Source organism: Thalassophryne amazonica, chromosome 21 (assembly GCF_902500255.1).
Source record: "Thalassophryne amazonica chromosome 21, fThaAma1.1, whole genome shotgun sequence".
Lineage (NCBI taxonomy): Eukaryota > Metazoa > Chordata > Actinopteri > Batrachoidiformes > Batrachoididae > Thalassophryne > Thalassophryne amazonica.
Window position 1 is genome coordinate 20,097,061 of NC_047123.1, and position 60,948 is coordinate 20,158,008.

At 41.3% G+C, this 60,948-nt stretch overlaps 2 protein-coding genes across 3 annotated transcripts; one reads left to right on the plus strand and one right to left on the minus strand.

Annotated features, from left to right (window-relative positions):
• Positions 1–10,235: 10,235 nt before the first annotated feature.
• On the plus strand, positions 10,236–31,675 carry si:dkey-12h9.6 (macoilin-1). Its single transcript, XM_034162266.1, has 11 exons — positions 10,236–10,432; positions 13,676–13,817; positions 13,987–14,113; positions 14,286–14,409; positions 15,421–15,593; positions 17,559–18,018; positions 18,111–18,269; positions 22,363–22,533; positions 28,366–28,492; positions 29,669–29,843; positions 31,063–31,675. The coding sequence occupies exons 1-11, from the start codon at positions 10,356–10,358 to the stop codon at positions 31,245–31,247; spliced, it is 1,920 nt and encodes a 639-aa protein (XP_034018157.1). The 5' UTR covers positions 10,236–10,355; the 3' UTR covers positions 31,248–31,675.
• A 5,464-nt stretch (positions 31,676–37,139) lies between these two features.
• Positions 37,140–55,364, minus strand: nrbp1 (nuclear receptor binding protein 1). 2 transcript variants are annotated; one of them, XM_034161963.1, is made up of 18 exons: positions 54,867–55,364; positions 52,956–53,207; positions 52,753–52,875; positions 50,143–50,244; positions 49,945–50,034; positions 49,804–49,844; positions 48,533–48,627; positions 48,282–48,365; positions 48,151–48,209; positions 45,881–45,979; positions 45,668–45,800; positions 44,308–44,398; positions 44,149–44,199; positions 42,559–42,694; positions 40,673–40,726; positions 40,519–40,582; positions 39,614–39,669; positions 37,140–38,692 (listed from the first exon to the last, which is right to left on the minus strand). In XM_034161963.1, exons 2-18 carry the CDS (start codon positions 53,184–53,186, stop codon positions 38,597–38,599), a joined length of 1,605 nt encoding a protein of 534 aa, XP_034017854.1. In that variant the 5' UTR covers positions 53,187–53,207; positions 54,867–55,364; the 3' UTR covers positions 37,140–38,596. The 2 variants fall into 2 exon arrangements, with proteins under 2 accessions (XP_034017854.1, XP_034017853.1); XM_034161962.1 differs by having other exon boundaries at positions 52,956–53,214.
• Positions 55,365–60,948: the final 5,584 nt, after the last annotated feature.

Sequence of the window (60,948 nt, forward strand, 5' to 3'; positions counted from 1 at the left end):
GAGTGCGGGCTCCAGGCACCAGAGGGCGCCGCCGCCTCACAGGAGCAGCCAAGGTGACAGCTGTCACCCATCACCTGAGACAGCTGACAGCAATCATCAGTGGGGTATATCAGCAGGACAGCATCTCCACCTCATTGCCGAGATATCGTTTCTACCTGAAAGGTAACGTATCAAAGCTGACGGAGTGTATCCTTTTGGATTAGTGCTTAGATTGTGGATTACTGTTCCAACGAGAGGTGGAGGTAACTTCCCTGCTGTTCGGAGTCTTGGGTGCAAACGCGCCCCCATCTAACTGTTCTTTGTTCCTCGCCAGCAGTACCAGGTCCGACACGCGGAGGCAGTGGCCACCTGGGAGTTCGGGACTTGGCGGCTCCAGTATTCCCGGGGTCCTGTGGCGGAGGAAGCCGTGTGGTTCCGGTCTTACCTTGGAGAGGCGTCTCCTATCTTCGAGCCTGCCCACACGACACTTTTGTGAATTGACTGTTGTCCATTTCCATGATTGGTTGTATTCGTTGTGCACGTTCACAACAGTAAAGCCTTGTTATTTGACTTTCTCCATTGTCCGTTCATTTGCGCCCCCTGTTGTGGGTCCGTGTACTGACACTTTCCCAACAGGATATCTCGGCCAACGTCATGGATCCCGAGGGGCGTCAACCGGCTGTTGAACGGCCAATGGAAGAACAGGACGCGCAGGCGTCCGCAGGAGGGGTAATCGGTGAGTTGCAGCGGATCCTCACCGCTTTCACGACTCGGTTAGATTTGATGACCGAGCAGAACGTCCTCCTGAACCGCAGGGTGGAGGCTCTCGCCGCGCAGGTGGAAGCGCGCCCTCCGGGCGCCGCTGCGGCTCTCCCTCCCGTAGATCCTGTGCGTAACATAGACGTTCCACTGGTTGTTCAACGACCTCTCCCACCTTCCCCGGAAGCATACATAAGCCCCCCAGAGCCGTACGGAGGCTGTGTGGAGACGTGCGCGGATTTTCTCATGCAGTGCTCGCTCATCTTCGCACAGCGTCCCGTCATGTACGCGACCAATGCTAGTAAAGTAGCTTATGTAATAAACCTGCTTCGCGGTGAGGCACGCGCTTGGGCTACAGCGCTCTGGGAGCAGAATTCACGGCTCCTTCTGACATACGATGGGTTTGTAAGGGAGCTCAGAACCGTGTTCGATCACCCTAATAGAGGCGAAACCGCTTCAACCGTGCTGCTGTCAATGAGACAGGGGCGTCGGAGCGCAGCTGCCTATGCAGTCGACTTCCGCATTGCGGCTGCGAGGTCCGGCTGGAATAGCACTGCCCTCCGCGCCGCCTTTGTAAACGGACTGTCTTTGGTTCTTAAGGAGCACCTGGTGGCTAAGGACGAACCGCGGGATTTAGATGGGCTCATCGATCTTGTCATACGGTTAGACAACCGGTTAGAAGAACGTCGGCGGGAACGAGACGAAGGGCGTGGCCGGGCACGCGCCGTCCCTCTCCCTTCCGGTTCCAACCGCGCTCCGCCTTCCCCACGCTCCACGGCCCCTGCGCTCCGTGGGGCCACAGCTCCCCCTGCTGACGAAGCTATGGACACGAGTAGGGCAACATTTAGGGCACCAGATGCACAGAGGAGACGGGCCCACGGAGCTTGTTTTGTTTGTGGTGCAATAGAGCACCATATGAGAGACTGCCCCGAGCGGTTAAACTCCAACGCCCGCCCCTAGAAACTGGGCTAGGGGTGGGCCGAGACATTCACGTGGGACACACCCACATTGCCACACGACTCCCAGTTACGATCCTGTATGAGGACTCAACCCTGAAGGCCCCAGCACTGGTGGACACGGGCTCTGAGGGGAATCTGCTGGACAGCAGATGGGCCAGGGAGATAGGGCTCCCTCTGGTGGCGCTTACCTCGCCTGTGCAGGTTCAAGCACTAGATGGCTCCCTACTCCCTCCAATCACACATAAGACACCACCTGTAACTCTGGTGGTGTCAGGAAATCACCGGGAGGTGATCGAGTTTTTTGTGACTCAGGCCACCTCCCGTGTGGTTTTAGGATTTCCCTGGATGTTGAAGCACAATCCCCGGATTGATTGGCCATCCGGGGTAGTGGTTCAGTGGAGCGAGACCTGCCATCGGGTGTGTCTAGGTTCCTCGGTTCCTCCCGGCTCCCAAGCTAAGGAGGAGGTCAGAGTCCCGCCCAATCTGGGGACGGTGCTGGTGGAGTACCACGACCTTGTCGACGTGTTCAGCAAGGATCTGGCACTCACACTTCCCCCCCACCGTCCGTATGATTGTGCCATTGATTTGGTTCCGGGCAGTGAGTTTCCGTCCAGCAGGCTGTACAACCTCTCCCGGCCTGAGCACGAATCAATGGAGACCTACATCCGGGACTCATTAGCCGCCGGGTTGATCCGGAATTCCACCTCCCCGATGGGCGCAGGTTTCTTTTTTGTGGGCAAAAAAGACGGCGGACTCCGTCCATGCATTGATTATAGGGGGCTGAACGAGATCATGGTTCGCAACCGATACCCGTTGCCCCTGTTGGATTCGGTGTTCACACCCCTGCATGGAGCCCAAATCTTCACCAAGCTCGATCTTAGAAATGCGTATCATCTGGTTCGGATCCGGAAGGGAGACGAGTGGAAAACGGCATTTAACACCCCCTTAGGTCACTTTGAGTACCTGGTCATGCCGTTCGGCCTCACAAACGCCCCCGCGACATTCCAAGCATTAGTTAATGATGTCTTGCGGGATTTCCTGCACCGGTTCGTCTTCGTCTATCTAGACGATATACTCATCTTTTCTCCGTTCTCCGGATCCTGAGACTCATGTCCGGCATGTACGTCAGGTCCTGCAGCGGTTGTTGGAGAACCGGCTGTTTGTGAAGGGCGAGAAGTGTGAGTTCCACTGCACCTCTTTGTCCTTCCTGGGGTTCATCATCTCCTCCAACTCCGTCGCTCCTGATCCGGCCAAGGTTGCGGCGGTGAGAGACTGGCCCCAACCCACAAGCCGTAGGAAGTTGCAACAGTTCCTAGGCTTTGCTAATTTCTACAGGAGGTTCATTAAGGGCTACAGTCAGGTAGTTAGCCCCCTGACAGCCCTGACCTCACCAAAAGTCCCCTTCACCTGGTCGGATCGGTGCGATGCCACATTCAAGGAGTTGAAACGGCGCTTCTCGTCTGCACCTGTTCTGGTGCAGCCCGATCCTAGTCGCCAGTTAGTGGTTGAAGTGGATGCCTCGGACTCAGGGATAGGAGCCGTGCTGTCCCAGAGCGGGAAGACCGATAAGGTCCTTCACCCGTGTGCCTATTTTTCCCGCAGGTTGACCCCAGCCGAACGGAACTATGACGTCGGCAATCGAGAGCTCCTTGCGGTGAAAGAGGCTCTTGAAGAGTGGAGACACCTGTTGGAGGGAACGTCCGTGCCATTCACGGTTTTCACTGACCACCGGAACCTGGAATATATCAGGACCGCCAAGCGGCTGAATCCCAGGCAAGCCCGCTGGTCACTGTTCTTCGGCCGTTTTGACTTCCGCATCACCTACCGGCCCGGGACCAAGAACCAGAAATCGGATGCCTTGTCCCGGGTACACGAAGACGAGGTCAAAACGGAGTTGTCGGATCCACCGGAACCCATCATCCCGGAGTCCACTATCGTGGCCACCCTCACCTGGGACGTAGAGAGAACCGTCCGGGAGGCCCTGGCACGAAGCCCAGACCCCGGGACTGGACCAAAGAACAGACTTTACGTCCCACCAGAGGCACGGGCTGCAGTCCTGGACTTCTGTCACGGCTCTAAGCTCTCCTGTCATCCAGGGGTGCGAAGAACCGTGGCAGTTGTCCGGCAGCGCTTCTGGTGGGCGTCCCTGGAGGCCAACGTCCGGGACTATATCCAGGCCTGTACCACCTGCGCCAGGGGCAAGGCCGACCATCGCAAGGCTCCGGGACTGCTACAGCCGCTGCCCGTGCCTCATCGCCCCTGGTCCCACATCGGCCTGGATTTTGTCATGGGCCTCCCGCCGTCGCAGGGAAACACCGTCATCCTCACGATAGTGGACCGATTCTCCAAGGCAGCCCACTTCGTGGCCCTCCCGAAGCTCCCAACGGCCCAGGAGACAGCAAACCTCCTGGTCCACCACGTCATCCGCCTGCATGGGATACCATCAGACATCGTCTCCGATCGCGGTCCCCAGTTCTCCTCACACGTCTGGAGGAGCTTCTGCTGGGAACTGGGGGCCACGGTCAGTCTCTCATCCGGGTATCACCCCCAGACCAACGGGCAAGCAGAGCGGGCTAATCAAGAAATGGAGCAAACACTACGTTGTGTGACAGCCGCGCACCCGGCGGCCTGGAGTACTCATCTGGCCTGGATCGAGTACGCCCACAACAGTCAAGTGTCATCAGCCACCGGCCTCTCCCCCTTTGAGGTGTGTTTGGGGTATCAGCCCCCACTATTCCCGGTGGTTGAGGGAGAGGTCGGTGTGCCCTCGGTCCAGGCCCACCTGCGGAAGTGCCGTCGGGTGTGGCGTGCCGCCCGTTCTGCTTTGTTGAAGGCCCGGATGAGGGCGAAGACCCATGCAGACCGGCGGCGGACCCCGGCCCCTACGTATCGCCCCGGGCAGGAAGTGTGGTTGTCCACCAAGGACATTCCACTGCAAGTGGCCTCCCCAAAAGTGCAAGATAGATACATAGGTCCGTTTAAGATTCTCAAGGTCATCAATCCCGCCGCAGTGAGGCTTCGGCTTCCAGCCTCACTGCGGATCCATCCGGTATTTCATGTGTCAAAGATCAAGCCCCATCACACCTCGCCCCTCTGTGCACCCGGTCCGGCACCACCTCCTGCCCGGATCATCGATGGCGAGCCGGCGTGGACAGTGCGCCAGCTGTTGGACGTCCGACGGATGGGCCGGGGCTTTCAATATCTGGTGGACTGGGAGGGGTACGGTCCCGAAGAACGCTCCTGGGTGAAGAGGAGCTTCATCCTGGATCTGGCCCTCCTGGCCGCCTTTTACCGTCGCCACCCGGACAAACCCGGTCGGGCGCCAGGAGGCGCCCGTTGAGGGGGGGGGTCCTGTTGTGTGGGCCGCTGAAGAGGAGGTACTGCTGGCCCACCACCACCAGTGGGCGCCCTGCCTGGAGTGCGGGCTCCAGGCACCAGAGGGCGCCGCCGCCTCACAGGAGCAGCCAAGGTGACAGCTGTCACCCATCACCTGAGACAGCTGACAGCAATCATCAGTGGGGTATATCAGCAGGACAGCATCTCCACCTCATTGCCGAGATATCGTTTCTACCTGAAAGGTAACGTATCAAAGCTGACGGAGTGTATCCTTTTGGATTAGTGCTTAGATTGTGGATTACTGTTCCAACGAGAGGCGGAGGTAACTTCCCTGCTGTTCGGAGTCTTGGGTGCAAACGCGCCCCCATCTAACTGTTCTTTGTTCCTCGCCAGCAGTACCAGGTCCGACACGCGGAGGCAGTGGCCACCTGGGAGTTCGGGACTTGGCGGCTCCAGTATTCCCGGGATCGTGTGGCGGAGGAAGCCGTGTGGTTCCGGTCTTACCTTGGAGAGGCGTCTCCTATCTTCGAGCCTGCCCACACGACACTTTTGTGAATTGACTGTTGTCCATTTCCATGATTGGTTGTATTCGTTGTGCACGTTCACAACAGTAAAGCCTTGTTATTTGACTTTCTCCATTGTCCGTTCATTTGCGCCCCCTGTTGTGGGTCCGTGTACTGACACTTTCCCAACAGAAAAACTAATTCATGCATTTATTTCCTCTAGGCTGGACTATTGTAATTCATTATTATCAGGTTGTCCTAAAAGTTCCCTGAAAAGCCTTCAGTTAATTCAAAATGCTGCAGCTAGAGTACTGACAGGGACTAGAAGGAGAGAGCATATTTCACCCATATTGGCTTCTCTTCATTGGCTCCCTGTTAATTCCAGAAGAGAATTTAAAATTCTTCTTCTTACTTATAAGGTTTTGAATAATCAGGTCCCATCTTATCTTAGGGACCTCATAGTACCATATCACCCCAATACAACGCTTCGCTCTCAGACTGCAGGCTTACTTGCAGTTCCTAGGGTTTGTAAGAGTAGAATGGGAGGCAGAGTCTTCAGCTTTCAGGCTCCTCTCCTGTGGAACCAGCTCCCAATTCGGATCAGGAAGACAGACACCCTCTCTACTTTTAAGATTAGGCTTAAAACTTTCCTTTTTGCTAAAGCTTATAGTTAGGGCTGGATCAGGTGACCCTGAACCATCCATTAGTTATGCTGCTATAGACTTAGACTGCTGGGGTGTTTCTTTCTCTTTTTGCTCTGTATGCACCACTCTGCATTTAATCATTAGTGATTGATCTCTGCTCTCTTCCACAGTATGTCTTTTTCCTGATTCTCTCCCCTCAGCCCCAACCAGTCCCAGCTGAAGACTGCCCCTCCCTGAGCCTGGTTCTGCTGGAGGTTTCTTCCTGTTAAAAGGGAGTTTTTCCTTCCCACTGTCGCCAAGTGTTTGCTCACAGGGGGTCGTTTTGACCGGTTTTTCTGTAATTATTGTATGGCTTTTGCCTTACAATATAAAGCGCCTTGGGGCAACTGTTTGTTGTGATTTGGCGCTATATAAATAAAATTGATTTGATTTGATTGAACTGGCACTGACTGACAAACAAGGAAGTGCTTAAATAACAGGTGGAACTGACAACCACGAAACGCGAACCCATATGAAAAACAAAGACATAAAACATCAAAGGAAATAAACATAAAAGACCATCAAACCCAAATTAAGAACAATCTGAAACAAAGACATATATAACAATGGAAATAAACCATGCACACAGAAAGACGGTATGACAAACACTAAAGCGATTACCTGCGTAGGGGGATGACAAGCCACAAGACACCAGATGAGTGGGGAGACAAGTGTACAAGACAGACCGAAGGCAACACAACCACACATATACACACCGGCGGCAGGGGGGAGTGCCCGCAGCAACAAAGGAGGGGACAAACCTATACACGCACATGGGAAAAATAAGACAACACAGACAAGTGGACAGGAGAAAATCCAAAAACAATCAAAGAACTCAAAACCACGGTCAAACGGGCCGCTGGGTGGAGCCACCACAGTAAATATATTTTTCTTGATGATGGAACTAGAGCGCTTCTTAACAAGCCCCTGATTGTCACCCTGTGTATTTGTCAATATTTGTCAATAAATGCGTGTGTAATGTTGTGAATGTCACACACTATCAGTCGCAGCGCACCAAATATCTTTTTACTTCAGTATGTGTGTGCTGCTCTGGCCTCAGCATTTACACATACATTTTCATTTTACATTGCGATGAGCTGCATGTGAGAACAGCAACCGAGAAACAGCTTTCGTTATTTTTGCACGCTGCCTCTAAAAGTGCTTTAATTTGTACACACGATAACATAGAGACAACAGCAGACGTTATCAAACACACTACACTCCACACATATGGTACCGGCAAATAACCCAACCAAACTATTTCAATAAATTTGCATATTTAAATAGGGGCATGGAAAGGGAGGAGCTTGGTGGATGTGCATGTGTGCTCCATTCCACATTGACTGGGATGTACAAATTGAATGCACATGGATACATGCATACACACACTGTGATACATCCGGATATTTCTGTTTACGCCAGGTTTTGGCTTTTGACGTAAGCCATGTTTCAGTAGGAAATCCATGCAAGTCTTTGTACATGAGGCCCCATGGGAGGAAAAAAGAAAAGAGGAGGAGGAAAAATGGGACCAAGACAGAGGTACAGCAAAAATAATGAAGCGATCGTCTGGCCACTGGCTAAGACTGTAAAATCATTAAAAAGCTTACCTAAGGAGCCAAATTGGTTAGGCCTTGCTGTCTGAGTGACTACTGAGGCAAGAAAGCAACCCAAAGTTTCTATTTGATCCAACTGAACATTTTTCCTGAAAAGGACTGGAAAAGTGTGATCTGGCCATAAACCTAGATGAATTAGATTTATATTGTATCTGACTAACTACTAAGATAAAGAGTACGATGGCATTTTAGGGCCACATTGAGTTTTTTTTTTATTTCGAGAATAAAGTCATAATATTACGAGCATAAAGTCAAAATATTACGAGAATAAAGTTGTAATATTATGAGAATAAAGTAATTTTATGAGAAAAAAAAACTTGTAATACTATGAGAATATAGTCATAATATTACGAGAATAAAGTTGTAATTATATGAGAAGCGATAACCAGCGATTTTGGAGCTACTAATCTCCGGGACTACAGGTGAAGTCCGTATGGTTCCTCCTCCGGAATAGATGCATTTTCTTGCATATTCATTTCAAAGTTCTGATACTAATAATAATGTGGTGCAGATGGGCCAAAACATGACGTAGTTCTTTATTTGTAAAACCTATACTGAAGTACAACTTAAAGTGCTCCACAGATTTCATTTTGAGTTTTTCTATCATAAAATGAAGTCTTTATTCTCGTAAAATTACAAGTTTATTCTCAGAATATTACAAGTTTATTCTCATAATATTATAACTTTATTCTCATAATATTACAAGTTTTTTCCTCGTAAAATTACAGCTTTATTCTGGGAATATTACAAGTTTTTTCTCATAAAATTCCGGCTTTATTCTTGTAATATTATGACTTTATTTTCGTAATATTCAGATTTTTTTCTCATAAAATTACAACTTTATTCTTGAAGTCTAAAAACAAAAAGCCTCAATGTGGCCCCAAAATGCTGATGTAAAATAGTAGTATTTATTTATTTATTTTTGCTTAAATTACTCAGGGATTCTAAGTCTCTATCCAATTGAACATTTTTTCCCTAAAAACACTAGAAGCACATGTTTTGACCATTAGCCCTGACAAAATTATTGTATAATTGTTGTATAATTGCTGTATCTGATTAACCACACACCATTTTTTACAGGGTAAAAAACTGTGCACAATTTGGTTTTCTCTTCTGATGCCAAGGTTACATGAATAACGTGTGCATAATGAACCAAATAAGTGCATGACATTTGTAGCAGACTTTGATAACACTGTGTGTTGATAACGTTTAAAAGTTTAATTAACATTGAGAGCACTGATAAGATTTGACAAATGTTTCTAATCTGGCGACCTTGAGAATTTATAGAGCTCATTGCATGTATGTTTTGAAGAAATTAACTTAAGTCATTCATCATAAGAAACAATATTGACATTTTGTTCCCGGTTCAAACCCCACCCCTGCCACAGTTCTCTATGTAATGTGGAGTTACATCAGGAAGGGCATGTGGTGTAAAACTTGTGCCAAATCAACATGCAGACCCACCCAGCTTGGATCTGCTGTGGCAACCCCATGTGAAAACAAGGAAGCTGAAGGGACTTATTTACTTTTACTTACTTACCTTCCATTTTTATCAAATTCTCAATAACCACTTAACCAATGTTCATGAACGTTGGTGGAGATTTGGAGCATGAACCAAAGAAGAACCCCATTAACTCTGGAATGGATCCAATTTCTTGAATATTCTCTTTCGATATCCCATCTGTTTCTCAATATTTATAAAGAGAGAAACAGATGGGATGTCGTAACAGTATATTCAAGAAATTGGATATTATATATATATATATATATATATATATACACACACACACATATAAAATATATATTAAAAATTCGGCATGGTTTAAGATTTTTTTTTCCCCCACAGTGAATGAGATGTTCACCAGTGTTGGGCCTCCTACTGCAAACGTTCAGTGCTTAAATGCTGTGTAGGTTTACTGACACTGCGGACAACTCTGCAATCTTTGTGTAATCAATGGATGACCTGATTGCACCACTTGAGAAGCCAAGAGAGCAATCAGAGTGTCTGGGTTTATGATTATCCTGGATCAAGACAGGCTTTTTTGGCTGTGGACCGAGTGTCTATCTGGGTGCTTGTCATCCAGGACACCCAAAGTGGTTGTGGCTTGTGGTGATGCTCAACACAAGCACATCATCAACCCAATCTGTCCTGTTATTCTTATATTATTTAATTTATTATTAGAAGTACTATTATTTTATAAATGTATACTAAATAACAATTATTTCTGTTGTAATTACTATTTAAAATTGTTATAATTATTCTACTGTTATTGTTGATGCTGCATAGCGTTAAAATAAATAAAAAATAAAACCATTTGAAGTCTGGCGGGTCGTGTCCACTGCGCATGCGCAGACACATGACTGGATGTGCTCGCTGACGTCACAGGTTTTATTGTGCAGTAGCATCTTTTCCGAGCGACGCTTTTTTTGTTTTTTCTCTTTTTTTTTTTTCTTTTTTTCTTTTGTTTTGGCGGCCGCGGCGCGGCGTCGAACCACCAGCACGGAGGGACGAGAAGCCGTAAGATGAAGAAACGATATGTGGACGCGAACAGGCTTCGGAAAATGAAAAAACTGAAGATAACGGAGAAGCTGTCTGAGAGGTGAGCGGCGCTTTTGTTGTCTTTGTGTGAATGTCCCTCACCTGTCTGTCTCACTCCTTCACGTCTCACATCTGCGTTCGCGGGACTAAACTGTGCACAAATGTGTTCGCTTCTTCATTGTTTCCAGACAGCTTTTTTTCTGCTTCGCGTGCGGACAAAAACATTTCCCTTAATCACTCATTATACCCACTAATGTGCAGAAATACTAACTATAATTAATAAAACAAAACAAAAAAAAAAAAAAACACAAAAGCTTCTTCATAACATAAAAAAAACTGCGAGGGAAAAAATCGTAGACACAATTTAAAAAAATCAGACATGCTACAAAAATAATGAAAAACATTATATCATATATAGCAAAAAAAAAAAAAAAATTCAAAAAATAAAATAAAAAAAATCATGTCAACACTGTTGGGTAAACTGCATAACAAAAGATGCTGCAAAAATAATGACAAACTTTATGCACACACTGCTTAAATTTTCATTGTTACGCAGATGATACCCAGCTTTATCTATCCATGAAGCCAGAGGACACACACCAATTAGCTAAACTGCAGGATTGTCTTACAGACATAAAGACATGGATGACCTCTAATTTCCTGCTTTTAAACTCAGATAAAACTGAAGTTATTGTACTTGGCCCCACAAATCTTAGAAACATGGTGTCTAACCAGATCCTTACTCTGGATGGCATTACCCTGACCTCTAGTAATACTGTGAGAAATCTTGGAGTCATTTTTGATCAGGATATGTCATTCAAAGCGCATATTAAACAAATATGTAGGACTGCTTTTTTGCATTTACGCAATATCTCTAAAATCAGAAAGGTCTTGTCTCAGAGTGATGCTGAAAAACTAATTCATGCATTTATTTCCTCTAGGCTGGACTATTGTAATTCATTATTATCAGGTTGTCCTAAAAGTTCCCTAAAAAGCCTTCAGTTAATTCAAAATGCTGCAGCTAGAGTACTGACGGGGACTAGAAGGAGAGAGCATATCTCACCCATATTGGCCTCTCTTCATTGGCTTCCTGTTAATTCTAGAATAGAATTTAAAATTCTTCTTCTTACTTATAAGGTTTTGAATAATCAGGTCCCATCTTATCTTAGGGACCTCGTAGTACCATATCACCCCAATAGAGCGCTTCGCTCTCAGACTGCAGGCTTACTTGTAGTTCCTAGGGTTTGTAAGAGTAGAATGGGAGGCAGAGCCTTCAGCTTTCAGGCTCCTCTCCTGTGGAACCAGCTCCCAATTCAGATCAGGGAGACAGACACCCTCTCTACTTTTAAGATTAGGCTTAAAACTTTCCTTTTTGCTAAAGCTTATAGTTAGGGCTGGATCAGGTGACCCTGAACCATCCCTTAGTTATGCTGCTATAGACGTAGACTGCTGGGGGGTTCCCATGATGCACTGTTTCTTTCTCTTTTTGCTCTGTATGCACCACTCTGCATTTAATCATTAGTGATCGATCTCTGCTCCCCTCCACAGCATGTCTTTTTCCTGGTTCTCTCCCTCAGCCCCAACCAGTCCCAGCAGAAGACTGCCCCTCCCTGAGCCTGGTTCTGCTGGAGGTTTCTTCCTGTTAAAAGGGAGTTTTTCCTTCCCACTGTAGCCAAGTGCTTGCTCACAGGGGGTCGTTTTGACCGTTGGGGTTTTACATAATTATTGTATGGCCTTGCCTTACAATATAAAGCGCCTTGGGGCAACTGTTTGTTGTGATTTGGCGCTATATAAAAAAATTGATTGATTGATTGATTGACTGAGGATATCTTAGACATAATAAAAAAAAATCTTAAAAATGCTGCAAAAATAGTGAAAAACGTCTTAATCTTAAACAGAATAACGAAGATATTTAGACATAATAAAAAAAATCATAACAATGCTGCAAAATAAACACAGTGTATGCATATATATGATCAAAGATGCTGCAAAAAAACTTTTATATCATAGACAGTGCTGTGAATGCATCATAAACAAAACATATCATATGCAGTATTGTTGAAAAAAATCTGAGCCATAATAAAAAAAAATTAAAAACATGATGAAAAGCTTTGTGAATAGGAATAACGGCAGCAGCAGCAACAACAACAACATAATAATAATAATAATAATAAAAAAGATGTTGCCAAAATAATGGAATAATGTTGACATGTACACAGTTTTCTGGGGTAAAACAAATCATAGGCATAATTATTAAAAAAAGACTGCAAAAACAATTAAAATTATCTAAATATCAAACAATTAAATTATCAACAATTATATGCAAGGATAATATGATCAAGTGTTAAAGACTACACAAAAAATGTGTAGTGTGACTACCCTTTCTTTTAAAACCGAATTGTCTTTGGTGAATGATCCCAACTATTCCATTTGTTGTCTTTGTGAAACAATATATGCCTGTAAGCCTACAAAACAATCAGGCCTTGTAATTAATTTAATAAAAGACAGAAATCTCTGTGACATTTGATTGTTCTTTTTAATAAATTTTTTTGGGAAATAAAAATATCAAAAATACCTTTTGCTTTTTTTTTTTTTACAGTGGGATACTTAAGACTATTCTACATCACTGCATATGCATTTTTCAAATAAGTAAGACACTGAGAAGCATTTCAAAATAGAAATGCAGTTTTATTTAAAGAACATATTAAATTTGTGCCATAAACCTTGGAGGTTATTAAAAGGCAAATTTGAAGTTGTGATGGTGTGGTACCTAACCCCCCCCCCCTCATTCTCCTGCTTCCAGATGAAATATTGCCATGGTTACCAAACAAAGAAGGGGCGCTGTGATAACAGCCTCTGGATGAGAAGAACAAAGGAGAAAAGCACAGATCCTGGATGGCTGACTGCTGCCTAATAAAACCAGTGCTGAATAAAGGCACAGTCATTGTTTCTCTGTGCTTTACTTAAAATAATCAACTGTGTTGTTAAGATGCAGCTGCTCAATTACAGCCATAGGCGTAACTAGAGGGGTGGATTTTGGCTTTTAACCCATCCTGAACTATTTCTTTTCTGGAGCTTTAAACTGAATTTACCAATTGCACTAAAAATAAGTTCACGTTTAAAATGGTTAATAAAAATATTAAATAAAGCAATTGTTTCAGAAAATGATTTAGTGTTTTAAAATGCTAAAAATAGTAAATGGCAAAAGTTTAACAAAAACGATTTGCTGTTTCTAATCACTTGAATAATATTATTATTTTTCATTATTATTATTGTTTTATATCATTTTTGCACCTGTTTGCAGTGCCTACACCTTCCTGAAGTTCATGACAATGTGGACGCTGGTGCTGCTGGCAGATTTCATCTTGGAATTCAGACTGGAGTATCTGTGGCCATGCTGGCTCTTCTTTGGGAGCGTGTACACGACTTTCCACTGTCACGGCCTGGTGAGGACCCCCGATGAGCAATTGCACACTCTTTGCAGTGGCTCAGATGATTAATACACCAGCACCATGCACATTTGAACACAGAACCCTTTGACTTTCTTGGTTTACTTCACTGACTGAACTGAATGAATCAATATCTTACTAAAATCAATGTGTTCTTTCTTTGCAGGTTATTTGTGTTGTGTTTGTTTGCGCTGCATTCACCCTGGACATCTTTTGCTTAATTTTTGTTCCATTGCACTGGCTGTTCTTTGTGGCAAGCACCTATGTATTATTCAATTACATATGGCACACAGGTATGTGGATGATCTCTTTGCTTTGCACTCTTTATTCTCACACACGCTACCAAATATTACTGGATGTCGACTGGAAATTATTTATTTATTTATTTAACCAGGATGAACATCTGCAGTTAATCACCTCAAAGTTTGTTGTGATTAAATGTTGCAGTTTTGGGTTTCTTTTCAGAGAAGGGGATCTGCATATCGACGGTGTCCCTGTGGATTCTGCTCGTGTACACAGAAGCGTCACTTCGCCTCAAAGACCTCAAAAGTGCTCATGCAAACCTGTCTCATCTTTTTGCTGCACACTGGTACGTTGATTCTCTGCAAATCAGCCTGTAAAATGAACAGTGGTGGCCTTGGTGGCCATCAAACCTGGGCTTCATAGATTAGGGTTTCAAGCTGCATACAAAAGTTGCGAGAGAGAATGAAGAAGAGTCAGCTTCAGACACATTCATCCAAAATCCTTTCTGCAGGGTTGTGTGGAGTTGTGAGTATCACTTGACTTTGACAACATGACCGCTGTTAATCCAGAAACTAATGGATTAGTTCTGTGATTATCACGTTTCAGTGCAGAAACTGTCTGGTTCACTGACAACCACACCTGCTCCTAATCCATCTATACACTAGATGGCAGACATATCTATGGTATATAATAAGCTTGTGGCTTGATCTGGTGCATCAAAGTTTACCAAATTTGCCCCTTTTTAAAGAGAAATCTGGTATTTTTCAACTTGGGGTCTATTTTTTTTTTTTAAATGTTTTGGACTTCATCTTTTCACTCAGGACATAATTTTAATCAGTGCATTATCACAATCAAACAGGCTAAATAATGTAATTTAATGTCACAAGCAAAAAAAACACAGTAAATCACTTCTTGTCACCACTGAAGTAACAAAACCTAATTGTACAGTTGTTTTACTAAATGGTTTTAGCTTGCCCTGTGCAGTTACATTATGTAGCTGCTTAGCCTTAGACAGTGTTTGTGTACTAATTAAAATGGTTTTTGTTCCGAGTGAAAAGATAAAAATAAATGGCAGGTTAAAAAATACCAGATAATAGCATTCATTGTTTTTGAGTTATGTTAACAAACAGGAGGCAATGGATTCTGTCTGTCTGCCGGGAGGACATGTCTAGGGACAAATGTCCTAAAGCATCCAGTCATGACTAATAAAATATGAAAAATTGTAAAAAAAAAAATAAAAGCAAATTTCTTAATAAACTAACGGCAGCTCGTGTTGTTTGTAGCCGAACAGTGCAACTGTCGTGATCATATTTCACACCCATTAACAGTCTCTCTTTTCATCTGCGTCTCTGTCCAGCATCGGATATCCTGTCGTGTATCTGGGTTTTGATGCCACCTGCTACTTCACCAACATCTTTAAGCTGCGCATCCAGAAAGCCGTGCAGAGTGACAACGATTTCCACATGCACCTCCTGCAGCATTCCCTCCCTCCAGGTCTACACATTTACCCCAAAACAGGCTCAGATGAAAGTAAGCTGCAAACTCTCTGCAGCCCCTTCCCCACCCCCCTTTCATTCTCAGAGTATCTTTGAAATGTTTTTTTCTTGGCCTTGAGCAGGGCTGGATGTAGAGATTGTTTGCCACTACTGATTAATCTCTCACTCATTTATATGATATATGATGACTGAAACTGTCGGTGGGTTCATGGAGCCCCATTTAGCACAGTTAGTGACTCTGAAACAATGTTCCAAATCTTGGCTGTTGCAAACGTTTTGTACCGTTGTGGAAAACTTTTGATTGCCATCAGTAAAAAATTCTGAGACCACCCCCATCTATTTAATTTAGGTTTTGCTGTATTGTGCTATTGCATATTTCATCCTTTATTTGCCCGTACAATGGGCATCATGTTTCTCCCTGTGGTTGCTAGCTTAACTTGCTAGTTGATGTGAACATGAAGGTGAGCTACGCTGGGCGAAGCACACAGACAAACACATGGCATGCTCAGTGTTGCTCGGTGACATTTAAATTCAACCACAGCTGTTCCTAATTATCTGTAATCCTTCCAGTGTCCAGTAACCATCCAGCAGGTGGCAGACGTGCATCAAAGTTTACATGAGCAAAACAAAATTACTCTTGTGACTGATCAGGTGCATCAAAGTTAACCACTGTCTAATCACTTTAGCCTCATTATGTGGTCTTTTAATTTGGTGAGTTACAGGATGACAGCGTTTGTTGTTTTTGGATTATTTCTTACACTCTCCCAATTATCTGCATTTTTGCTGTATATTTTCTGATTATACAAAATCGGATTGCTGAACATACTTTAAATTCAGGGGTGCCAATAATTTTTAGCAGGACAGTACAGGTATTTTCAGGAAATATTTCCAACATTTCAGTTTCTGCTAAAAATGTTCCAATAAAGCCAACAGAAATGTGTATCGTGAAAAGAATTGGACTTCAAAATTGGGATTGTGCAACCTGTACCTTCTGACATGTCAAACACCACTGACCAACAGATCAATGGTCAGGTTAGATCTGGGAGCGTGCACCCAGATGCGTGTCACTGCATCCCTCACAGTATGGAACCGCTTTGGGTCCTGGATGGCAGTGACCCAGGCAGCCAATTGGCCTGTCTACATCTTTAGAGTGTAATCATCCACCTGCCACACAGGTGGATTGGGGGCCTCCAGTTGATTGGGTCCTCAACACTGAGGAACTGATGCTGGAATAAGACCAGAGCAACACAACACCTGGTCAAAACTGATGCTCCCTCACAGTGCAAGTGATACTCCATATATAACTGTTTCCATAAATAACCGCTTGTTTGACACAAAGTCATTCCAGTCGTACCCAAACATCTAGTGAAGAGACCTGGCAACAACGTCATCCAGCTGTTATCTTAGGTCACTTGTTAGCATCCAAAACCCACAACCATACAGTCAGACATGAAGCACCAGGACCCATAAGACTTTGAACTTTGTTCTACTGCAAAAGTATCAGCATCACCAACCATCTCTGTCCATCAACCTCATGACTTCCTAAGCTCTTCTCAGGTGTCTCTCCATCTTAAAGTCAAAGGACCCAGAGACATCAAACGATATTGCCAAGCTACGTGAACGTCTCTAGAAGTTCAACCCTTTCACCACATGCAGATACTCATCTGATGGCTGAGTCCAGGAAGTCATTAAAAGCCTGGAAATTAGTTTTCATCCAGAACAATGGTAAATCCAGACACTTCAATTCCTCACTTGGATTCTCAAGTGCTGCAATCAGAGTATCCACTGATTTCATAGATGGATGGACAGATAAAATGTAGTATTTTTTTGGTTGGTTGGTTGGTTAAGTGAGATGGATGAACATGGTAGAGAGGAAGAACAAGTCCGCCCAACTTTAATGGCAATACGTTTCTTCACTCCACGATAAGCTGTGGCATTATTGTATTTATCATTTCATAGCATTTATCATATCATTCCTAACAATGGCTTTTTCTTGCAGATTCCAAGTGGAAGCTGAAACCTGAGTCAGCTCTGTATCAGTGTCAGAACGGGGCGTTGGTAGCCCACGACGAGGCACACACTGCTGACTGCCTCCAGATCCGCTATGAGGAGCGAGGGGCAGAGAAGGGAACGCAAGACACGAGGTCATCTGACTCAAACCGACGTCCAACATCATCCAAAAGCAGCAATGGTGATCTTCTCCACAGTGGGGCAGAGGGACCAGCGCCCTCCATCACCTCAGAAAATCTACCTCCAGAGGAGCAAGGAAGCAAAACCACCCGGGTGGCTAAGAGCTCTTCACCAAAAGCCCGTAGGAGCAGCACAAACACTCCTTCGCCCCCTACGTGCCGGACTGAGAAGAAGCACAGATCCGGCGTAAAAACAGTCAGTCCCAACCGAGACGAGACAGACAAGAGCGCCACTGCTGCTCAGAATTACCACACTGAGCAAGTGAACAAGTAAGCCGCTGCTCGCATCATTTATGCACGTGTAAGTAAAATTGGAACTCAAATAATCCCGCTTTCTCCCGTAACCCCACCTGCTGCTCTAGGTTGGAGCAGGAGCTCAAGCGGCTGAAAGGTGAGCTGCAGACAAGTCGGCAGAGTGAGCAGGAACTGCGGAGTCACATCTGCAACTTGACCAACAGCGAGAGGAGCCTGAGGCCGGAGGTTTCTCTTCTCAGGCAGTCCAACATGCTGCTGCAAAGCAAGTGAGTGGTCCAACGAATGTTTCTGAGCTCCGTCTGTGGGCTGTTTGACACGGAGCAACCATCTATAAATAAAAATGCTTCTCAGCAGGACGGGGATAACTGCCAGTAGAGACGGTGCTCGGATTAGCATTAGCGCTTTGTGGAGCCAGCTACTGAGAGAGAGGATAAATGACTGCCATTGGAAGCTTTCTGGAGCCTGATCCATAAATATTTGGACGGTGACACAGTCTCTCATTTTGAGCCTGTAAACCACCGCAGTGGTGTTTAAATGAAACCATCAAGTTGTTGTATTTTCAAGGGGATTTGACAGGAATACTGCATGATCCACCTAGGAATTACTGCCATTTTATACCTTGTCTCTCCATTTTCAGAGCTCACAAGTAATTGGACATAACGATTATTAATAGAGATCATCGCTTTTACAACCACTTTGCTTTAAACAAGACGGGACGGATACATGAACGTGTGTCCAAGTCATCGAATATGTATTAGACTTAATTTACATCAATCATTAAGCAATACAGTGTGGTACTATATGGCAAAACTGTCTGGCATAGGCAGTTCTCTAAAACTGAGTGACTGTGCAGGAAGGAGACTTGTGAGGGAAGCCACCAAGACACCCAAGAAAACTGAATGTATCAGCTTCTGTGGCTGCAGCTGGAGAAACTGCATCGTACAATCACAGCCAGAGAAGTCTATAATTCCTTGAAAGGTGTTATGGTGGTCTTGGTGGCTTTCCTCACTAGTCTCCTTCTTGCGTGGTCAATAGGTTTTTGAGAACTGCCTACTTGACACAGATTTATCATACGGTACCTAATGTTTACAACCCCTGGCAATAATTATGGAATCACCGACCTCGGAGGATGTTCATTCAGTTGTTTAATTTTGTAGAAAAAAAGCAGATCACAGACATGATACAAAACTAAAGTCATTTCAAATGGCAACTTTCTGGCTTTAAGAAACACTATAAGAAAACAGGAAAAAAAAATTGTGGCAGTCAGTAACGGTTACTTTTTTAGACCAAGCAGAGGGAAAATAATATGGAATCACTCAATTCTGAGGAAAAAATTATGGAATCATGAAAAACAAAAGAACGCTCCAACACATCACTAGTATTTTGTTGCACCACCTCTGGCTTTTATAACAGCTTGCAGTCTTTGAGGCATGGACTTAATGAGTGACAAACAGTACTCTTCATCAGTCTGGCTCCAACTTTCTCTGATTGCTGTTGCCAGATCAGCTTTGCAGGTTGGAGCCTTGTCATGGACCATTTTCTTCAACTTCCACCAAAGATTTTCAATTGGATTAAGATCCGGACTATTTGCAGGCCATGACATTGACCCTATGTGTCTTTTTGCAAGGAATGTTTTCACAGTTTTTGCTCTATGGCAAGATGCATTATCATCTTGAAAAATGATTTCATCATCCCCAAACATCCTTTCAATTGATGGGATAATAAAAGTGTCCAAAATATCAATGTAAACTTGTGCATTTATTGATGATGTAATGACAGTCATCTCCCCAGTGCCTTTACCTGACATGCAGCCCCATATCATCAATGACTGTGGAAATTTACATGTTCTCTTCAGGCAGTCATCTTTATAAATCTCATTGGAACGGCACCAAACAAAAGTTCCAGCATCATCACCTTGCCCAATGCAGATTCGAGATTCATCACTGAATATGACTTTCATCCAGTCATCCACAGTCCACGACTGCTTTTCCTTAGCCCATTGTAACCTTGTTTTTTTCTGTTTAGGTGTTAATGATGGCTTTCGTTTAGCTTTTCTGTATGTAAATCCCATTTCCTTTAAGCAGTTTCTTATAGTTCGGTCACAGACGTTGACCCCAGTTTTCTCCCATTCGTTCCTCATTTGTTTTGTTGTGCATTTTCGATTTTTGAGACATATTGCTTTAAGTTTCCTTCTTGACGCTTTGATGTCTTCCTTGGTCTACCAGTATGTTTGCCTTTAACAACCTTCCCATGTTGTTTGTATTTGGTCCAGAGTTTAGACACAGCTGACTGTGAACAACCAACATCTTTTGCAACATTGCATGATGATTTACCCTCTTTTAATTTTGTAGAAAAAAAGCAGATCACAGACATGACACAAAACTAAAGTCATTTCAAATGGCAACTTTCTGGCTTTAAGAAACACTATAAGAAATCAGGAAAAAAAATTGTGGCAGTCAGTAACGGATACTTTTTAGACCAAGCAGAGGGAAAAAAATATGGAATCACTCAATTCTGAGGAATAAATTATGGAATCACCCTGTAAATTTTCATCCCCAAACTAACACCTGCATCAAATCAGATCTGCTCGTTAGTCTGCATCTAAAAAGGAGTGATCACACGTTGGAGAGCTGTTGCACCAAGTGGACTGACATGAATCATGGCTCCAACACGAGAGATGTCAATTGAAACAAAGGAGAGGATTATCAAACGCTTAAAAGAGGGTAAATCATCACGCAATGTTGCAAAAGATGTTGGTTGTTCACAGTCAGCTGTGTCTAAACTCTGGACCAAATACAACAACATGGAAGGTTGTTAAAGGCAAACATATGGTAGACCAAGGAAGACATCAAAGCGTCAAGACAGAAAACTTAAAGCAATATGTCTCAAAAATCGAAAATGCACAACAAAACAAATGAGGAACGAATGGGAGAAAACTGGAGTCAACGTCTGTGACCGAACTATAAGAAACCGCTTAAAGGAAATGGGATTTACATACAGAAAAGCTAAACGAAAGCCATCATTAACACCTAAACAGAAAAAAACAAGGTTACAATGGGCTAAGGAAAAGCAATCGTGGACTGTGGATGACTGGATGAAAGTCATATTCAGTGATGAATCTCGAATCTGCATTGGGCAAGGTGATGATGCTGGAACTTTTGTTTGGTGCCGTTCCAATGAGATTTATAAAGATGACTGCCTGAAGAGAACATGTAAATTTCCACAGTCATTGATGATATGGGGCTGCATGTCAGGTAAAGGCACTGGGGAGATGGCTGTCATTACATCATCAATAAATGCATGTTTACATTGATATTTTGGACACTTTTATTATCCCATCAATTGAAAGGATGTTTGGGGATGATGAAATCATTTTTCAAGATGATAATGCATCTTGCCATAGAGCAAAAACTGTGAAAACATTCCTTGCAAAAAGACATATAGGGTCAATGTCATGGCCTGCAAATAGTCCGGATCTTAATCCAATTGAAAATCTTTGGTGGAAGTTGAAGAAAATGGTCCATGACAAGGCTCCAACCTGCAAAGCTGATCTGGCAACAGCAATCAGAGAAAGTTGGAGCCAGATTGATGAAGAGTACTGTTTGTCACTCATTAAGTCCATGCCTCAGAGACTGCAAGCTGTTATAAAAGCCAGAGGTGGTGCAACAAAATACTAGTGATGTGTTGGAGCGTTCTTTTGTTTTTCATGATGCCATAATTTTTTCCTTAGAATTGAGTGATTCCATATAATTTTCCCTCTGCTTGGTCTAAAAAAGTAACCGTTACTGACTGCCACAAATTTTTTTTTTCCTGATTTCTTATAGTGTTTCTTAAAGCCAGAAAGTTGCCATTTGAAATGACTTTAGTTTTGTGTCATGTCTGTGATCTGCTTTTTTTCTACAAAATTAAACAATTGAATGAACATCCTCCGAGGCCGGTGTTTCCATAATTTTTGCCAGGGGTTGTATATTTAATAACTTGGAGATGTTCATCTTTCCATCCCATGACATGTTTCAAGAAAACTAGCTGCAAAATTGATGATTTGTATGTTTTTGCTGAAGCCCTTGGATAAAAGCTCAAAGTCGACACTACCAGCACATCCTGATTGTTTCTTTTCAGCTTCACTGTGGTGGTGTATAGAGGAAACTTGACAAAAATAGTGTCACTGTCCAAATACGTATGGCCCAGACTGTGACTAGTTTTTAGCATCGGAACTTGGGAAAAACAAAAGTGGTGAAAACATTCAACTTGGTTACTGCACATTGATTGTCCAATCGCAGATCTCTGTTGCAGTCACCCTCTTATTTGCAGTTGTCTTTCTGGCACCGTGTAAAATAATTTTGAATTCCTTTACTGCAGGATTCTCTGTCTCACCAAAACCAAACAGAGGGACAAACAGACCGGTGCGATGCTGGAGAAGACGACGAGAGCAGAGACTGAGGCCAGACTCTCTGTTGAGAAACAGTTGGCTGAGCTTCAGGCTCACAAACTGGGGGAGGCAGCCGGTATGGCACGTGTTCCCACTAACAGGTAAACAACGTTTTTCTAACTGAACAGTCAAATCTGAATTTTAAAGCTGCTGAATATCATTTATTTCATAGATGCTGGTATGTTTTAAGCCAGTACACTATTTCAGACTCCCAACGATATCTTTGCATCATACAGTATATAGGTCATCTTCATTACATAATAAAGTATGTGGCATATTAAAGGGGTCATATTATGCAAATTCTGTTTTTCTTCACCTTCTAAAGTTATGGCTGGGATTTTGTGATAAAGGGGAGTTTTTCATTTCACTCTGGACAAAACGAAATGAATCAGTGCAGTATTGATTTTAGAAGCAAACACAGTCAGGAGCTAACTGGATAAATAATCTAATGGCACTCAGCTACCTAGAAACACAGTAAACTGATCATTGTTGCCACAGATGAGGCAAAAATGTCAGAAGCATCCGATAGCATGGAGATCATCTCTGTGGAGGTAAACTCGTATGTTTACCTCAGTAAATATAAAAAGAAACTTTTTAAAATGACCATTTATACAGTTAACCGGATTACTTTACCCCAGCTGTCGTCCTTTGGCACAGCTCGCCACTGATAGTCCATGAGCCAGTCAGCAATTGTGACCTAATCGGTACCACTTAAGGGGATGAAACAACACTTAGAGTATCATGGCCTACACAAAGATGTATGATAGCCTTCCCAGGGTGGTAGCTATAACCAGGTAGGGGGTCAATGAAGAATTACACAGCGGTCAAACTTTAAAAATGCTCCAATAATGTTGAAAACTATATCACATTATTTGTCTGATCATAATGTTTCCAAAAAGGTATAGTTTGGACTATCTATGACGGAATGTTCTGGAGTTATGGGGTTAAAAACAGCAAAATGGTGATAAAGGTCAATTTCAGTTTGTACAGGGGTCAAAAGTTAAAGTTGCTCCAATTTCATTAAAAAATGATGCAAATTATTAGTTGAAATAAAAGAATTAATAAATGGAATAGTTTTGACTGTGTTGAATGCTTGGTGTCCAAAGTAAAGGTCAAACAAGGTCAACATCCACTGACATGTGACATATGTTACCCTGTAACATGATAAATAAGCACGACATTTTATTAGAGCCCTATTAACCCAAACAACTATTTGCATCTTTTTTTTTTCTTTTTTTTTTACTGAGTTCAACTGTCAACATGCAGTATAGAATGGGGTTTGTCTCCAGGGGCCTGTACTACGAAGCAGGGTTACTGGCTTATCAGGGTAACTTCGGGAGTAAGATGATGACGTGTTGAGTAACTTCCCGGTTAACCCGTACTACGAAAGGTGGATAGGTTTTGATCGAGGTATGCTGCCATGGCAATTTACACTGCGTGTCAAACCTGCTCCGAGCAGGTTATGTTCTAGGTTAGCTTGAGGTTTTCGCTTAACCACTCCCTTTATAAGTACCGCCCATCCACCTTCAATCACTCCGAAGACAATGCCGGGCTACCTGGATGATCCGTTTGATATTGGGGCACAAATTGTGAGGGGCTCTCCTCACAGGGCGAGGGTTTTTAAAGACCACCAGAATCCGCTGACATACCCGGACGATATTCTCTGTGAAAGATATAGATTCTCAGCCGAGGGAATTCGTCATCTTTGTCAGCTGATCGGGCCAGAAGTCTGTAACATCACCCATCGTAGCAATGCCCTGACGATCGAGCAGATAATGTGCCTTGCGCTTAGATATTTTGCCAGTGGACAATTTATGTATTCCATCGGTGATGCTGAACATCTGAGCAAGGATACTGTATGTCGTATGATTCGCAAGGTAGTACTTGCTCTATCTAAACTGTTGGATGCATTTGTCGTTTTCCCTGGCCATTTATCCGCAATGCAAATCAAAGAAGGGTTTTATGCAATCGCGGGTAATTATTAATATCAAAATAGGTCTAATGCATGTCCATTAATTGGGCGAAGTGGGGCTTATCAGTGACAATTTCTCCTAGGTTTCCCAAGAGTAATAGGAGCCATTGATTGCACGCAAATCCCAGTCAGTGCACCCCTGGGAGAGCATGAGGGCGATTATGTCAATCGCAAATCTTTTCACAGTATCAATGTGCAGGTATAGCCATTCTATTCGGCTTATTTCATATGCCCATTATCGTGTAGTCCACTCTAAGCTCACCTTCTTTTCACTTATTTCAGCCACATAAGGGTTGCTTTGGTTTGGTTGATTTTTCTAAATATTCCAATATGCAATTACTATAATTACATATTTCACATTCTTTTTCTCCCCACATGGGGCTGTCCTGTTGGATAACCTTCATGCCAAAGTGATATATATGTACCTATGTTAACAGAATGACCATTAATGGCTTTAAATCCTTAGATGACGTGAGCATTTACCCAATCAGCAATACGTTGCCAACAAGCCTGTCTTGCTTTATTGGCAGACGATGTGTTCGATTTCCCCCTTAACGTTAATTTAAATTCCTCGTAGCTCCGCATAATAATCGTGCATTCTTCTTCAGTAAAGTAAGGTGACCGCGCCATCATTGAAAAATGGTGACGTGTGCTGCAACCTGCCCCTTGTATGTGAACACGCACAAACTCCAATTAGGTTAACACAGGTTCAACAAATCAACATCTTACTCAGCGTCGTAGTACCGATTAACACCACTTGAGAAAACCAGGTTTTGTCAACCCCGGTTTAAGAAGTTGACCCTGGGTTACATCTGAGTAAGTTAACCCCGCTTCGTAGTACAGGCCCCAGGTGTGTGCTTCTGGATAGTTGTCTATGTCATTGGACAAAATACTTCATTTGCATCATCCCAGTCCACCCTGTTATAAATGGGCACCCGTCTTGACTGGAGAAGTAACCTGTCAGGACTGCACCTTCACTTGCCACAACAAATTGTAGATTTGGAGGAAAACAGTGCTTCAATTTCTCTATAAGCAAGCAGTTTTTCATTAGACCGCAGATCTCACCGATTCTTTGAACAAATGCCTCCTCGTCTACCGTCAGAGCCATCACACGCTGCTTTCTCACCTCCCTATACAGCCCAGAATTGCAGCCAAGTCATGTATTATGGTTCATCTGGGAGTGACTCCAAAGCAATCCCTGACAGCTTTGAGGGTCTTGTTATGAAAGAACATCCATATTCCATTTGGATAATTTGCTGTGTCCATTTACCGACTATTTAAAATGCTTTTATTGTTGAGCAGGCTGTAAAAACTTACTCATCATTTGGTTCAGGGGCCCACTTGAGCTGCTCAGCCTCACACTGCTGGCAATCAGGTCACAATTCTGTCAGTGTTACAGAGTAGATGGAATCAGTGTTGCACATTGGTAGGGACCGCCTAATGGCCAGTACGTCACTGGTCCCCTGTACAGCAATCAATCAATCAATCAATTTTATTTATATAGCGCCAAATCACAACAAACAGTTGCCCCAAGGCGCCTTATATTGTAAGGCAAGTCCATACAATAATTACGTAAAAACCCCAACGGTCAAAACGACCCCCTGTGAGCAAGCACTTGGCGACAGTGGGAAGGAAAAACTCCCTTTTAACAGGAAGAAACCTCCAGCAGAACCAGGCTCAGGGAGGGGCAGCCTTCTGCTGGGACTGGTTGGGGCTGAGGGAGAAAACCAGGAAAAAGACATGCTGTGGAGGGGAGCAGAGATCAATCACTAATGATTAAATGCAGAGTGGTGCATACAGAGCAAAAGGAGAAAGAAACACTCAGTGCATCATGGGAACCCCCCAGCAGTCTAAGTCTATAGCAGCATAACTAAGGGATGGTTCAGGGTCACCTGATCCAGCCCTAACTATAAGCTTTAGCAAAAAGGAAAGTTTTAAGCCTAATCTTAAAAGTAGAGAGGGTGTCTGTCTCCCTGATCTGAATTGGGAGCTGGCTCCACAGGAGAGGAGCCTGAAAGCTGAAGGCTCTGCCTCCCATTCTACTCTTACAAACCCTAGGAACTACAAGTAAGCCTGCAGTCTGAGAGCGAAGCGCTCTATTGGGGTGATATGGTACTACGAGGTCCCTAAGATAAGATGGGACCTGATTATTCAAAACCTTATAAGTAAGAAGAAGAATTTTAAATTCTATTCTAGAATTAACAGGAAGCCAATGAAGAGAGGCCAATATGGGTGAGATATGCTCTCTCCTTCTAGTCCCGGTTAGTACTCTAGCTGCAGCATTTTGAATTAACTGAAGGCTTTTCAGGGAACTTTTAGGACAACCTGATAATAATGAATTACAATAGTCCAGCCTAGAGGAAATAAATGCATGAATTAGTTTTTCAGCATCACTCTGAGACAAGACCTTTCTAATTTTAGAGATATTGCGTAAATGCAAAAAAGCAGTCCTACATATTTGTTTAATATGCGCACATTAAATGACATATCCTGATCAAAAATGACTCCAAGATTTCTCACAGTATTACTAGAGGTCAGGGTAATGCCATCCAGAGTAATGCCATCCAGAGTAAGGATCTGGTTAGACACCATGTTTCTAAGATTTGTGGGGCCAAGTACAATAACTTCAGTTTTATCTGAGTTTAAAAGCAGGAAATTAGAGGTCATCCATGTCTTTATGTCTAAGACAATCCTGCAGTGTCCTCTGGCTTCATGGATAGATAAAGCTGGGTATCATCTGCGTAACAATGAAAATTTAAGCAATGCCGTCTAATAATACTGCCCAAGGGAAGCATGTATAAAGTGAATAAAATTGGTCCTAGCACAGAACCTTGTGGAACTCCATAATTAATCTTAGTCTGTGAAGAAGATTCCCCATTTACATGAACAAATTGTAATCTATTAGATAAATATGAATGAAACCACCGCAGCGCAGTGCCTTTAATACCTATGGCATGCTCTAATCTCTGTAATAAAATTTTATAGTCAACAGTATCAAAAGCAGCACTGAGGTCTAACAGAACAAGCACAGAGATGAGTCCACTGTCTGAGGCCATAAGAAGATCATTTGTAACCTTCACTAATGCTGTTTCTGTACTATGATGAATTCTAAAACCTGACTGAAACTCTTCAAATAGACCATTCCTCTGCAGATGATCAGTTAGCTGTTTTACAACTACCCTTTCAAGAATTGTTGAGAGAAAAGGAAGGTTGGAGATTGGCCTATAATTAGCTAAGATAGCTGGGTCAAGTGATGGCTTTTTAAGTAATGGTTTAATTACTGCCACCTTAAAAGCCTGTGGTACATAGCCAACTAATAAAGATAGATTGATCATATTTAAGATCGAAGCATTAAATAATGGTAGGGCTTCCTTGAGCAGCCTGGTAGGAATGGGGTCTAATAGACATGTTGATGGTTTGGATGAAGTAACTAATGAAAATAACTCAGACAGAACAATCGGAGAGAAAGAGTCTAACCAAATACCGGCATCACTGAAAGCAGCCAAAGATAACGATACGTCTTTGGGATGGTTATGAGTAATTTTTTCTCTAATAGTTAATATTTTATTAGCAAAGAAAGTCATGAAGTCATTACTAGTTAAAGTTAAAGGAATACTCGGCTCAATAGAGCTCTGACTCTTTGTCAGCCTGGCTACAGTGCTGAAAAGAAACCTGGGGTTGTTCAGCAAATAACGTTTTTAGTGCTGAAACTGATACTTATCCCAGTAGATGTAATAGTGTTTTGCTAGGTTTTTTTCCAGAGATGCCTTGAAATCCTTCATTTTTACTACCAGGAGGTACTTTTACCATTAACCTCAATGCCCGTTTTTAAGACCCTGGGATAATATGACCCCTTTATAAATAGAAGTGACATGCAATGTTTCTTTCTGTGTGAATTAGTCCCGGTTTAAAACCGTTCTCTTAATGCTCCAAACTGTTGCTGTATTTTTTCCTACACCAGGCAGGAACACTCTGAAACCCAAATGTTAAGGAAAAGAGTTAAAGATCTAGAGACAGAGTACAAACAACTACAGCTGGAGTATCAAGTGAAAGAGAGTCGTGTGGTAGATCTAGAGAATGAAATAGAGGTATCATTTTACTCTATTTGGGAATGAACTTGTGAGTTTGAAGTGGTCCAGTACTTGATTGTGAGTTTGAAGTGGTCCAGTACTTGATTGTCCTCCATTTGGTCATGTGGTAGTTTTGCTTATTTTATTTTTAAATGCCTGTAATTATGTGTGCTTGCATTTCGTAAGATTTGTTACAAAAGTGATTGGTTTTCATTTGTGAAATGTAGTGACTTTTAAAAATCTATTTTATTTTGGCCTGCAATCAACATCTGGCACTTTGTCACCACATCAGTATTTTTGTGTGGTTGTATTTGTGTGACAGCGGCTGTGTATATTGTTGTACTGTGTATTATTTGATTTCATCTATGTGGTATCAGGGGTGGGCACAGCTAACCTAAAAGTTAGCACTGATAACCACCAATCTGCTAACTGAAAAGATAACTATGTTAATGCGAAATCAATAAATTATAACCTTTAGCTGATGCAACCGCTAATTTTATTATATGAATTTACATTTGACAGTTTTTTGGCTCAAAAATCCAGAAAAATAGTCCTCAAAGAGTGGTCATGTTTATTAATATGTTTAAAAATTTTAATATTTACTCTAGTTTGACCTTTTGCTCATCCATCGAGGTGACGCTTGTTGTCTTCATGCGATGTGTTGATTTGACTTATTGGATTAGTTTGTATAAGCTTCAGCAGGAACAAACGTGATTTTTAGGGTTTACAAGCATTTTTCACCATTAAACTTTATCCAAAAATGTGTTAGCTGCCTTAACGTTAGCGGAACTAAATTTAGTAGAAGCCAATTTGTCCTCTAATGATTTTTAAATGTAACTACAAAGCAAATCTGCTAATGAAAATGTTAGCCTTGCTAATTAGCAGTTAGCTAATTAGTGGAACTGTGCCCACCTCTGGGTGGTGGATTGTTCATGAAGCATGGTGAAAGAGATCTCATAAAAACACGGCACATTTTTTAAAATTATTATTATTATTATTAAATAAAGTGACTTCAAATGAGACAAACTGGAAACAAATGTGAACACAGAAAGAATTATTTAAGAATAGCTCAAAATTGATGTGCAGCTTTCTTTTTTTTTTAATGGCTGACCGGTTCATCATCACTGTTATTTTTTTTGTTGTTGTTGTTTACACACGTGATCTGATGGATTTTTTTTCTTTCTTTGAATTCAGGTTCTCGGAAAGTACCGCTGCGTGGAGAAAGACACGGACATGCTTTTGTCCACGCTGTCTGCCATGCAGGAGAAAGCTCAACATCTGGAATACAACCTGAGCGCTGAAACCCGCATCAAACTGGACTTGTTCTCCGCTCTGGGAGATGCCCGCCGTCAGCTGGAAATTGCACAAGGTTCTCGTCCCATCCTTTCACTTGGCATTTCTGTGTTTACCTTTAAGGTGGTGTTGTCGGTAACGAGAGAACTCGCCCAGGTTAGGGGAAGAGTTAGGAGTAGGGGTAGGGTTTACCCCAGGCCCAGTTCACACCTGGGGCAAGTTTGCATCGGACAAACTTCTCCTGTATCAGTGTCGTCAGCCCTTTTGCTAGCAAAAACTAACGACTTGGATTGTCTATATAACCTACGTCGAATAAGTACCGGTTTGTAAGCCAGATGAAGATACGGCCCCGTAAAAAAAAAAAAAAAAAAGTTTATCATCCTTGACATCTGAAAAAAGTGAAGGAGGGTGGATTTTTTTTTTTTTTAATTTGTATTAGAAACAGAGAAACAACAGTAAAATTTTGAAGTTGGAAATGAACCTTCCCCTTGTAATATGAATTAATTAAGTTTATGTCACTCAGTTCATTTCATTATCAAGGACGAGGAAGCAGACGAGGAAAAACCCACCTGCAACGTTGTACTTAGCGTCCAAGATGGGATGATAAACTGTTTTTGTTTTTTAAAATGGGGCCTAAGTAAGGCATTTTTAATTTTTTGTGGTCAATTTCATTCAAAGAAAATATGCATCAGAAGTCAACAAGTTCTGTCCTCGTCCTCCGTTAGAGACTCATATTGTAGAAATGATACTTAATATACAACAAGGTAAAATTTTTGAAATTTTGTCTCTGTCAACCACCACACTGAGGTTAAAATAGAACAAAATGTTGTCACGCAAACCTTCAGCTTTAATTCAAGGGATTTAAAATATGACCATTTGTATACAGAGTGAATCAGTTTTCAGTGTCCATAAGTTATTGTTGTTCTTTCAGCTGCTCCTGTTTGTTCGGGGTCGCCACAGTGGATTCACCCAGATCCGCATTGGTATTTGGCACAAGTTTTATGCTGGATGCCCTTCCTGACGCAACTCCAGATTTACCTGGAGAAACACACACAGCCCCTGGTGTTCCAAAGAGGTCTCCCATCCAAGTACTGACCAGGCCCCACACTGCTTAGCTTCTGAGATCAGACGGGATCAGGCTGACACAGAACTGGACAAATCTGATCTGACCTGTATCACATAACTAATGCAATTTGTTCCCAATCTGGTCCCTGATCAGATCTAACAGATTGTTGTAAATTATGCAAGTATCTAAGACTGTCCATCCCCCGTCTGTCCCTCTGTTTGTCTGACAGATAAAGCGGTGAAGCAGGACAGAGAGATAAGTGAGATGAAGCAGAAGATTGCCGAGGTGATGGCCGTCAGCCCTGCCGTGTCGTACATGACCCCGCAGTGTCCGCAGTACATGGCCAAGTTACTCAACTCTGAGCGCTACGCGCTCAGTCCACGAGCGCTGATGTACCAGTGTCTGAAGAAATAAAGGAAGCCGTCGCTATTGGCTAATCCTCGGACCTCTTCGACTGACGCCTTCATCGTAAAAGCTGAGAAGCGGTTTTGCGGCTTTCGCCATGGAGTTAAACGTTTCTGTACTTCCAGGCATGAGCAGAAACGGGACGCGCCTCAGCAAGTCAAACACTTCTTGCTGCTCTGGTGGTGCTAAGTGGATGTTTCTTCTGTATAGTTCAGGTTTGTGCCCACGTTTGGGGTCAAAGAGTTTCACCTCAAAATAATATCGTATGCAGATCTTGTAAGAATAAATCACAAAATTAAGACTGTTAAATGTTTTACATAACAGTCACCCAAGGTGACTATGTTCCAACCTCTCATTTATAAAACACTCACTTTTAATTAAGGCTTCAATTAAATCTTACTTATGAGGCATATTAAAATAATCCTTCACAAATAAGTTGTTTTTTAAACAACTTTCAGAATCAGCCTGAATTCATATCTTCAGGGCCATCAATGAAAAATACACAAATGAACTGGTCTCGAAGCCCCGCCCAACACTTCTGGTTTGTCTGTTCATATGTTGACTGAGCTTTGATGGGCCTGTTCAATTTTGGATGCAGACAAGAGCTCGAGATTTCAGAGCGCAAGCTAATCTGCCCCCTAGAGGACAGGATTAGTTTAAAAAAAATATCTGGTTTAATCACAAACATTACAAGAAAAAATATCTAAAAATAGTAAGGTCTAAGAGGTATCATCACCTTTATTTGCCCATCTTGATTTGAACCAAGTCAGTAATCAAAATTATATCATGAACACCTTCATGTTATCTCAAATTATTAAAGCATTTAACTAAAATTCTTGTTCACCCAAATGACTGAAATCATTTGTTTGTTTTTTGTAACAATATTTTGGTCATTTGTAATATTGTAACTATTAATTTCTTGTTAAACTATACAGCAGTGTGCAACAAACCTAACCATGATTTAAAAAAAATGTTTCAAATGTTTCAAAGGAAAACATTTTTTAAAAATGCTAGGATGCCTAGGATATTTGCTTCTTGTCTTCAACACTGGAAAAGAATGTTAAAATTTAAGCCAGTTTTCCTTTAGATATATTTACTAAACAACACTTTTGGCTCCACAAGATTAAAAGCAGAAGTGATAAAACATACCTTGAAAGTGCTAGTTCTATTGGCTTCCATTGAACGTTTTTAATAAAAATAAGATCCTGTTGGACAGCTCAGTCCAAAGAAGAATCAAAAAACAATTTTCACCTACATTAACAGATTTACCACAACAACACGGACATATTTCAAATATTTTGGACAAGTATGCAAAATATACAAGACGTTCTTGTCAGTGCCTGTAAATAGAAATTTATCTTGAACTGAACTTTGTGTACGTTAGTGGCCCACACGGGTTCAGCGAGGTACAACTTTGTAATCCTAAACATCCAGAGATTTGGAGCGAGACTTTATAGTTTGGAATGTGGCATTTTTTGATGCTTCATAGTTACAAACCAGAAGCTTGCGAGAATTTGTGGCAATGATTTTTACAGTTCGAGAAGACAGATTACAGGAGAATTGAAGTTAAAGCAGCTCAACGTGATTGTCTATTTTGACTGTGTTCAGTATGACCCAATGGTGTATCGACTGTACAGTCCCACGGGGGAAAACGTTTGGATACGACAGCGAGAAATAAGGACAGAGCGGCTAAAAGTTTGTTTAGCTGCAGTTGTTGACCAAACACCCGCTGTCGGGATCCCTCGTGAATTTAATTACTGTGCCTATATACATTACTTTCAGATCGGGAAGTAACGCAAAATTAACGTGTAATGTGTTTGAAGTGCTATGTACTGTTTTTGTAAGTTTTTTTTAACTCAATGTACAGAATTGAACAAACCTGTACAGCTTTAAAAAAAAAAACAAAAAAAAACATTCATTAAGTGGATGTCCCCGTTTTGGTAGCTTTTTACTTGGCGTGTTTCGTAATGAAAATCTTTTTAGTGTCGCTGTACTTTCATCATACTGCTGTGAAATTTTTTTTTTTAACAGCAATGTTTGTCAGCATGAAATGTGTTTTATTCAACTTATTTCAGCACATTATGTGATTTAAGGTATGTATATGAACATACAAGGGCTACAGTTTCTTAACATTTTGAAGAAAAGTATTTCAATCAGTGATGTTCTGTGTTTAGATCATCATCATCTGTGAGTAGATAAAGGATGAAGATTTGTACAAATAAATGACAGCTGGATTTTACTGCAATTGTGTGTACATTTCAACAAGACTCTACACATGGTACAATTCTACAACCCCTGCCAAAAATTATGGAATCACCGGCCTCGGAGGATGTTCATTCAGTTGTTTTAATTTTGTAGAAAAAAAGCAGATCACAGACATGACACAAAACTAAAGTCATTTCAAATGGCAACTTTCTGGCTTTAAACACTATAAGAAATCAGGAAAAAATATTGTGGCAGTCAGTAACGGTTACTTTTTTAGACCAAGCAGAGGGAAAATAATATGGAATCACTCAATTCTGAGGAAAAAATTATGGAATCATGAAAAACAAAAGAACGCTCCAACACATCACTAGTATTTTGTTGCACCACCTCTGGCTTTTGTAACAGCTTGCAGTCTCTGAGGCATGGACTTAATGAGTGACAAACAGTACTCTTCATCAATCTGGCTCCAACTTTCTCTGATTGCTGTTGCCAGATCAGCTTTGCAGGTTGGAGCCTTGTCATGGACCATTTTCTTCAACTTCCACCAAAGATTTTCAATTGGATTAAGATCTGGACTATTTGCAGGCCATGACATTGACCCTATGTGTCTTTTCGCAAGGAATGTTTTCACAGTTTTTGCTCTATGGCAAGATGCATTATCATCTTGAAAAATGATATCCCCAAACATCCTTTCAATTGATGGGATAATAAAAGTGTCCAAAATATCAATGTAAACTTGTGCATTTATTGGTGATGTAATGACAGCCATCTCCCCAGTGCCTTTACCTGGCATGCAGCCCCATATCATCAATGACTGTGGAAATTTACATGTTCTCTTCAGGCAGTCATCTTTATAAATCTCATTGGAACGGCACCAAACAGAAGTTCCAGCATCATCACCTTGCCCAATGCAGATTCGAGATTCATCACTGAATATGACTTTCATCCAGTCATCCACAGTCCACGATTGCTTTTCCTTAGCCCATTGTAACCTTGTTTTTTTCTGTTTAGGGGTGATTCTTAGACTACGGGCACTTATGTCCTTTGATCATATTGTATGAAAAAACAGAAAAAGGGAAATTTCACACTTTTATAGTTATCTTTACAATGAAAGTGTGTTAAGAAATTTGTTCTAGTAGTCTATGATGACTTTTTTTACTTTTCAGCATCATTATATGCAAATATTGCCGTTTTGTGCTTGTCCCACACCCAGACTTTTGATCTTCAATGATAAAAATGAATGGTAAAAAAACGTTTTTTCTAATGTTTTAAAATATCTCTGAATAAAATATCAGTAAAACATAATTGGGGTATTCAATGTCATACAACTGTTGTGATTTTTTTAAACAAAACGTAGTTGGTCCCACACTATTGCCGTAATTTCCACCACAACACTGTAATGTCCCTTTAAACAGTTTGTATGAAAGATTGTTTGGGTAGTTTCTATGGAGATAAACAGTGACATCAGAGCACATGTATATAGCACCAAATCACAACCAACAGTTGCCCCAAGGTGCTTTATATTGTAAGGCAATGGTGTGGTGGAAATTACATTTACAAGGCCAATAGTGCCCATAGTTAAAGAATCACCCTTAGGTGTTGATGGCTTTCGTTTAGCTTTTCTGTATGTAAATCCCATTTCCTTTAGGCGGTTTCTTACAGTTCGGTCACAGACGTTGACTCCAGTTTCCTCCCATTTGTTCCTCATTTGTTTTGTTATGCATTTTCGATTTTTGAGACATATTGCTTTAAGTTTTCTGTCTTGACGCTTTGATGTCTTCCTTGGTCTACCAGTATGTTTGCCTTTAACAACCTTCCCATGTTGTTTGTATTTGGTACAGAGTTTAGACACAGCTGACTGTGAATAACCAACATCTTTTGCAACATTGCGTGATGATTTACCCTCTTAAGAGTTTGATAATCCTCTCCTTTGTTTCAATTGACATCTCTCTTGTTAGAGCCATGATTCATGTCAGTCCACTTGGTGCAACAGCTCTCCAAAGTGTGATCACTCCTTTTTAGATGCAGACTAACGAGCAGATCTGATTTGATCCAGGTGTTAGTTTTGGGGATGAAAATTTACAGGGTGATTCCATAATTTATTCCTCAGAATTGAGTGAGTCCATATTTTTTTCCCCTCTGCTTGGTCTAAAAAGTATCCGTTACTGACTGCCACAATTTTTTTCCTGATTTCTTACAGTGTTTCTTAAAGCCAGAAAGTTGCCATTTGAAATGACTTTAGTTTTGTGTCATGTCTGTGATCTGCTTTTTTCCTACAAAATTAAACATCCTCCGAGGCCGGTGATTCCATAATTATTGCCAGGGGTTGTAAAAATAAGTTGATCTAAAATTAGTTTTTTCTGAAGTATTCCCTCATAACATCTGTGATTTCTCAAAGTTCTGTCAGAGTAGAATAATGTCACATATTTTAAAAGTATGTCAGTTCTCAATGAATTTGCAGAGGAAAACATCTGGAAAAGGGTAATCTGACAGCATCTAATTTGGAAATGTCATACAAGGCACACTGATCAGTTGGATAAATTTATCAACCAAGAAACAACATGATCAAAAAGGCCAGATGTTTTTCCAAGTCAAACAGAATATGCAGAAGTCTACAGGATCAAATGCGGCACTGAAATCCAGCAACTGAAGCACTGAAGTGGCATCTGAATTCAAAGTGAGCAGAGTGTTAGTTATTTAGTGAGTGTGGTTTCTGTAGAACCATAAGACAGAAACCTCATCACTGATGGCAACAGTTAAGGAATTATCATACAACCAATCCACAAGTTGTTTCAAAATCACTTTTTCAAGAATTTTATTTGAGACTGATTGATAAGCTAACAATTCATGATCAAGGCCAACTTTTTTATATATCTTCAGTCACAAATGAGCAAGAATTGTACTACTCGTGAGCAACGGGTTAACAATTTTCAACCTTGAGGGTCCTAATGATTTCAACAAATCAAAACACAGTTGTCAGGAAATAAAGTGTTTTTCACCCATTACTATTTTATACACATCACTTCAGATTTGATTGTTTTGTGTCAGAACAAAGAAAAACAAGCAAATATAGGGATTATAATTTCAAGAGGCTGGTTACTACTGTGAAGATAAGGTGGTAAGAATTTAGTGTATCCGTGAACAACTTACTTTTTTATGTTTTTGTTACTCGCGCATACTAAATATTGCCACATAGTGGATTCCAATAAAAATAGTTGCACAGGATTGACAGGTTGAAAACCTGTTTGACGTGTATGACAAATGCACCTGTTAGAACATGGTCCTGTACGGACGAGGCAACTATGACGAAAATATGAAATTCGTGAGAGACGGAGCTAGAATTCAAACAATTTTTGGGGGGCAAGTTATACAGCTTCACATACTTGATTACGTCCCTACAGTGTAAACATTAACACTGACACATTCAGTATGTTTCACACATGTAAATGATCGTAAATGTCATACCATCATGTCATGGCTGTTAGAAATATTATTTCACCTTCATCCTCGATGTAATTCATAAGCTTGCATTCGCGCGCGCGCACACACACACACACACACGACACCCCTCATTTCCACAGCAGGTGGAGGCATTAAAAATTCTACTTGGAATGTCTAGTTTTGTGTATTTATGTAAGCAGATCTACTTGGGCAGCAGTCATGATGTGTCAACAAGGCACCAAAGTCACAAAGCGCTGAGTGTAATCTTTTTATTTGAGGAAGTGAAAAAGGGAGTAAATGTGCTGTAACAGAGCTCAGTGTCCAGCGAACAGTGTACAAGATGGTTCCAAGCATGCTAGGCAGTCTCACCCTTGTCTTATAGCCTCTATAGACCCTACAAGACGATCGGCGTGAAACTGGCTCGCTACATTTCCCAAAGTGCTTCTAAGAAGCCCTCCACATTTCTGCTGTTGGTCTGAGTGAGCCAGAGGGCGCAGTACGTTTCCAACAGACGTTATACAAAAGTGTACAGTAGTGCAAACTAGCAGAGATCCCCAAAGAGTTAACACAGGCCTGATTAGCTACAATGCCTGGAGCCAAATAGTTTAACCATCAACAAAACTACTGACTTAGGGCCACAGAAGGAGAGACAGGCTTTGGATGATAAAACTTAAAACACTTTCCACTCTTCATAACTAAAACTACCTCCATCACAGTTCAAACGTTAACTAAACCAAATCCACAAGATCATGGTGCCCAATACGAGTAGTTTCCAACTGGGCATCAAAATACATAAACCACTGTCACAAAAAAAAGCTCCTATATTCAGAGGTCAACGCATCTTCAAATAGATGTGAGCAACCTCTCCTGAGTAATTCGCCTCCTGTGGATGATGAACACGGGTCATACGTTTCGTACAAGCTGCAGTTGGATCACATTCAGGTGAGTTCACCCTTTTCATAGAACACCACAGGATGATTGAAGGAACTGAAGCATGTAAATGCGTACATTCAAACAGGGTGTGAAATATAGTACACTCAAAGAGACACAAATAAATAACACACTTTTGGCGGGGAGCCGTTCCTCTTCTGATGGTGTCACAGCTGTGTGTGTATCAGGACTACCATGTATAATTACATCACTTTGTGCGTGAAAGCATCACCTGTTGCATCAAGCGTTTGGGAGATACCTCAGGTGCTGTTCAAGCAAAAGACCAAAGACAACCAGACGCAACCGTAGAACACCGCAACACGTACACTGCAGCTCGCCAGGACAATGACCTTGTTTTTATACAGACGACTATTAAACAGTTTGAAGTGAAAATGTTTAAAATACAGATTTAATACTGACTTAAGGAAAAATACTACAGTTATCCTTTGTTCACCTGTGCTACTTCTTTTACGTACGGACTGAAACAAATGAGCCAAAAACTGAAAACGTGTATTTTCCTTTAAGTTGCACTGAGGATTTCCTCTTTTAGAAGAGAAGCAGATGGCTGTGTTGGGTGGGAGGAAAACAGAAGGAAAAAAAAAAAAATAAGTGCCAGCCACTTAGTGGCAGCTTTTCCCCAAAAGAAGAGACAAAAACACGCTGCAGGATCTGCAGTCAGACCAAAGGCTTCGTCCTCTGTCCTCACAAAGCTCTGCTGCAGAAGACAGCTAGTCCGGCTGTGGAGGACAACAGGGACGGGCAGAAGATCTGGCGACCAGCCGCTAGGAGGAAACCGTGACTGGATTGAGAGAACCGTTGCGGCTGTAGAATTTTGTAAAGGCCTCTTCAAGAACTGATGCAATTCGCAGCTGATCGCCCTGAACACAGGGAGACAGAGAGGACAGAAAATGAATAAAGGTCCTAAATCTTCTATACTTGAGCACCAATGAAAGGTTTACGGGAATTATCGGCCTACTGGCTGTGCACTGATGAAGCCTTGTGACGCGAGGTATAAATGTATCAGGTAAAGTGTCAATGGAATGAAGCACTAAACAGCGACATCTGGTGGGTGACAAAAATAACAACAGGCACAAATTCCAGCCTGGATTGGCCGCACAGGCACATAATTAACTGAAAAGGAAATGTTCATTCTTATTACACCTTATGACAGATTAGAGAGTTTAAGTTTAGAGTTGTCCAGAACCAAGCTGTATGATTGGCTGAGTGCTCCTACAGCATTATCACAAACACGTTCTCAGAGAAGCAAGGCAACTCAAGACAAAACCTAATAAAGGAGGACTTTGTGTGCGCAGACGTGCATCACATCATTTTGGTCATGTGGTTTTGTATCGTACTGCTTAGCCTACTTAGAAAAAAAGCTGATTTTATTATCAGTCTGCTGACAACTTATTGGTTTTTATCAAGTAAGCTAAAGTGATATACTACATGCTAACCCCTTTATGGCCACTCCAGTAAATAAATCTGGACAAGCCTCTGCTGTGCTTAACACAGACATTGGGGGTCTTGACACAAAACTGAGCTGTCACTGTTATTTAAATCAGACACCAAGCGAGCACTGCTATGCTTTCACACAAACTGTGGTTAACACTGACCAAGATTACTGTGAACAACAGTTCAATGCTAACTGCAGTTAACGCACCCCACCAGTTGTCAAATGTATCTTGTGTGCGTTACAGTGTCTGGCTTGAATAGCGGTGTGCTCTCCATCCAGAAATCTGATGATTTCTACAAAACATTCATCTCAGCGCTCAAACTAACATGATGGTTTTGACTCTTACCTCACTGATGAATCCCAGCTGGACGAGCTCCACGGCCAGCTCCTGCACGTTCTCATCTGAATAAAAATACAAGCCAGTGAGCACAAGTACACAGCAGTGGGACATTTAAGTACACAATTCTTTTTTGTTTGTTTGTGGTGAGGTAACAATATGGCTAAATGTTGCTGTCATTGTCATTCAGGTACCTAACATAGTTTCAAAACACTGGACACGTTAGAGCACTGCGCTCATAGAGCGTAAACCTCTGCCAACATTAGTTTACAATTCCACAAATTTTTACCATGGAAAAATTTTGGCTTTTCATAAGATAAAATATAGATCAAAAGAGCTTTTCAATGTTAAAATCAAATATCCGTTAAATCCACAACAGGGATCAGACGTGACTCTGTTCACCGAGAGTGCCAGTTTACACCTCATTGTCACAAATAAGAATGATTGAGACACTTTTGATTCAGATATAATGCAAAATGTACAAAAAAATGGGCTTTTCAATATTAAATTCAAATGTCCACAAAATCCACAATCTGGATCAAACTTTGTCGGGCGATAGTGAGTGTCTGCACCTTACTATCAAATATGAGAGTGAATGGGGCATGTTTGATTAAAATATAATGTATAATACACATTAAACAGGGTTTTCAATGTTACATTTAAATGGCCACAAAATCTGTCATCTGATCCAGATCAAACTGTGTCAATCGATAAAGGATACCATCCTACACAACACTTTCAAATATGAAAGATCTGAGTTATTAATTTTCTGAAAATTAGGTAACTAGGCTCTGCAGCACAGTGCTGTGCTTGGATAAGAATAAAGGACTTGGTTTTGTTTGTGTTTGTTTGTTTAAGCAGGAAGAATAACTGCCAAACCACCATTCAGTGGTTAAGAAGAGAAAAACACTCACTTGGTAACAAATCACAGCTCAAGTGCCTGTTGAGCTTATCCTCGAGTTTCAACAGCAAGGTCAGCTAAAAGGAGAACACGAGAAAATAAAGAGGTTTACATAAGGTACGCAGTACTGAGCAGGAGAGAGATTATCAAGCAAAAGTGACTCCTACATGGTGTTTGGTGCCCTCATCAACAGGCTCGATGTTGCACTGCATCTGAAGGACCTGTGGTGTGTCAGAGAGAGAATAAAAAAAAAAAAGTCATTCAAAGTGGAATTTCCACAAACCCTTAAAGTGACAATCTGAACAAATGATTGAGAGCTGAGGGAAACAATCTGTACATTGTTTTCTGTTCCTTATGTAGCACAACTTGCATCCACTGTATAACATGCAACCTTTAAGTCCCTGGTTCCCAACCTGGGGTCTGAGAGCCCCCTAGAGGGTCGCAACATTTTGTGTGCTCTAAGGCTGTCAAAATTAAATAAACCCCTGGTAACTCTGTTACTGATGGTTCACTTCCTGAACAAAATTAGCTACACAAATGCCCTTGACTGAAATGCACAGCTATACTTTTATGTGTTAAAGACAGACTTTCCTACATCTATTACTATTTTATTACTTCTGATTTTTTTTAAGCACAGCTTTTACTTATTTATTTTATTTTAATGCACTGCAAGAAAGGAGTTGATGAGAAATGATTTTTCGTTTCATTCAGTGTATGCGTATACTTGGTGGAATGACAATAAACCAAATCTTGAAGCAACAGGATTCATCGATGTGTCCCATAGCAACCTGTACTCAAGGTTCTTGAAATGAAGCTATATCTCCACCTGGTGGACATTTACCATTAATGCTGCTGTAACAGAATTTCAGCAAGAGCTCTCAAAAAATACGGCGGTCAGTTAGCATCACATTTAAGTAACCACTAGCAGTTCCACAATCAGGCGTCGACAACCTCTTTTCCTCTGAGAGCTACATTTACAAAATAAAAATAAGCGAGAACTACTCATGCTTTGCAACACTTATTTTTGTACCTTATTTTCACCCAAACAATTTCTTGATGCTTGTTTTGCCTGAAGATTTACAAATTATTGGTGTCTACATTAGGCATGTGAATCTCATCAACAATTTAATATATATCTTAATACACTACCAGAGATATGATGCATATAGCGATACTGACGATATGATACGATGCGACTCCCCCTCTTCCTGATTCCATTTGATATGTATTTGATGGTGATTCAATTCCTCATAGTGCGATATGATTCTATTTGGTGTGATACGATTAATGATGGGTATAAGATTTTATTGATATCGATGCCATTATCGATTTCACTTATTGATCCGATTATCGATTCCCTTATCAATACCTCTTGTGAATTTTCTGTGGATTAAAAGTAGGCTTTACAGGTTTTCTATGTCAACAAGATTTTATTGAGTCTTAAAGTAAATAAATATGAGATTTGTCACTGGATCCTTGATCTCTGGACAAAAAAATCAATAAAATCTGTACATGGTCACTGGATCCTTGATGTACATGATGGATCCTAGATCTCTGGACATAAATAGAAATAAAATCAGTGGTTTTTAATCAAAAGCATTTCCTTTCAGATATTAATGACACAAATGTAACCCCACAGCCTCTGAGCTGAGCTCTTCAGTGGGCTGCACGTCAAGATCAATGTTTCATAAAGAACGGAGGACGTCTCATTTTTCAAGTTTGAAAATTCTGACGAAGAGCCAGCTACAGAAACGAAACTGGACGATGGTTAAACGATATCTCTGAAAGTCAACGTAAGTCCAGATTTCTTGTTTCGTTTTGGCTTCGGTGTACTTCATTAGTACCATGTGACCGGGGCTTAAAGGAACTACGAACTACTGGTAGCTTGTGAGTGACATGTTGGAGACCCCTTATAGTGCATCTATTTTTGTTATGTGCATCTTACTATACTCTCTCAGGTTTAAGAGAACTGGAGAAAAGGGGAAAAAACAAACAGTATATGAAATCCTGTGTGTAAACAACTTTCTGTGTGCAGGTACGTGATAGTTGTTACCTTCCGCGTCTCGAGCTCTGCAGGTTCGGGGGTTGGGGTTTTAACTGAGGGAGGCACTATGGGTGACTTCACTGCTTCCTGCTGAGGTTGTTGTGGACAGGGTATTCCAAATGCAGTCAGAGGGTAGATCCCATTTCTGACAGCACAGATTTATAAAAATAAAAATAAAAAAATACAACTTTCAGAGTGGGACATATTGCAAGAGTTTTTCTGTAAAAATATTTAACACTTATAATGTGCTGTTTTGCCAAGAATGACTATTAGCATTTTTAAAATAGATTTAGTCTGCAAGCATACTACACACGGCTCCTCAATCTTATTTTACAGATTTATTTTTAATATTCAAAGATGGCACAACAGCACAACTATAGTTCAGTGTTGGACCTAAATTATGTTTTGGCAACCAGCTCTCTGCCCACAACTCAGATGTTCTAACCAGAATCTTAAGATCAAGAGTCTCCTTCTTTAACCATTGATCTACTGATTGATGCAATAAAAAAAACAATAAAAGAAAAACTACTCAATACTTGCAACAGTTTAGGTGTCTCGTTCCTAATTGATGATGAAGATATTATAATTTAAAATCATATACAGTGGTCCCTCGCTATAATGTGGTTCAACTTTCGCAGCCTTGCAGTTTTGCTGATTTTTTTAGTGCAATTTTGCATGTTTCTTCTTTTTTTAAACAGCGCATTGTGTTCTGCATCCTTATCAGGCGGGCCGGTTGCAGCACCAGTCGGCGGCATCACCGCAATTGCTCTCACTGCCTCTGATGCGCTTGCTGAGTCTGCGGGCTCGGTAAGCGCGACTTCTTGCGGAAAAATCCGCAGCGCTGCATGGTCTTGGTAACCGCAGCCGCAGAGGTCCGTGGCCACTGACAGAGGTTTGTACCTTTTTAATGACTTGGATGCTTTGCGGGTCCCGCATCCGTACCCCGCAACGGTAACACCGGAGGCAGTGAGCAAAGGGAGAGCACACGCATTGTGTTCTACGTGTGCCTGTTTATAATCTTCTCGCCCAGAAGAAAAAAGAGCGCCAACAACTACCCGGAGCGGCACCAGGACGAAGAGGCGCGATCAGAGGAACTGTGAAATACTGGTCAGTCACTATTAATAATTTCTTACGTGTCCAACCTCGCAGGTTGATCGTTATAATTAAATTCGTTAGTTCTAAAAGCCATCATAATTATTTAGAGGAAAACGTTCTATTTTTATTTCTCAAAAAAATGTTTGGGCCTGAAAACAGGTTTTGATCTTTGGTTTCATTCTATAATACTGGACTTATTTTTCTACTAAGGTTTGAACTTTGAGTGTTTACACAGGAGAGAAAAGTGAGAAAATGTTAATGCCTGTTTGAGAGAAGTGTATAAAGTGTGTAGTGAGGGGTTTTACAGCCTTAAACATCTCTAATAATTGTAAAAACTAACGCTGACTACTTCGCGGATTTCGCCTATTGTGGGTTATTTTTAGAACGTAACTCCCGCAATAAACGAGGGACCACTGTATGTACGTGTGTGTACATATATATATATATATATACATATATACACATACACACACATATATATAATTTTTTTTTTTTTTTTTTTACCTGACATCTTCTAGAAACTTGTCAAGTTCAAGGGCAGGAAACTGGGAGAGCCTGAAACAAAACAATACAAACTATATAATGAATATGTCATAGAAATGTCTCCAGTGATTTCCTCTCGATCTCCTTGTGTCAGCGTTTTGTGACAACATTCTGACTTACTTCATTTGAACGCCCTCCTTGGCCTCAACAATAATCAGGTTAGGGTCCATGTTTTTCGTCATCTCCTCTAAAGCATTTTCAGGAATCATATCTACAGCAGACAGACAGACACGCTCAAACACCATGTTCTGACAATAACTGTCATTTTCAGAACACAACTGAGCAAACTTTATTGTTATGATTCACACTGTGATACTTTCCCCAAGGTTGGTAGCAGGATGATCACTAAAATTCTGGCAGCTGTAGCCGCATGACGCCGCCATGCCACGAAAATACATCAACATGCAAATTCAACAGATTGCTCCAGACCCAAGTATCATAGGTTCCTTAGCTCCTTTCCAACAACGCTGCATTTCTGGCAATAAAGCATCTTTCTTGTTGTTGTTCTTCATGACTTACCACAAATGTGTGGCCTACATGCTCTTTGTATGAACATAAACCATCTTATGAAGCTTTTCCAACCAGATGGTACCAGATCAGTTCTACTTCATTTTCCACTGCTGACTATAGCGCTCCTTAACTAGTCATAGCGACACCACATAAAACTACTGTGACGAGCTCAAGTGTGCACTAACACACACTAATTAGTGAATAATTTAGCTTTTCTGTTATAGCACAGCACAAATGGTGAGTTTGTTCAGGACGTCTTTTGTCTCTTATTTTGCACAATGGTGATCCAGTGACAATTCTTTGAACAATCACTAATCTGCAGTGTTTTCATGTCTTTACAGCTACAGTTTGTAGGCTGTACTGTCACCTAGTAGTGAGATTGCAGACTGCATTACTGCAAGCGCAAACAATTGCATTGTTTCCCTTCGCCAATGAGGATTCATGCTCCATTGCCTCCTCTTGTGATAAGCAGCATGTATAATCCTCTATTTCACCAAACCAGTAGACAGCGCATAGGAGAGAAACCACTGACACTGACTTTTTCTAAAGTCTTCCAGCTCTGCTGCAAGTATATTTCCTTTTGGGCTAATGTATCAACACGGCAGTGCAACGTAGTGGTCTCCAAGAGGAGGCTCATCCTGAGCTCATGAAAACACAGGTTCAATGCAGGTAATTATACACACACACACAAAAAGCTGGTTATGAATTCTATATTCCATTTCCACTTAAAAAAAACAACAAAAAAAAGTGAACAGTAAGTAATTGTCACTGGCAGGTTTGTACATGTTCACCTAGACTGGAAGTCAACCCAAAAAAATATTCAAGCTGTGCTATAGCAAAGATTTTTTTCAGCATTTCTGGAATTTAGGGTTTCATGAACGAACAAACCAGAACTCACACCTGTAGGTTTACACTGAAGTTGTCAGCAGCATTTGTTGTGATGAAACATTGTGTATTCATTCTGACTTACGCTGGTGGCTGACGATGCAGTGAGCAGCCAGCAGCTTGAGTAACGGCACCTCAAACAAGGCCTGGTGGAACAACAGCTCCTTAGCTGTGGGTCGTTTACTGGGATCGACCTCCAGACACTTCTGGATAAACTCCTGTCCAATTTAAAATAAAACAGAAGCTTGTTTGAACTCAAGTCTCGTCGTTATACTAGCACTAAACTCTTGGCTCTTACCCGTTGCAGCGGGTCCTCTAAGGAGTGAATGGCACTGTTTATGGCTTCTTGGGACACATAACACGAATCTCCATTACTCTGGATTTCCAACACAGCCATCTGTGAAAGTAACCGGACAAGGAGAATTTCAAATAATTATTAATATATGGAGATATGAAACTTCAGCACAATATCTTCAAACAGATGCTGGAGTTCATTTGTCCACATTACATATGAAATGAATGGTCAACTTTAACTGCCTAATGTCCTACCACCCACATTAATTTATGCTGCAAACTCCCACATGATCTAATCAACTATGAGCCAGGATACATCTACAGACTGCAACCAACCTGGCAACAGCAGATAATTAACATATAAAATTAAGTTTTTGTTATGTAGAATATCCGCATTTACTCTATTTGCACACCGTGTTCGTGTCCACCAGCGCTTTGGGCGCCTTCTGCCCCATGTAGTAGATTAACAAAAGAAACAGACTTTTACAGATGTAAGGATTGTGCTGTGAGAAACGGCACAGAGCCAGGATGAGCACAGAACAGCACTAAACAAAATAAGATATTGCAAGGTGCCTATTTATGAAGATGACAGTTTAAGACGTAGGTGGGACGGCACGCTTCTGTACAAATAGCAGCTCCAACCAAAAATATGGCTAATTTTACATATCAGTCATAATGGATTTTAGTCTCACAAACACAGGGCTGTGAAATGAAAACTGTGAAATCCAAGGCAAATATACAGGGGGTCGAGTAGGGGTTTAGGGTCCGCGGGGCCCCAGAAACCAAACTAATTTGTATCTAATGATACATTTTCATTTTTCAGCATCACCTGGAAGAAAAAAATCTCAAAAGTAGTGCATATTTAAATGATCCTAGATTCAACCTTTCATTTGAACCGTCAATGATCATGTTGAAATCAAATCAATTTTATTTATATAGCGCCAAATCACAACAAACAGGTGCCCCAAGGCGCTTTATATTGTAAGGCAAAGCCATACAATAATTACGGAAAAACCCCAACTGGCCAAAAAACAGAAATAACAGAATATGACATGGAAGTAGGACCTGGAATGATTTTCCTTTTAATTGTAAACCAAATTATGCATTAACTCAGAACAATTAAACTACATGAAATCCATGAAGACTGAAAAGACTGTTAAAGTATTTCAAAAACCACAGCAAAAGCTTGGAGAATATTTTGAAAATCAGGGCAAAATATCAGTAACACACCTTATACTAAAAAAGTCACATATTCTTGTGTAAATTCCTGTAAATCCATTCAAAGCCACAGTCTTTTTTCCCAATGAATGAAAGTCTAGATTAATGAAAAAAGTCACATAATCTTGTCTAAAATCCTGTTTGAACAGCACAAGGTTTAATTTTCAGGGAGAGAAAAATTCTAACAGTGTTTCCTGATGGCAGTTCTCGTTTTCTGTTTATCTTTCAGATGTGTTCATGAATCCAGCGACAATTCCACAGATTCTTGTCCATATCAAATTTTCAAACCGTCTTTCTCGCCATCTTCTCTCTGTCTGATGTTGCTCCGTGACACAGACATGCTGCAAAGTTCTTCTTTTAAAAACTTGAGAGCTCTAAAAGTTTGCGATGTCCACATGCTACATTTAGCTTAAGCGTCTTGCAGGAGCCACACAGCGTTGCCGCAGCAACCAGCCAGTCCCCCTTTACGACAACTGTCGTAACAGCTACACTTTGAGTGGCATTTTTCCTCCGCGAAGTTCCGCGGATCCGAGGACACAGATTTGTATCTGTAACACACAGATCAGTGTCTAAGGACTTATAAAACTTGCACGATGTCGTTAAAACAAAGGAAACGCTTTGCGATAGGCATTGTACACCTGCCCTCCTCCCCATGATGAAATCCGTGGAATTCCTCAGATCCGTGGAGTTTTCACAGCCCTGCAAACAGCTTGGATTATTAAGAAAGGACGAAAGACACACATCCTAAGTGTAAACAAGGTTTAAGTGCCAGGCGTCTACCATCTATCTTTAATGACTTATAATCACAAACATGACTGGGTGACATCCGGCACAATCAACTCAAAGTGGCAGGACACATGGAGGGGAAAAAAGTACCCTGACACCATTCACTGTTTACAACAAACAGCTGACAAGCAGGTGTTCAGCTGGGGCACAACGCTCTCTTGGCAACTAGACTCCAGTGATACACTGTATTTGTTGAAAGCAGTATGATGCACCCGCATTAGATTTTATGAAAACTATGACAGAAGTGGATAAAATTTTCATCAAGCTCACCTCTAAGGCGCACATTCCAAAGGAATAGATATCCACGGCTGTGGTAACATTTGCGACAGCTGAAAGAAAACACACCTATCAGTGTCACAAAAGAACCAGTTTGTGCAACAAATACAGCAGCAAGAACTCACCTCCATATTCCGGAGCAAAGAAATGAAGGCTCTTCTGCTCCTCCCGACATGTTTTCACGTGGTTGTTAATTGTATCTGGAGCAACTGAAACAACAGGTGAGGAGCACTGATGGCATCAATAATAGCCGTGCAACAACTACTATCAACAGTAAATGCAGATGCACTTTGTTTATGAGTGAACTGACTTTAGCTTGAAAGTGTCATGACCCCACTTCCTGTGAGATTTGCTTTAAGTGACCTCTGAGGCCTACCTGAGCCGATCTTAATGAGGCCGTTGTGCTGGATGAAGATGGTATCACACGTTAGGTTGCCGTGGATGATGGGAGGTTCGCAGGAGTGCAGGTAACTAGGAAAATGGATGAAGTGTTTAAAAAAAGAGAGAGAGAAGACAGTGAGAGATTCTACCACTTGGAAATCTCATTAGGCCTGAAAATCTTAGCTGATTATCAACAGATGTGGTCAAATTTTCTCAGCTTTCGTTGATCACCTTTACTCCTCAAAACAGAGCAGATCCACACACAGCTGCTTACAAAAATCAAGAGCCATTTGTTTTTAATAATATCATTGCTTTTTAAACGTTGCCCATATTGTTCAACTAACACTGAATAAAACGTCAATTAATTTACTTATGAGATTATTTGTAAGGGACTAATCAAGAAAAACTGACAGGGTCTGAATCACTGCACACACACGTTTACAGGCGCCAATAATTTCCAACACTAGTAGTTCCTTGATGGGCATTGACAGTCCAGACTAATGTTAAAATTGCATATTTGTGATGATTAATAAGCCAAGCCCCAAATACAAACACTCAATTTGTGTGTGTGTGTGTGTGTGTGTGTGTGTGTGTATATATACACACACACACACAGGTATGCACGTAACTGGTACTCATGGTGCTCGTGTGTGCTCAGCATCATTGATGCACAGCAGAGGGAAACACTTTTCCCACAGTCTGTCATTGCTTTCCTCTTATGAAGCACTTCCCTTGTGTTTTCTCCTGCGCATCATTTATTTTTAGCACACACAAGCACCATGAGTGCCAGCCATGTGTATGCCTATGTGTATGTGTGTGTGTGTGTGTGTGTGTGTGTGTGTGTGTGTGTGTAGCATGGTCTGACATTGCTCACCACCTATATTCAGAGCCCTTACCACCCACCCCATGCTATAAACAGTGAATTTGTACAGATGAAAATCTTGTATGACTGATAACTAAAGAATGTTGCTAGAACACATAACACTTACAATGGCAGGCAGCCAAAGATTTTGTTACACCAAACTTCAAACTGAGCTCATTTTGGGTGTGATCTTTTGTGACTTCTGCCAATTGCACTGTTGAGAAATTTGTCCAAAAAAGCTGGTGTGTGTTATTTTGGTTGTAGGCATTTGTATGTCATTTTTCTAAGCTACTATGCGAGTGACTATGACCCAACTTTAAATAAATACTGAGGTGGTCAAAATCACCGCAGAAGTGTCTGAGGCTTGGAAAAAATGGTTTTTAAGCTTCTTGTGTTCAACTGACCTGAGTGCAGACAGAATCTGTGTGCACCAGCGCTTCCAAGCCTGATTACAAAAAGCACACATAACGCACAACATGTTAAAAATGAAAAGAGCAAAACAAAAATTTTAAAGCCACGTGGTGAGTTATGCGTCGCCATCATACCTTTTCATTCATGGTCTTGTGGTTTTTCTTAGTCTTTTTCAGAAACTGTTTGAGGCTCCCTGAGGACATGTATTCAGTGATGAAAATGACCTGCAAACACCAGTGTCATCCAAACAAGATCAGTATGAAAAAACCTTTACACTCTATTTTTAAATATGATCTGAAGGTGGGAGGGGGCGTTATGAGATGGTTTCCTACCCTTGCTCTGTTCTCTTTGACATCAGCCCAGTATTTGTGGAACTTCACGATGTTCAAATGCTCAAGCTGGATCAAATTGTCAAAGACAGCTTTGACTTTTTCCTGAAGTAAGAAAAAAGGTGAACGGCATAAACTTTATAACCACACAAATACAACATATTTCCCATCAGCAGCACATGATTAAATAGAGAGAGAGAGAGAGAAAAAAAAGAATTACGAAAGCAGCCACATCTTCCTGTTGTATCAAATTCAAATTGAGTTTCACTATGAGAAAAATGTCAAGAGCCCAAATGAACTGCTTAAATCTTAAATAATCTGTGCCAAATTTGTCTTTGCCTGCAGTTCAGTGGTAGGACCAGTGATGAAAGTGAGGAAAGAATTTCTAAATGCTCTGACATGTATTGTGGTGTACTGTAGCAGTCAAATCCTTTCTGGCTACCTGATTAACAGAAAGTTAGAAATTACACCAAAAGCAATACATATGAAATGTTATTAGGTTGGGGTGATGAGATTTATTACAACAGTATTTGCACTGAACACACACTGAAGTGAAAGATGACATAGCATCTAAATAATCAGAAATATAATACAATAATACAGTAAGTCCCTTCGACTGCTCCCTTGTTTGCACTCGGGGTCGCCACAGCAAATCCAAGGTGGATCTGCATGTTGAACTGGCAGAGGTTTTATGCCGGATGCACTTCCTGAATCCAATAATATATATAATTCTGAAAAGGGTTAGTCTACATGAGTACATTTAATTTATGTATTTCAAGTATAGGTTGATAGTAATACTCTTGTCATTTTACTTAAATAACATTTGGAATGCAGGACTTTTACCGTTGTTCTGTCAGTCTGCTGTTACACAACATTTCAATCAATCAATCAATTTTTTTATATATATATATATATATATATATAGCGCCAAATCACAACACACAGTTGCCCCAAGGCGCTTTATACTGTAAGGCAAGGCCATATAATAATTATGTAAAACCCCAACGGTCAAAACGACCCCCTGTGAGCAAGCACTTGGCTACAGTGGGAAGGAAAAACTCCCTTTTAACAGGAAGAAACCTCCAGCAGAACCAGGCTCAGGGAGGGGCAGTCTTCTGCTGGGATTGGTCGGGGCTGAGGGAGAGAACCAGGAAAAAGACATGCTGTGGAGGGGAGCAAAGATCGATCACTAATGATTAAATGCAGAGTGGTGCATACAGAGCAAAAAGAGAAAGAAACAGTGCATCATGGGAACCCCCCAGCAGTCTACGTCTATAGCAGCATAACTAAGGGATGGTTCAGGGTCACCTGTTCCAGCCCTAACTATAAGCTTTAGCAAAAAGGAAAGTTTTAAGCCTAATCTTAAAAGTAGAGAGGGTGTCTGTCTCCCTGATCTGAATTGGGAGCTGGTTCCACAGGAGAGGAGCCTGAAAGCTGAAGGCTCTGCCTCCCATTCTACTCTTACAAACCCTAGGAACTACAAGTAAGCCTGCAGTCTGAGAGCGAAGCGCTCTATTGGGGTGATATGGTACTACGAGGTCCCTAAGATAAGATGGGACCTGATTATTCAAAACCTTATAAGTAAGAAGGAGAATTTTAAATTCTATTCTAGAATTAACAGGAAGCCAATGAAGAGAGGCCAATATGGGTGAGATATGCTCTCTCCTTCTAGTCCCTGTTAGCACTCTAATGCTCTCCTCTTCCTCATCCTCTGGTGGAAGTGACGTGATAACAGGTTTGCTAAGCACCATTAGGCTTTCAAGAAGATGATGTCATGCTAACTTAGCAATGATAACATTTGCACTATGTTATCAGTTTGCTGTCATGCCTTATCTTTCTTATGTCTTATTATTTTTTATTATATATACTTTAATCTTGAGCCGCTTGGGTGGGTAGGGAGAGTTCCCATGGGATAAAAAAGCTTTTCAACCTACCATCCCTGGTTCTCAAGACCAGGCACCTAAGTGGCTCTACTCTACTCTTCTATTTTACTCTTCCTTTTTAGATATACCTTAGTATACTAGCATAGTTCCACCTTAGAAATGGAATATAATATATAAGATATACCTTACTGAATTTTCATGCACTGAAAATATATAACATCTGGCGGCAGTGTTCTCGCCAGACATTTTTAGCATAGCAGTGCTGTTGGCAATTATCACACGAGTCGGCGCGCATCCTCCAGAGGAGGAAATTCTAGCATGTTGACTGTTTCAAGTACAAAAGGAGGCCATTTCCTGCAACTTCAGCCTTCAGTTTTCTCTAAATATACAACTTAAGAGACAAGAAAATCTCCAACATCAAGTTCTTCTTATGACAGAATACGAGTATTATTTAACGCACAACACATAATCTACAATCTAGATATACCAAATAGCCCTAGAGTTAACTTAATTAAAATCCCTGATATCTATTTCCTCAAAGATGCAGGTATCGCCGCTCGTTAATGCCCAGCCTTGTGTAGGTGCTCAGCATTAATGGGCATTAACATCTGTCTGGGGCTAGTAAAAATTCTGAAAAAGATGGTTAAAAGAAAGCCTTAAAATCCTATCATGGTATCTTTGTCATTACAGGTATTCATGTTATCATCTACCTCAGCAGTGTGTCCCTCACCTCTTGCAGTTTAAAATTCTTCCTTTCTGAGAACATGACCTCATTCCAGACCACCTCAACACCTTCTTCAGTGTCCATAGCCAAGTATGCATTATCGATTCCAGGAACATTGCGCTGATTCACCTTGAATGCCAAAATTATAATATATTAGGCATTATTAGAAATATAAGGAAACGTTACTGCCCTACCACCGCAACAGCTACCTCTTCTCTGCGTTTCTGCCAGCGTCCACACGGGCTTTCCTCCAAAATTTCAGACTCATCCTCGCTCTCCTCTTCCTCATCCTCTGTGGCAGCAGTAGGGGCAGTCTGGGTCACTATGGACACTGGGGGAGAAACTGATGCCACTCCTTGACCCGCGGGTGCAACAGCCACTGGCTCCGGCTTCACTTCCTGGACAGTGTCCGGACCCTGCTTGTTCTCTCCTTCAGACATCTTGCTAGTTGTCAGGTCCAGCAGCCCACTGTGTGTTGCATTTAAAAACACGCACACAGGATCCACATCATGTGGGCTGGACAGCACAGCTTTGATCATGGTTGCTAAAACAATCAAGTCCATTAGTAGTTGGGCAGTGAGAATTTCTCAAATTGTGTCTCTGTACACCACCACAATGGAGATGAAACAAACAAGATGTGTTTGTAGTGTAGAGTCTTAGCTTTAATTCAAGGGGTTTCGCAAAAACATTACATTAGTTAGGAATTATAATAATTTATGCACATCAGTCCAAGCTCAAATTAAAGATTATCATTAGTACACATCATCACTTACACTAGTTTTCTTTAAAGAACTGAGAGTATGAACACATGAACAATTTCAAAATTCTGAATGCATCTTGGAATTAATATAAATCAATGATTAAAACAGACAGTGTGGTACTATCGGTGGAGTAGGCAGTTCCCACAAACTGATTGACCATGCAAGAATAGTGAGGGAAGCCAAGAAGACACCCATAACTCTGAAAGAGTTACAGGCATCTGTGGAAGTGACTGGAGAGACTGTGCACAATGCAACATTTATCTGCTGGATCACCAGTTATCGTACATCATCATGGTGTAGTGGAAAGGAGGAGTGTAAATACAAGAACAAAGCTAGGTTCACGTGTCAGATTTGCTTGTAGCTGAAATTTCATATCTGCTCTTTAAGAAATCCTTTCCACCATGAAGCTGGTGGTGCAAGAAACAGAAGTTACAGTATGTACAGTTCCTCCAATCACAACCACAGAAGCATGTGACTCCAGAGTTGACATAGGTGACTTGGTGCCTTCCCTCATTAGCATTGTTGCGCAGTCAGTTATTGGGAAATGCATTGCTCTCCATAAGCAATAGAACAATGGCGGTGCACCATCACATTATATGTTAGCGCCATCATGCGTATCTTCAAATTTAGGGTGTTCCCTCTCCGTTTTCCCCCCCAAAAAATTTCACATTTTACGAGTTTCAGAACTTTCCCAGACTGCAATCACCTCCTCAGTGCATGGAAGGCTGTACGTGAACACAGCCTGTGAAAAACTGGGCTGTGGAGTGCAGCTTTTCCACAAAAGTTGGATTAATAAATCCTCTGTGCACCTTGTTGACGAATAGCTGAAAACTTTGTTTGAATCTGATAAGAATCAGCTCAATAAAGGCAGTTTTTGAATAGATCTAATAGATTTATCATACAGTGCATATTGTTTGGATTTATTAGTAAATTCATGCAAAGACCAAGGCACATTTAGTGACTTGAAAATGCATCCCAATTATCTAAAGAAAACTGTAAAAGCAGTGATTTGCATTTACAAAAATATAGTTCGTCTCTGAAAATGACTTTGCATAAAAATGGCTGTAATTCCTAAATGGTTAATGCGATGTTTATGTTAAAATACTGTAAGTCTACACTACAAGCACACCTTGATCGTTTCATTTTAACTCTATTATGTTGATGCATAGAGGCAAAATTACAAAATCTGTGCCGCTGTCAAACTACTTATGGACCTCTAATAGAATAACTCACAAATGTCTGCTTTGGAACAGTGTTACTGAATCTAAGCAAATAATTCAGCACCCAAAAGTCACAAGGATGACCACAGCACAAAACATGATAAACAAGTATAATCAGTCCATATATGCATGAACATACGTGTTAAAGTCGGGAAATGTGACGATGCCAGCTCCACAAGAACGCGAGTTAGCTTAGTTTAGCTCAACTCTTGGTTCACTTGGTTCGCCGTGAGCTCCTCAGCAGCTGCTGCGTTACGTTCCCAAATTAAACCTGCAGGAAAGCAGCGAACAAGGCGGCGAACACATAACAAACCACCCGGTCGTGACTTTTATTCCACCTTAAGCGTGTCTGTCGATGTTTGAGCTACCCTAACTAGCTAGCTAACTAGCTAGCAGCCCACCGCCCCTCACTGCTTTTGAAAATTAGCCGCTGCTAACGTGTGAGCAGCAGCGCTCGCAAACACGTCGACTGCGTATTTACATCACAACATTTCGTCGAGATTCAAAACAAGAACAAAGAGAAAGTAAACAACTTTATATCGTCGAGAGATACGACGAATTGATTTGACAGCTAGATTAACATTTAGCTAAAGATGATGGCGACAACTTCCAGATACACACTGCACTGCAGCACTACTATCTGATATACGTCAGAGGAGCAGCGCTCGGTTGCCAAATACATCCAAATTAATCCCCTTTGTGCGGCATTCAAATCACTAACTAACCACACGTTTGTGTTAAAGGTTATACCCAAAGCGATCCTACTGGGAAATGTGTGTTACTATCCACAGAGCTGTAAGTGAAGCGTTTTCTGTGGTCAACTATAGGCATCACATCCTCTTCAAGTGTAATAGATCCAGTGATCCGGACCTCTCCTGCAGGCGAGCGATTCTTGTCTCAATTCCAGTTGATTATGTACATTGAAAATGCAATTTTAGGCATCCTAAACATTTATTTATGTAGTGACTGATTTTGGTCAAACATACCTAAAAATTTAACGTGGCTTGTATTGTTTACAATGACTGGAATTAAAAGAAAACCGCTGGGTACCACCACAACTGGCAACGCTAGATTCACACGCTCGTTTTCGCTGAGATTGACAGCTGATTAGACCAATTGAATACTGAGTTATGATAAACCGTCACCACCAAACCATTGACCAGGAAGTAAACGCGAAATATCTATTTGATCACTAGGTGGCGCTGTAGGTCTTTAAATGTAGGTGACATAAATCTAATCAGCGCGTTAAAATATGACAGTAAAGATGATTTAAGGGTGTTGCTCTAATTTATAAATCTAGGTTTAGCTTATTAGCTGTTGGGGGTTACAAATATCACTTGTTTGAGCATCTGATTCTCCGCTCTGCTCAGGATATTACACATTGCCAAGGTCAGAAGAATAAAAATCAGTCGTATTACTTTGTCACATATAAGCCTCCTAGCCCATATTCTGAATTCTTAGATGAATTTGGTGCGTTCATCTCTAACTTGTCAACTAGTGTAGATAACATTCTGATCATTGGTGACTTTAACATTCGTATAAATCCCCTCTGCAAATCATTTATGGAAATTGTGGATGCATTAGGATTTCGGCAATGCATTCGGGATTCGACGCACATTAGTGGAAATACCCTGGATCTGGTTCTCGCACGTGGTATTACTGTCACGAATATTGACATCATGCCTCTTACATCAGTGGTGTCTGATCACTCACTTATTAAGTTTACAGTTTCGCTGCCATGTTTAGTGGAACAACAACCTTATATATCATTACGGCAATGCATCAACTCCTCAACTAAGACTGAACTCGAAGCTAGACTGCCTGATGGCTTAGCTTCACATTTGACAAATACCCAGTCAGTAGACAGACTTGTGGATAGTTTAAACTCAGTGCTCAAAACTACACTCGACATGATTGCACCACCTGTGTTAAAACCGCGCTCCCCCAAATCACAGTCACCTTGGTTCAATGATTATCTGCGTGACCTCAAGCATAAAGCAAGAGGTCTAGAACGGAAATGGCGTCGTTCAAAATTAGAAGTATATCACCTTGCGTGGCGTGATGCTATCTTAGACTATAAGCATAAATTATTGGCTACAAAGCGGACTTACTACTCTGATTTGATCAACAAAAACAAGCATAACTCAAAGTTCTTGTTCGACACGGTGGCAACACGTTTGCATGGACAACCACCTGTAGTTCGCTCTCCTTTTACAGCACAAGATTTCCTGGATTACTTTGGGAAGAAAATAGAAGACATCAGGTTAAACATATCCCAGCATGCCTTAATCCAGCCACTACACCCTGCTATTGATGTGGGTGCCACTACTGAGGTATTACCTAGATTTACAGAATTTGACAGTGTCTCACTAGGCATGCTGACAAAACTCGTAATGTCAACAAAAAGCACAACCTGTTTATTTGATCCTATACCAACAAAACTGTTTAAGGACCTGTGGCCCACTCTTGGGCCGACTGTGCTGGAAATGATGAATCTTTCTTTAACTTCTGGATCTGTTCCTAAATATTTCAAATCTGCAGTGATTAAACCATTACTTAAGAAACCTAATCTTGACCCTAGTGTATTGACAAACTATCTGCCAATATAAAATCTATCATTTTTCTCTAAAATCCTGGAAAAAGTGGTGTCACTGCAGCTTGTAGACTATCTTACTGAGAATAATCTCTTTGAGCCACTGCAGTCTGCTTTTAGAAAATATCATTCCACAGAGACGGCTCTCACTAAAGTGGTGAATGATCTTCTGCTTACAATGGATTCGGACACCACTATGGTTCTGTTGCTGTTAGATCTCAGTGCTGCATTTGATACAGTGGATCATCATATTCTACTTGATAGGCTGGAAAATCACTTTGGGATTACCGGGAGTGCCCTTGCATGGCTGACGTCATACTTGACCAGTCGTTCTCACTGTGTTTTGTACAGTAACACTACCTCTAACCTTAGTGACATGAAATTTGGGGTTCCACAGGGGTCTGTCTTAGGCCCCCTGCTTTTCTCCCTTTATATAGCACCCCTTGGGCACATATTGCGGCATTTTAGGATTACCTTTCACTGCTATGCAGATGATACTCAGTTATATATGCTGATAACTGCTGGTAATCTCGTTCACATAAAATCCTTGGAAGATTGCCTTGCAGCAGTGAGAAGTTGGATGTCTAGAAACTTCCTACTTTTAAACTCTGATAAGACTGAAATGATGGTTCTTGGTCCAGTGAGACATCGGCATTAATTTGACCAGTTAACGCTCAGCTTCAGCTCGTGTGTCATACATCACACTGACAAAGTGAGGAACCTTGGCGTAATTTTTGGTCCTTCGTTGTCCTTTGGCCTCCACATTAGAAATATTACTAGGACTGCTTTCGTCCACCTGCGAAATATAGCGAAGATTCGTCCCATCCTGTCTATGGCTGATGCTGAGACCCTGATCCATGCATTTATCTCTTCTAGATTGGACTACTGCAATGTTCTATTTTCTGGTTTACTGCAGTCTAGCATTAGGGGTCTCCAATTGGTTCAAAATGCTGCAGCCAGACTTTTGACACGAAGCAGAAAGTTTGACCACATTACACCCATTTTAGCATCTCTTCACTGGCTTCCTGTCCCAGTGAGATCAGATTTTAAGGTTCTGCTACTAACCTATAAAATTATTCATGGACTCACACCTCCCTACCTAGCTGACCTAATTAAACCTTACGTACCAGCCCAGGCTCTACGTTCTCAGGGTGCAGGACTACTTTGTGTCCCTAAGGTGAATAAGAAGTCTGCGGGTCATAGAGCTTTCTCTTATGGTGCCCCTGTTCTGTGGAATGATCTCCGTGCGTCAATAAAACAGTCAGATTCTGTGGAGACTTTCAAGTCCAGACTTAAGATGCACTTATTTTCCCTTTCATATGGCTAGCACACTGGTACAGTTTTGTTTTGCGCTTTTTACTCTTTTAATTAATTTATTAGTAATTGTAGTGGGCTGTGGCCACAACTTTACCTAAATTCTGGGTCTTTTAGTGAAGTTTAGGGCTAGTGGCTGGCGATCACCTTAGTATTTCTCTGTTTTTCTTGTTGTTTAATGCTGGCAAATTATACAGTATTTTTTTGTCTTTCTGATGCCTGATTCAGTTTTTTCTCTCTGTTTAAGGTGCAGCTCCATCCAGAGATGGGAGTTGTGTTTGTGTTGGCGATCCTCCTGTCCTGTGCACCAATAGCATTTCCTGTATATTCGTCCATGAATTGTTCTGTAATTTATGTTTGTAGCATGGCCCAAGCAGAGGGTCACCCCTTTGAGCCTGGTCTGCTTGAGGTTTCTTCCTCAGAGGGAGTTTTTCCTTACCACTGCTGTGAAGCGCTTTGAGGCAACTCTGTTGTGATTTGGCGCTATATAAATGAAAATAAATTGAAATTGAAATTGAAGTCCAGTAGTCAGATCCAAATCTGAATTGTAAAGACTCTTATGGCACAAATAGTTTTAAATCCACTTTTTGCAGCAATTTTTTTAATGCTGTGCATTCAGAAATTCTAGTGTTTTGTTTTTGAAAAACTGTTTTAACTTTAAAAAGTTTTGTTCAGGCTAGCTTAAAATTTTAAGTTGTCTAAGCTACCGAAACTTATATTTTCAGGTTCAGTTCACATTCATTTTTAAGGCAACCACAAACAGTCTTTTTCTCCCTTGTTTTAATATAGTATCTATCTATCTATCTATCTATCTATCTATCTATCTATCTATCTATCTATCTATCTATCTATCTATCTATCTATCTATCTATCTATCTATCTATCTATCTATCTATCTATCTATCTATCTATCTATCTATCTATCTATCTATCTATCTATCTAATCAATCAATCAATCAATTTTTTTATATAGCGCCAAATCACAACAAACAGTTGCCCCAAGGCGCTTTATATTGTAAGGCAAGGCCATACAATAATTATGTAAAACCCCAACGGTCAAAACGACCCCCTGTGAGCAAGCACTTGGCTACAGTGGGAAGGAAAAACTCCCTTTTAACAGGAAGAAACCTCCAGCAGAACCAGGCTCAGGGAGGGGCAGTCTTCTGCTGGGACTGGTTGGGCTGAGGGAGAGAACCAAGAAAAAGACATGCTGTGGAGGGGAGCAGAGATCGATCACTAATGATTAAATGCAGAGTGGTGCATACAGAGCAAAAAGAGAAAGAAACAGTGCATCATGGGAACCCCCCAGCAGTCTACGTCTATAGCAGCATAACTAAGGGATGGTTCAGGGTCACCTGATCCAGCCCTAACTATAAGCTTTAGCAAAAAGGAAAGTTTTAAGCCTAATCTTAAAAGTAGAGAGGGTGTCTGTCTCCCTGATCTGAATTGGGAGCTGGTTCCACAGGAGAGGAGCCTGAAAGCTGAAGGCTCTGCCTCCCATTCTACTCTTACAAACCCTAGGAACTACAAGTAAGCCTGCAGTCTGAGAGCGAAGCGCTCTATTGGGGTGATATGGTACTACGAGGTCCCTAAGATAAGATGGGACCTGATTATTCAAAACCTTATAAGTAAGAAGAAGAATTTTAAAAAGAAGCATTAGTGAAGGTTACAAATGATCTTCTTATGGCCTCAGACAGTGGACTCATCTCTGTGCTTGTTCTGTTAGACCTCAGTGCTGCTTTTGATACTGTTGACCATAAAATTTTATTACAGCGATTAGAGCATGCCATAGGTATTAAAGGCACTGCGCTGCGGTGGTTTGAATCATATTTATCTAATAGATTACAATTTGTTCATGTAAATGGGGAATCTTCTTCACAGACTAAGGTTAATTATGGAGTTCCACAAGGTTCTGTGCTAGGATCAATTTTATTCACTTTATACATGCTTCCCTTAGGCAGTATTATTAGACAGCATTGCTTAAATTTTCATTGTTACGCAGATGATACCCAGCTTTATCTATCCATGAAGCCAGAGGACACACACCAATTAGCTAAACTGCAGGAATGTCTTACAGACATAAGAACATGGATGACCTCTAATTTCCTGCTTTTAAACTCAGATAAAACTGAAGTTATTGTACTTGGCCCCACAAATCTTAGAAACATGGTGTCTAACCAGATCCTTACTCTGGATGGCATTACCCTGACCTCTAGTAATACTGTGAGAAATCTTGGAGTCATTTTTGATCAGGATAGGTCATTCAATGCGCATATTAAACAATATGTAGGACTGCTTTTTTTGCATTTGCGCA

What these genes read in the sequence shown, in the direction of transcription:
- si:dkey-12h9.6 (XM_034162266.1), top strand. Translation starts at nt 10,356, where the DNA reads ATGAAGAAACGATATGTGGACGCGAACAGGCTTCGGAAAATGAAAAAA. An exon ending in ACGGAGAAGCTGTCTGAGAG is followed by an intron (nt 10,433 to 13,675) that starts GTGAGCGGCGCT and finishes ACCTGTTTGCAG; the next exon opens with TGCCTACACCTTCCTGAAGT. An exon ending in CAATTACATATGGCACACAG is followed by an intron (nt 14,114 to 14,285) that starts GTATGTGGATGA and finishes GTTTCTTTTCAG; the next exon opens with AGAAGGGGATCTGCATATCG.
- nrbp1 (XM_034161963.1), bottom strand. Translation starts at nt 53,186, where the DNA reads ATGTCTGAAGGAGAGAACAAGCAGGGTCCGGACACTGTCCAGGAAGTG. An exon ending in CTTTGCTCCGGAATATGGAG is followed by an intron (nt 48,210 to 48,281) that starts GTGAGTTCTTGC and finishes GTTTTCTTTCAG; the next exon opens with CTGTCGCAAATGTTACCACA. An exon ending in GAGCTGTGATTTGTTACCAA is followed by an intron (nt 39,670 to 40,518) that starts GTGAGTGTTTTT and finishes ATTTTTATTCAG; the next exon opens with ATGAGAACGTGCAGGAGCTG.